Source organism: Lactuca sativa, chromosome 7 (genome assembly GCF_002870075.4).
Source record: "Lactuca sativa cultivar Salinas chromosome 7, Lsat_Salinas_v11, whole genome shotgun sequence".
Lineage (NCBI taxonomy): Eukaryota > Viridiplantae > Streptophyta > Magnoliopsida > Asterales > Asteraceae > Lactuca > Lactuca sativa.
The window spans coordinates 176073556-176145644 of record NC_056629.2 but is presented as its reverse complement, the minus strand read 5'-3'; the positions used below and the strand labels follow the sequence as shown (position 1 = coordinate 176145644).

The 72089-nt window shown below is 38.0% G+C and overlaps 1 long non-coding RNA gene across 1 annotated transcript; it reads left to right on the top strand.

Moving 5' to 3' along the window:
* The first annotated feature begins 45714 nt into the window (after positions 1-45714).
* Positions 45715-47244, top strand: LOC128126989 (uncharacterized). The gene is made up of 2 exons (XR_008224960.1): positions 45715-46565; positions 46672-47244. It is a non-coding gene; the product is annotated as an uncharacterized LOC128126989 (long non-coding RNA).
* Positions 47245-72089: the final 24845 nt, after the last annotated feature.

The following is a 72089-nucleotide window of genomic DNA, read 5'->3' as shown; positions in this document are numbered from 1 at the left end:
GGGAGGAAAGTCCCATAGATGTTTAGACACGAAAAGGGACCTGGGAATCATGGGACTCGACGAGTGTATGAACAGACTCGGCGAGTCCAAGGCAATCTCCCAATCTTTGAAGATGAACTTGGCGAGTCATAGACTGGACGCATTCATATGCTGAAGATAAACTTGACGAGTTCAAGGAAGAACTCGTCGGGTCGGATGAAGATGGTACCGATGGTTTGAATGAAGGAGAACCCGCCGAGCTCTTGCTAGACTCGACGTGTGAAGTCGGGGTTGGATCGGGTTAGTAGAGTATGTACTTGACGAGTTGGTAGACCAACTCGGTGAGTTAGGTCAACTGGGTGTTGACTTTAACCAATGTTGACTTTGCCTGGTTTGGTATGACCCCAGTTAGGGTTGCATACTCAAATAAATAACTTTGAAGTATTGTCGTGTAGGGATCAAAGAGTCGAGGGTAGTCGACTTGTACGCCGAAGATAGTTCAGACACTGCACGACATCGAGGTGAGTTACCTTCCAGTAGGGGTGGGTCTAAGGCCACAATGTCGGCCCACCATTAGGGGTATTTGGTGTATAATTGTCTCTGTGATAATTATCTTGGTGTGTTTATGTGATATGGTCATGAGATATGCTTGTATGATATGCAATGTGTATGTTAGTGGTAGTAGTCGGGAATAGTATTTCCCAGACATCGGTCGTTAGGATCGAAGGGTAGGTCAGTACCCAGATATGCCTGACTGTATGATTATATCTTGATATTTTATGATAGCAGTAGGGGTGAAATAGTCCCCGATTACCGGTTGAATGATATCGATGACAGGTACCAGTTGAAAGATACCGATGACAGGTATCGGTTGAAAGATACCGATGGCGATTACCGGTTGAAAGATACCGATGGCAGTTACCGGTTGAAAGATACTGATGATATGATATTGTATGTGGTATTATGGGGGAACTCACTAAGCTTTATGCTTATAGTTGTAGTTTTGGTTTCAGGTACCTCTTCGTCTAAGGGGAAGGATCCGATGGTGTAGCAGCGCATCACATACACATGGTTTCCACATTGAGTTTCTGCGATTGTACTCTGATTTTCATAACTTTTGATGTCATGCGTTGGGACACAACATTATTATTTTGTAATGTGTTGTTTTATTGACAATGTTTTGGTAAAATGTCTTATAAAATATTACTTCAAAAATGAAATTTTTGGTCTCGAAATTTGGGATGTTACACTAATTATTCGGGTAGTAAAACATGAAAAAGTGAAACACAATGATAAACGATTGACAAAAGATAGTAAACGATACTCATAAATAAATATCTATTATTTAATCACTAAATGTCAATTATATTTATTCGTTACAAGTTTCTAAATATCTATCTAATCACTAAAACTAACATCATCCTTCAGACCAATGCTCCTCGCATGTTGAACGTGCTTAACCCTACTAAGACCCTTTATGAAGGGATCGACATAATTCTCTTCTAATGATACCCTCTTAACAACTAGGTGTACTTCTTCAACTCGATGTCTGATAAAATGATATTTTTTGTCGATATGTCTAGATCTTGCATGATCTCTTGGGTCCTTGGTCAAGGCAACCGCTCCTTCATTATCTTAGAAAATCTCCACCGGCTTCTTAATGGTTGGCACAACTCCAAGGTCTCTAATGAAGTTCTTCAACCATATAACCTCTTTGGACGCTTCGCTCGTAACTATATCGTCCGATTCACATGTAGAATCTGCCACAAACTCTTTCTTGGAAATTTTCAAAGTCACTGCTCCTCCATTAAGGGTAAACACCCAGCCTGACTGAGAACGGAAGTTATCTATGTCGGTTTGAAAGTCGGCGTCTATACCAAGTAACTCTTAAGTCGTCACTACCACTAAGCACAAGGACCCAGTCCTTAGTCCTTCGCAGATACTTAAGGATGTTCTTATCCACTATACAATGAGATTTACCCGAATTTCCCTGATATCGATTAACCATGCTCAAGGCAAAAGTCACGTCAGTGCGAGTACATGTCATAGTCTACATGATTGATCCAACGGCGGAAGGATATGGAACTCAAATCATTTTTTCTATCTTTGCATCGGTACTCGAACTCTGAGTCTTAATCAACTTAGTATTGCTCTGGATATGAAACTCTCCTTATCCAAATATATGCTTTGACTAAGTCTAATTAGTCTTCTACTCCTATTTCTCAAACTCCTTATTCCTAGAATATAAGCAGCCTCTCCTAGATCCTTCACAGTGAAACACTTTCCAATCCAAGACTTAACTTTTTGTAAGGTTGGAATGTCGTTTCATACACGTAGTATGTCATCAACATACAATACCAGGAAGGTGACTATACTCCCACTAGCTTTGACATATACACAAGATTCTTCTTCACATCTAGAGAATCTAAACTCTTTAAGCTTCTCATCAAAGCAAAGATTCCATATGCGAGAAGCTTTTTTCAATCCATTGATTGATTTCTCAAGCTTACACACTCTACTGGAGTATTTAGTATCCACAAAACCCTCTGGCTGACTTATGTAAACATCCTCAACCACCTTTCCATTAAGGAAAATAGTTTTGACATCCATCTACCATATTTCATAATCATGAAACACAGTTATGGCTAACATAGCCCTAATAGATTTAATCTTATTAACCGGTGAGAAGGTCTCATCATAGTCAACCCCTGTGGATTGAGTAAAGCCCTTCGCAACCAGTCGAGCCTTGAAAGTGTGTACCTTTCCATACATATCAGTTTTTTTCTTGAAGATCCATTTGCACCCAACTGTCTTACGACCTGGTACATTATCAACCAAATTCCAAACTTGGTTGTCATACATGGACTTGATCTCATTGACCATTGCCTCTTTCCATTTGGCAGACTCAGGGCCCGTCATGGCTTCCTTGTAGTTAGAAGGTCATCCAAATTCACCAATGTACTATCATTGATAAACGTATCACCATCTGTAGTAATATGGAAACCATAAAACTCTGGTGTCATTCTAACTCGGTTGGAAAGTCTAAGAGGTAATGACTCGTCAATCGGTTCAACATGAGTTTCTTCCTCAGGTTGAGTGCTAGTGTTATAGGTTCCTTCATCTCTTGACTCCTGAATTTCTTCAAGATCAATTGTACTCCCGCTTTCCTCCTTGCATATGAGCTCTCCTTCCTTCTCTCTCTCTCTCTCTCTCTCTCTCTCTCTCTCTCTCAAGACTCCCCTTCATGCTACAAAGACAATGTTTTCACTATGTCTGTAGAAGAAGTATCCAAAGGACTTCTATGGGTAGCCGATGAAAACACATCTCTTACTTCGAGGTTCGAGCTTGTCGTGAGTCTCTCGCATAACGAAAGCTTCATAACCCCTAACCTTGATATGTGGCAACGAGGGAACCTTCTCTGCCCACATATTGTGAGGTGTTTTGGCAACCTTCTTTATTGGGACTAGATTAAGAATATGGGCGGCAGTCTTTAAGGCATACACCCAAGATGAGATTGGAAGTGAATCCCGACTCATCATGGAACGAACCATGTCCAACAATGTTCAATTATGCATCTCAGCCACACCATTAAGTTGTGGTGTCCTAGGAGGTGTCAATTGTGAAACAATTCCACATTCCTTGAGGTAGTCGTGGAACTCGATACTAAGATACTCACCACCTCTATCAGATTTGAGAATCTTGATCTTTCTGGCCAATTGATTTTTAACTTCATCTTTGAACTCTTTGAGCTTTTCAAAGGTACCTGACTTATACTTGATTAGTTAGATATATCCATATCTATTATAATCATCGGTAAAAGTTACATAAAATTGATTTTCATCCCTTGTGGTGGATCTAAAGGGCCCACACATATCCATGTGTATGAGATCTAACAATCCTTCACCTCTTTCACAAGAACCAGTGAAAGGTGATTTATTCATCTTTCCAAGTAAACAAGATTCGCATGTATCATCTGCCCTTAAGTCAAATGATTCCAACACTCTATCCTTTTGGAGTTGGGCAATTCATTTCTTGTTGACATGTCCAAGACGACAGTGCCACAAGCATGCTTTGTCTAAACCATTAGACGAATCAATATGTAACACATTATTTCCTAAATTGTCTATAACCATCACAATTTCATACTCACCATTACAAGGTAACACTTCAAGATAAAATACACCATTATAATTAACATAAATAGAACCATTCTCAGTATCAAAAGAATATCTAAAACCTTGTCTGTATAAACCATGAAAAGAAATAATATTCCATGTCATTTCTGAAAAGTAGCAACAATTGTTCAAATCTAAACTTAACCCACTACTAAGCACTAAAGAGTAAACACCAATCTTGGTAACAGGCGATGGTCTCCTATTGCCCATAATTAGGTTCATCTTCCCATGCTCCACATCCTCACTTCTTTTTAGTCCCTACAAGTAAGAGTAAATGTGAAAACCACATCCTGTATCAAGGACCCAAGAATTAGAATGTGATGAGTTGTTAGATAAGATAGTGTAAATACCTGCCGAGGTTGTGTTGGTCTTTCCATCATTTATGTCTTGCAACTACTTGGAGTAACTTCTCTTTTAATTCCCCTTATCATGACAGTAAAAACAAGAAGCCTCCTTCGGATCATAGGGAGGGGGAGCTTCAGAACTAGATTTGCCTTTAGGGCCATTACTTGACGACCCAACTTGAGACTCTCCCTTCTAGTTCTGTTTTAAGGGAGCTTTCCTCTTCTTCCCTTCCATTGCCCTATGGCTAAGATGGGAGCAGCAACAACAACAGGAGTGCATGCAATACTCTTTCCCTTCATTCCACTCTTGCCGGTTCTCAACAAGCTTTGGAGTTGACTCAATGTGGTTTCCTCCTTGTTTAGATGATAAGTCATAACAAACTGATAATAACAGCTAGGAAATAAGTGAAAGACTATGTTAATATCCAATTCCTCATCTAATTTTACAATGAGCTTCAATAGACGATCCACATAACGTTGCATGCATTGCAAGTGGGTCGTGACAGACTCTTCATCCTTCATCTTGCTAGTTATTAGTGACTTGACTATTTTGTACCTTTCTTGATGGGCTCATTGATAATACTTCTCCATCAAGTCCTTGCACATCTCATAAGTCCAATAGTCCTCAAAGAACCTTTGCAGCGCAGGAGTCATAGTAGCCACCATGATGTATGCCACTTTGGGAGTAGATTTCGTTTCATAAATCTCGTTCAACTCCTTTTCGAGAACGTATTCCTTTTCCTTGAAGTTCAAACCCATTATGATGTTAGAGATCCAATCATTAAAATTGGAGCCATCAACAGTGACCTTTGAGCACATGCTCAAGAGCGAGAAGTGGTTGGAGTTGTTGTTGGGGAACCGAAAGCATTGTTTGAAGTTGACATCTAAACAAGAAAAAGGACGAGTTTTGATTAGATAATAAAATCCTCAATATAACACCCAAATGAAATATTGAAGCTAGGATCCAACTAAATAATTCACAATTCAGAAGAGGGATGTCGTAATCTAATTGCAAGTTATTTAAAGGTGGGTAAATGACATTTTACTAATTTCACCATGAAAAATGAAAGTTAAATGAAATTCCTAGATATTTTGAGATTCATTGAACTATTCATTGGCATGTTTAATCTCGATTATGCTCTTTCCATTTGTGATTGGGATACCGAGGATCACAAACAAGGTGTTACAAAGAATTGTATCCTACTATCTAAATCTTGACCATGTCTTCTCTTCTGGCACCATAACTGCTACTACCTGAACCTGCTAAACATAAAATCTTTGCAATATCAGACCCAACGTGTATGTTGAGCTATTCTTCTATCTTTCTTATCTTTCTTTACTCCTGTTACTCATACTCTATCTTCTACTCTTTCTCTAATATCATATACTACTATTCTTTCTTTTCTTTCATCTATATCATCTACTCTGTTCTAATCATTCTTTCTGTTCTTTCTAATCTCATCTATATCTTTATCTATCATCTGCTCCATTTCTCATACTCTTCTCTTAGCCCCGTAACTGGTTCTTCTCATACTCTATACATACTCTAACTTTATCTCTGCCTCCATTTCATCTTTTCTCTATCTCTTTTCTCTTCTTTATTTGCTCTAATCTTTCTCTTCTCTTATGCCTCAGCACCTTATTATCATCTAGACCAAACAGTCTCATATCATAATCTACTCTAAAGGAACAACATCTCACTTTTATTTTTGGACATGCTCACCTTAATCTTACTCCTCTATCTCATGATCCCTCATGGATTTTTAATCTTTCTTCTTACTCTTGAATCCATCATAAATTCCTTACAGTTAATCCATAACGAATTACATCTAAGATCTTACAAAGAACTCTCTTATCTTGTTCCTCTTAAGGAACCTTTCTTTATCTTCTCTAATCATTCATAATTTAAATTCTCCAGAGAATCATCTATCTCCGTTCCTAAATGGAATCATCTATGTCTTTCCCTGTAAGGACATTATCTCATTCCTGAAGAAATCATGCTCTTTGTCCCTATAGGAACCTCTACTCTATTCCCAAAGGAATCTCTATCTCTTGTCCTCGAAGAACAATACTCTTATTCTTGAAGGAACCTTCTATCTCTTGTCCCCGAAGGAATCTTCTATCTCTTGTTTCCATAGGGACCTCCATAGCTCATTCTCGAAGGAACCTATATCTTTTTATCTCTATCTTTATTATGTGACTCATCACATAAAACTTGTCGTATGGACAATCTAGCTCTTTGTCTCATCAAGAGACCTTCTAATCTTTCTCCTCTAGTACTTAATTGTTACACCCTTGGCCATCGGCGGAAACACTGAGGTGCACGACGTATATCAGTAATCCTAGCTTTTGAACATACATTGAATAGTTCAAATATAATAATCTATTATTACCGAAATTGAAATTATATTGACAACGTCTATTACTAAATTGTGACACACGCCTAACAATCCAATGCTTACAAAGGTATAATTGTTTTGGTCAAAAATTACACAAGTACTCATCAACCGAATTGAATGAGAGGTTATGATGTTCGAACTGTGCGACAGCAAATGATAAAAGAGAGTTACATGATGGTTTACAAGGAAAACCCTTGATCCTTGCTAGGATCTCCGACACAAAACCTTGGGAGGTGACAATAATCACTTGCCTTGATGATTTTATTAATGTAAAATGATGATTACAGAGAATATTTCAGTAAGAACAAGTGAATAATTTCGTAAAGTAAGGTTAGAGTAAAAAACAGTTTGTTGTGCGCGAGATACATGTGTCAATTTATAGTCTAAACTAGCAAACAAGATGCACAATATTTCTGGGATCCTCTATGACCAGCTTCATGAACGTTATTTGACTATGTATTCCTGGTCTTTAGCATAGTTGAGATGATTCTTAATTGAGAATTGGTCTTCCCTTGACCAATTTTGCACATGTGTTAGTTATGAATAAAATATAACCGTTGTAAATGTTAAATAGTAATAATAACGGTGATAGTCGGGATCCTGAGGTAGCTGAGGATCCTGGCCCTAACAATTGCCCCCAAGTTATTCCTGAAAATATAAGAGTTAATGTTGAAAATATTGAAGGAATAACTTAAATTAAAGAGATAAGAGGAGAGAGAAAGGTAATTTTCAGAATTAACCCTCAACGGCTAGGTAACTTTGAATTTTAACGAGCAGATAACTAGCCGTTAACACTCGAATCAACCTTAATTCCTTTGTATAAATAGACATGATCGGTTTCTTCACTCTTTACTCATCACGTTCTTCCCTTCTTTACATGTACTACTTTTCGGGTATCGACGATTTATTAGAAGCTAATTATTTCTAGGTTTTGATTTCTTTCAGTATGGTTAGAAAAATGGTTGTTTCCCGTAAAACTATCTTAGCCCTCCCTAACGATGATTTTATTGATCAAGGGATCCTCTCTTATGAGGAGACGTGTTCTTTTGAGAACGATGACATTTAAGTCCCCAAAATTGCTTGACGTATCAATCCGATCCACTTGATGGTGCGGAATCCCAATCAAGTGGATGATGCATGATAGAATGGAGAAGAAGAAGAAGAAGAACTTGATGAATCTATGATGTATTGGTGAATATTCAATGATGCTCCATACACATGAGATTCACACACACACACACACACACTTTTCTTCTCTCTAGTTTCTCTCTATAGAAAACCTTGATTTACACACACATAGCACCTACCCTTGTGTTCTCCCCTCAAGGCCTATACCCACTCCAAATTTCTTACCATACTCTCGGATCTATATATATATATATATATATATATATATATATATATATATATATATATATATATATATATATATATATATATGGACCGCAAAACCAAGGCCCAAACCCAATGTTATACCAAAAACACATGGGTTTTCGGTCCAAGATACAATTAAAGCAAATATGATTTTCGGCCCAAGATTAAAAACAATAAATCCTTAGAAAAGCAAAGTTTAAACCATATCTTTGACCCAACAATCTCCCCCTTGGTTTATAACTTTCTTTTCTTTGACCCAACAAACTCCTCCTAAAAATGTAGCAGACTTTTCTTGTCAATCTTCATTTGGAGCTTGGCTTCAGTTTTTTTGTCTTCTATTTCTTCACAACTTCAAGATAAACAACTGAATCTTCTAGGTGGGTGACTTCATCTTGAACAGTTATGCATTTCTTTAAAATTTGACTCTGAACGTACATTTGTGTGAGGAGGCTTCTTGTAAAGATTCTTGAGAATCAGTACTTTCAGCTTGAGAATCTTCAGAGAGAATATTAGAGAGATCAAATCTTTTGGATCACATCAGCAGGTACATATATAGAAACAAATTGATTAAGGAGGCTTCAATGCAATCTGTCACATATTCTTCAAATATAGCTTCACCATGCTTTTGGGGTTGAATGATTGAATGTTGAAAGAATAATCTTCATTTCTTGTTCCTTCGAATGATAATTCTTCGACAATCACGGATGAAGCTTTGTCTAAGAAAATCTCGATATAGTCTCCATGAGTCTCATCTACAGCTGAATTAACTTTTCAAGACAAAGAAAAATTTGAGATAAAAACAAAACTAAAAGAAAAATTAGCACACAATATTTTTGGATTTTTCATATTTTCTGAAAAAAATAAAACAGAAACAATTTTTTTTTGAAAAAAGAAATAAAACGGAAATAACAATATTTTTGGATGTTTGGTTTTCTAATTTTTTTTTTTTTTGGTTTTTTAAATTTTTTTAGATCTGCCCCTAAATATGTGCATAGAGGAAAACTATGAACAAATTTAACAAAAACAAAAATATTTGGGATCAAAGTTGTCAATCAATTCAATATCGTTTATCAGCACACGCCTGCATATTTGGATCTGGTCAATCACCAATATTGTGGTTCACTTAAACACAAAGGATATTTGACAAATTGGACAGATTATAAGTGACAAGTCATTGTGATATATATTCCTAAATGAACCATTCGACTGACGACGACTAAGGATATTGTTGTCCACTTAAATTCTACAACGAGATCTACAGACAACCTATTAAATGGTTCAATTTTAGATGTACTAGAACGTGTTTCAAATAACTCCTTACTTTAGGTGAGCATTCAATCATTTAGAAAGAAGTCAGATATAGAAGTGTATATGTTGTATCCCAGGTCGGATGTTTTCCAATCACGCAGAGGGAACAACACATGACCAACATAGATAGAGGGTTAGAGAGATAGGAGGGTGCGTATGTTGTGTCCTAGGTCGAATCTTCCGATCACACAGAAGGGACAGCATATGACTAACAGATATAAAGAATTTCATAGATCAGGATACATAGAGAGATAGAGTTACATATGTTGCATTCCAGGTCGGATATGTTCCAATCACGCAAAGGAAGCAACATATGACAGATAAATAGAAAGCAAGAAAAATAATTTCCTACAAACCTACTTTATAAGAACCCCCAGTCGCCCTATCAGTACGGGAATTAAGGACATAAGTCCATACATCAGGGATATGTTGAGCCGCAGTTCTAGATAATTAACTTTTAGTGTATCTCACAGGTTCCCATGTTTATCTCACTGCTCAATCTACCCAAGCGTCGTATTATCAGTTCAAATAAAACTATCTAAGTTCATATGTCTAGTCCTTTCATTTTTAATCAATGTCCAGTCCTTTTGAATCCTTTATGCCTACCAGCACATTGAACACAAAGTGTAGACAATTTGGCTTCAGTGAATTACACAAATTTCTTATTGCCCTTTAGCACTAGACTTCATATCACTTCCCAAACAATACCTACTAACGAAAGACTATAAGAAAATAAAAGATTATCTTCAAAACGAATCATTGTAAGAAAAACTCAGGAGTATCGATAAGAAAACTCAAACTGTAACTCATCAACTGAATTTGCATCCAGAAGGTCTGAGAACATCATGCATATTTCAATCTCAAAACATATCCAAAAATTCTTCACATCGTTAAGCACAAACCCCATGTGTGATTCTCTCCTTTCTTCCTTTCCCGTAAATGACACATACTCTCAAACTAAGTTATGAGTGTTGTACAGTTGAGAGATGTCCCTTATCATGTGCTTGGAACAGCCACTATTAACAAACCGAAGTCTGATGATATGCCTCCATAGCTGCTGCAGCATAGAGTGTGGGATTAATTAATCTTTAGAACCCAGTCCATTTTGAAACTGGGTTGACCTTTGTCATCAGTGCAAGGTAGTCTATCCTATGACATATCTTGCTTATCATAAACAAAAGATGAAGAAATATTAGAATCAATAGAAGATTTGGGAGAATGAACCTTTGGTACCCATCTGTAGTTGAGTTTAACCCATTTCTTGTTCGATCGGATGGGTGGCTCAGTACTTGCTTTTGAACTCGAAGCTGATCGCCACGATGAATTTGACCTAATCGGTCTTGGTTTCACTGGAGCATCTCTTGAATTGGACTTCTTGGCCGACATTCCCTTCTTGACCTTGGGAGTTGGATTCTGGGCCTTTTGCGCGTTCCAATCACCATTGCGCGATTGTGACCTTGAGGGGCTTCTTTTGGGTTATCTCCATCTTGGCGCGTTCCAGCATCCTTGTGCGTAATAGGGAACGTATGCGCAATTAGGAAAATTTCCTGGCAATGTGTCCAGGTGTTCCACGGTGAAAACATGTCTTTTTCTTCACATAGGAATTGTTTCTGCTTGCCCCTGGTAGCACGCCCTTGACTTATCTCCGATTGTTCCCACAAGCACACTTGCAACAAGCACTCTGTTTAGCTTGAACTGGTGGCCTGTATTTACCAACAACAGGTTGATTAGAAGTAACTGAGTTAGAAGCAATAGATTCAGAGTTCAAGGAGACATTGGTTTGATAGTCAAGAGAATCAACATAACTAGAATTAATTCTGTTCTCCTTGTTCTCATCTTCCACTGCTTTACCTACACAGGAAGAAGAATCATTAGAATATTTCATCTCAACACCCTCAGTTGGACCTGATTGTTCAGTCTTAACTGAAGATGGAACAGTGGTTTGGCCATACTAACCAGGTATTTCTTCCTTGTTGGTCTCAAGGGGTGGGTTATAGTTGTCATTGAAAGGAGGTGGAACACTATGATACCCTAGACCCTTGGTTTGATTATCCTAAAACTTCATTTTTTTTTCAATCACAGAATCGACTTTCTCGCTTGACACATCAAATTTTCTGAAATTAAAATCTGCATTTTCAAACTTAATTTTTAGTGTGTCAAGCTCGGTAGTCAAGTCAACAAGTTGTTCCTTAACATATCTATAATTTGCACATTTATTGCTGTACTCTTCCTGAAGTTTCCTAAAGTCCTTGGTTTTGGCCTTTAATTATTCTTTCAGGGGTTTTTGCCCTTTCCTAAGGGTATAGCCATCATACTTAAGGTCCTCATTTTCTCTTTTTAATAAATCGATTTGTTCACGAAGAAAATTAATCGTAGTTTCACCAGATTGATAGCATGAAACTTCATTGACCGGGATGTTTGCGGAGCTCATAGTTTACCAAAAATGCCCTTTGACTATAAACCTCAAAAGTCGACCTTAAAATTCAAACATAAAAATTCAAACTTAAAAGTTGAACTTGAAAAGTCAAACTTAAAAGTCAAACCGAAAAGCTAAAAGTGAAAATTTGAAAGTTAAACAAGAAAGTCAAAGTTTAAAGCCAAAAGTCAAGTTTGGAAGCCAAAGTTAATTTTTAAGGTCAAAAGTCAAAAATGATAGCCAAAAATTTGGTTTGAAAATGTAACTTTAAAATTTGAAAAATTAATTTTTGGGCTAAAATTGTCAAATTTCCGAAATTAAGGTCGAAACAGTGAAGCTACTTGAATTAAAACAGGAATACGTATAACATGTGGCTTGCTAAATGAATTGGTAAGGGCGTGGGTTGTATGTGTGAGAGACCTAGGTTCGATCCTTGCTACACCCCAGATTTTTGAAGAATTGTTGTTGACTGAGAACTCCTACTGACTACAAACGAGCGAGGACCGCAAACCTGCGAGGACCGAACACGTGCGAGACTGTTGACTGAACACGTGTGCAAGGTCCGAAGTCGTAAACGATTCACAGCTGTAAACGCTTAGGGTGTAAATGTTGCTGATCGCAAATGAGTTTCCGGCTGCAAACCCTCGCAAACCGCCGCCACACTCTCGCTAGTTACGACCAAAAAACACGATTTTTCACCTTTTTTACTCCAAAACTCGATCAAAAACTCATTTTTATGAAAAACACGAAGAACAAACCACTAACATTTCTTCAAAAACTGTCCAAAAACATAAAATCCTTCAAGAAAAAGTGCAAAAATGCTCCAGATCTTGCCAAAGAGATTGATACAATCCAACTCTGATACCAGCTGTAAGTCCCCAAAATCGCTTGACTTGTCAATCCGATCCACTTGATGGTTCAGAATCCTAATCAAGTGGATGATGCAAGATAGAATGGAGAAGAAGAACTTGATGAATCTATGATGTATTGATGAATATTCAGTGATGCTCCATACACATGAGATTCACACACACACACACACACACACACTTTTCTTCTCTCTAGTTTCTCTCTCTAGAACACCTTGATTTACACACACTTAGCACCTACCCTTGTGTTCTCCCCTCAAGGCCTACACCCACTCTTCACTCCTTACTTCTCTATATATATATATATATATATATATATATATATATATATATATACATATATATATATATATATATATATATATGTATATATATACATATATATATATATATACATATATATATATATATACATATATATATATATACATATATATATATATATATATATATATATATATATATATATATATATATATATATATATATATATATATATATATATATATATATATATATATGGACCGCAAACCCTAGGCCCAAACCCAATGCTAGACCGGAAACACATGGGTTTTCGGTCCAAGCTACAATTAAACCAAATATGATTTTCGGCCCAAGACTAAAAACAATAAATTCTTAGAAAAGCAAATTGTAAAGCATATTTTTGACCTAACATGATATTGAGTCTTTAAGACTCAACATAGCCTTTCCTTCTAAATCTGTTTTCAGGCCCTTCGATCCTCTCATTCGGCCCGACTTCGTTTCTCCCACTTAGGTGTGCTTTTTTAAGTACCCTTTCTCCTTGGGTTTGAGATATCCTTTCCCCAAGATTGTTTTTGTATTATGTAGGGTGACTAGGATTTTGTATATCCAGTCCATGCCAATTGTCTGGAGGATCCTATATTCGATCGATCAAGCAAACCGCTCAAAAGGCCTTGATATAACACTTTCTAAATTTGCATGCGTATATGATCTCACAACCTTTGGGAATTCTCGTTTCCTCCTCAAGGTCAAAACCCAAAGATCTCCTCTAGTCCTGAAAACCAAGCACAATGATGGAGCTTAGAAAGGAAGACACCTCTTTGTGAGACGTTACTCTGTTCCTAATGGGGACCTCCTGCCGGATGCCTGGGTCAAAAGGGTAGGATTCTTTTGTGTTAATACAAGGATACTGGAATTCACATATTCTTATGTTGTTTGCTCCCTTGCATATTTCAAATTCAAAGAACTTGTTCCCGTTGCTGAGGATTCTGAAGAGAAGATTGAGAAGTTCTTAGCCTTGTTTGAAGCCGAGAGATCCTTCCGATTCAATCAAAGAATCCTACAGGAAAGCTCTTCTGCCATTGACCTCATGTCGAAAGGAAAGGATCCTTAACTTTTTTCTCTTGTGATGAAGATCCTTAATAGTTTTTTGCTATATATAGGATCCAAAGTCACTCGCTCTAGTGCTTGTTTCACTTTTGCTGATCTTGACACAGCCATGTCGAAGGACCTGCTGGTGGTGAAGAAGGAGAAGATTTCGTCTTCTATTCGTCCCAAAAGATCAACTGTTGACTTGAAAATGAAGACCCCGGGATCCCGGAATAGGAAAACTATTGAGTCCACAGGTTTATCTTTGGAGAGCCTTGGAACTGAGGAAGCGCTCTAGAAGTTGTCCTCTTTCTCCAAGCTATGAGTGTTGATTCTATTCTCTTTTTATTTTTCATTTTGTTTTTTTGCTGACTCACTACATCTTTGTCATAGGTCTCTGAACATGTTTCCGCTGATCTAAGGATCCAAGCGGAGAGGTCTGAACAAGCCCTTCAGGGATGGGAGAGGATGTGGAAGTCAACCAACGAGGATCTTCTGAGGAGGGTGGAGCTGGTCAGTAAGGAGAAGGCTGAAAGAGAGGAGGAGCATGTACACGAGATGGAGGAAGTGATCTCCGATGCGAAGATCAGTGTTGTAGTGGCCGTTTGGGAGGCCAAGATCCATCTTGCGGAGGGTCTTGAAAATGTGGGTTCCTCGAACGTGGACAGTTGGCGCGAGGCACTTGCCAAGTTGTCTGGAAAGCCTGCTACCGCCAACTAGGATTCTGTATTATGACTAACCGAGAGGGAGGAGAAAAGGACCGATGATGACTAGACTAAGGTCTAGGCCTTTAAGGTGATTAGGGTTGCATAATCTTTTGATGTGAACACATGACTCTTTTAATGTTGTAGGACTTTTTATTATAATGGTTAATTTTTCTTCTATGTTTCCTTTCATATCTTCCTTCTGATCTCTTTTTGTGACTGTTATGACATTAGGATCCTTAAATAATTAGGATCCTGAAAAACTTGGTTCCTACGAACAAGTCTGAAACAGAAGTTTCTTAGTGAATGATTGCTAGCATATATGAATCTTGGTGATCAGACGATTTTAGTTTAGGACCTTGGAAAAGTCAGGATCCTTAAACTTTATCTAGAGTTCTTTGATAACAAGGATATATGGAACCTGATTATCTCTAAGTTTTTCCTTAATCTTTTTAAGTCCTTCAACCTTGAAATTTACTGAGGATAAATCTCAACTTAGGAGACTTCAGTTCGCTGTTGACAATGAGGCTCTTTACTAATGAGGGTTGATGAGGATCCATAAGGACAAGGATCCTTAATAATGAGGATCCTTATTGATGAGGATCCTTAAAGATTAGGATCCTAGATCATAAAGGTGAACTCCCTCCTTAGAATAGCTTGTTTACGTTATAGACTTTGACAAAATTATTGTGTAACACCATATGTTCAATAGATAACACATTAATTTTATATAGTGGGGAGGACCCCAACCTGTGATACAATTCTTGAGAAAGATCCTTACTTATGATAACATGAAAATGTTATGATTCTTATTTTATTTCAGGGGTAAGATCCCAACTTTTGGATAACATGAAAAATGTTATAAACCTTATAATTGTTGGGGTAGGATCCCAACGTGTGATAACATGAAAATGTTATAAACCTTAAGTAATCACTGGGGTAGGATCTCAACGTGTGATAACATGATAATGTTATAAACCTTGTGTGACTTTTGGGGTAAGGTCCAAATTTTTGATAACTTGAAAATGCTATAAACCTTAAGGATCTTAACTTATGTTCAAAGATAAGATGGTTGCCAATCCACTGAATCATGAAATGATCCCGTTATCCATATCCCATAGTTAGATATCGTGCGTTCAAGCGAGGTGTATAAACCTTAGTTGGTGTGAAAGAGGTAATTATCTCTTTAAACCTTAGAGGGGATTAAGTACCCTTATGTGTAGGAGAGATGATCAGTGTCTATCTTATGTATATGATAGGTTAAAGATTTCATCATTAATATAATGGTGTTTCTCAAGTGTTAAGATGCTGAGATCTTTGTGTGTTAAGATCCTTATGTGTCAATCTTGAGGATCCCTATATTTTAGGATCCAGAGGATCCTTATATTTCAGGATCTTCAACACCGAGGATCCTTTCATTTTAGGATCATTACTTATAGACTTCCTTGGTTTTACGTTGTTTTGCATAGCAAACGTTAGCTAGGGGTGGGCGTTAGTCTAGCTAACTCTCTCTGATGCTTAAGTGAGTAACGTAATCGAGGAGAAAGTAAGTAATGATGAAAAGTTCAAGGTAAGGAACATGTGTACCTTGGTTTTTTTGAGGATTAATCGACCCTAATTACATGTAGTATGCTTTGAGGTGTATAACATTCCAAGATCTTGGCAGAACGTCTCCTTCGAATGTTTCTAGCCAATATGCTCCTTTTCCTTCTTTAGTATGTATGCGATATGGTCCTTCCCATTTAAAAGCTAAATTTCATGCACTGGAATCCTTGGTGCTTTGGAATGTTTTCCTTAATACCAAGTATCCTATTTGAAACCTTCTGACTTTTATGTTCTTATTGTAAGCTTTGGTGATCCTTTGTTGATGAGCAACAATATGTATTTTGGCAAGATCTCTGAGTTCGTCAATAGTGTCAAGATCCTGTGCTAGGATCCATTCGTTATTCTCTTGATCTTCCAGCAAGTATCTTTCCGTTGGGATCACTACTTCGGTGGGGATCACTGCTTTTTTCCCAAACACCAAAGAATAGGGGGTCTAACCTATGGCTACTTTAAAAGTAGTCCTATCTAGCTATAAGACGAAAGGAAGCTCTTTTGCCCATCTTCCCTTCTTCTTATCCAATATTTTCCTTAAGTTGTTTACTATGATTTTATTGCTAGATTATGTTTGACCATTAGCTTGGGGATGAATAGGAGTGAACGTTATAATTTTGATTCCCCAAATTGTGAAAAAGTCTCTTGTCCTTTTGCTTATGAATTGGGATTCATTGTCACATATGATCTCAGCCGGGATCTCGAACCTGGTCTGTGACAACCCGATATTTCGAGACAATGTAATGTAAAACCAATCAAATCTAGGTCAAAATATAACTTTCCTAAAATCTTATTTGGGTTACATAAAGTAGTAGGAATCGTATCAAGGTTTTCGTACATATAAAGAACCCTAAAATCCGAGTTATAACGAAGAAGTTATGACCAACCAAAGATTCTCGGCAAAACCGACAACAGCGATTAAACGAAAAACGCGAAGTTTCAATACAATAGTTTTTAGCCTTAAGTATCTAAATGAAAGTTATAGATAACCTCAAACCGTGAGCGTACATAAAAAGAACGTTCAAATCTGACTTCGGATGAGGAAGTTATGAATTTTTGAAGAAATTCCTTAATCACGTCATTTTAATAAATAAATAATAAAAATAATTTCATAATTTGCCAACAGAATCTAAACGAAAGTTGTAGATCTTAGTCTCACCTACGCGTGGATATAAAGAACGTCGAAAACGGAGTTCGTATGAAGGAGATATGAATTTTAGAAGTTTATTTAAAATAAATATAAATTTAAATATAAATTCTTGGTAATATCCGAAGGGGAGTCAACAGATAGGACCGGAGTACGCCCTGCGTACCCTCGTACGCCCCATGTACTCGAATCAAGGGTCTCGGATCGTCCACGTCGCCCCTATGCGAAGCTACCGACCCGCCCCATCGGACCCGTCCCATCCGATCCGTCCCATCCGAAGCCGAGGTAGTCGAGGACTCGCTCATGCATGACGTACGCATACGCGCTGCGTACGAGCGTACGCCCCGCGTACCGAGGCTTCTCAGACCCCCTATAAATAGAAATGCGAGGGTTCTGGGAAAATCACCCCATTTCTCTCCTTTCTCTCACGATCTTGCCTCGATTTCCGTGCCCGTTCAAACTCGAAGCTCTGGTCTTTTTGCTCAAGTCCCGAGGGTCGATTTTACTCTCGAGATTCCCGAGAATCCCGAGAAAAATCCGTTTCCCAAGACGAAACTCTGCCCGGTTTTCCATCTCACTATCTTCAAACTTTCAAGTGAGTTCATACCCCTTTAATCAACCTTTGAAATGATTTTAAATGTTTTAAATACTTATGGGGGGGAATACAAGTTAAATACTTATAGTTATTGCTTCAATCACATGTGATTGCATTAATCACATGTGATTAATAACTAGGGAAACTAGTGATTTTATCACTGTTCAAACTGTATATCAAACTGTTTTACTTCAAAATGTTTTACAAACCCTTTTACTTTTCAAACTTATTTACAACTGTGATTCAAACAAATGTTCCTTATACTTAAATTGTTTTATCAAACCTATGCCTTCAAATTGTTTTATAGATTGACATCAAGTCGATCTTTTCTTAAAATAATACTTATGTTTCAAATGTCTTATAAAAACTTATTTATGCTTTTATATTATAAATTGCATGCCCATATATGTATAGATGTATAAATAATGTTTAAAGGGCTTAGGAAGGCCATCCGCCCTATTTCCTTTTTCTCGATTTGGATGTGGTCTGGTGGGATTTCCGGTGACCATCCGAAGGTCGTTTCAATATTAATTATATATCAAATATACATATATAGACATAAAAGTACTTCCATATTCATACGTACTAGACACACCATTAGTAAGTTACCATCGGGGTAACACAGGATCATACTATTACAACTGCGGGATCAATGAGTCAGTTCATTCATGAGTCCATATACAACTATACTATGAGAACATATACAACTATACTAGGAAGAGAACATATACAACTATACTAGAACGAGAAACATTACCCTTACATTAATACGTTAACAATTGTGATCCACTGTATCGGAGCATGCCTTAAATGTCATGGCCCGAGTTGTAGCCAGAATTCTCTTGGAGGGAGAGCGTGAGTTTGCGTATAGATCTATACTGGATTGACTATCCTACACCTTGCTGCTAGCTACAGCCGGACCTGCAGGTCTGCGGGTGCCAAACGTCATTCCGTTATTACGACCATTCGTATGTCGTTGTTACCAGTCGATAGCATGGTGCAATTATCACATTTTACCTTAATATAAATCCGGTTTAAGGTAGTTAGTACATCAGTAGTTACTATAAAACTAAGCTACAGTACTACAATGATTTACCCATTACATATTTTTAGTGATAACCTCACTTGAACTTTAATGTACAAACTATATTTTGTTAAAAGATAGTTGCACTTGGGAAATTACACACTTTTACAACAAACGAACATGCAAAATAGTTAAGCCTTGGTAGAAGGTTACTTTAATAGAAAATATAGGTTTTTCTGAGATATTCAAACTTTTACAAACACTTACATACATTTTACAAACTTATACCTGAGACACGTTCAAACGTTTTTGATAACAAACACCGACACTAAAATACTTATGAACTCATCAGCTTAATGCTGATAAACTCTTTCAAAATAACTTGTATTCTCAGGTCATCAGTAGACAGGTACCGATGCTAGCTTTTGAGAAGATGGAGCGCATTCAAGACTCATCATATTATTATTTTGATTTACGTTATATTTTTGGTGTCTAAAACTGTACAGAACACGCTTGTATTAAAATTATATATTTAATGCAATGGATGATGTTGTTTGCTTATTTACATTTACTGTGTTGTGAGACTTTACATGACGTCCTCCGCCCCAGAACGTTTCCGCCGTTCTTGGTTTTGGGGTGTGACAGATTGGTATCAGAGCATTGTTTATAGTGAATCAAGTATATCAACCCATAAAAGATATACTAAACTATAAACCCATTAAGGATTAAAGCACTCTGACCAAGAGTCTATACTTTAAATATTAAAATATTTAATTAAGTATACTAGTCTGCATTCATACTAAAATCAGTGTCACAATGACAAGAACAAAAGTATTACGATTGTTAAATATCACAAGTGAGCTCGGGGATGTATGGTCAGTCCTGGGAATGGCATAGCCTGATCAACTTAGGGGACTGAAGTTGTAATTATAAGATAATTATAATTGGGCTATGGATCACCTAATAATATATAGGTTGGACGAATTCTATGGGATGCCCATTAGAAATCATCCAAGGGATATGTTAAAGGAGTCCATGGGTTGCTTAGGGCTTAAGCAGCCAGATTAGGGTTTCCTAGTTGAAAACCCTAATAGCCTACATGTATATAAAGGGCCCCTCTGCCCCAAAAACGTGGACAAGTCTTCCTTTAGGGTTTCTATACGTTTTGGGCAGCCTCCTCTTTTCTCCTCTTCATCCAAGTTGCTTAGTGGTGTTTATGACTCCATTAGAGGTGCAACACTTGAGGAAGTAAGTTTTCTAAAGCCAATCAAAGCAAGGAATTGATTGTTATTGCAATATAACAATCAAAGGTAATTACTAAACCCTTATTTCAGTTCTTATTTGATAGATCTAGGGTTTATAGCTTTGGATATTCAATTGCATGTTCATTAGACAAACTAGATCCAAAAGCTATTAGGGTTTTCATGTACACCATAGGAATGATGTTTTGCTTAAAACCCATCAGTGGTATCAGAGCCTAGGGTTGTTTGCTAGTGAATTTGATGCTTAATTGATCGAAATTTGACTGAAAATCGAAATTTTTTGGCTTCTGCATGCCTGACTCGCCTAGTCACTTGGTGAACTCGCCGAGTCATCTGTACTCGACGAGTCTAGGTCCAGACTCGACGAGTCAGCGGGTCTGGCAGGCTGTTTTCGTGATTTTCTTGTTGGTTTGGCTTGGGATACTTACCATAAACATTTTTTATTCATAAAATCCGATTTTATTGATTTTGAGTGAACATCCTTACCAAAATAGAAGATAATTGTAAAAATTTAGATAATCTTTTGTTTTATTAGATAAATATTGATTATTTGTAATTTAGATTTGAATTATCTTGTGAAAAAAAAAATTCAAATTGCACCCTTTAGGTTTTATAGTTTAAATTTGAACTTAAAAGTTTTGTTTATGAAATTTAAATAAGTTAAACCCTAATGTTTTGAAAAGTTTCAAAACTTGCCCTCAAGTTTTGGAATTAAATTTTTTTGATTAAAAGTTTAATTTTGAAATATTTAAATTCTAAAACCTAATGTTTTCAAATGTTTCAAAACTTGCCCTCAAGTTTTGGAATTTAAAAGTTGATTAAAAGTTTAATTTTGAAATGTTAAATTCTAAAACCCAAGTAATTTGAAAAGTTCAAATCACACCCTTATGGTTTTATTAATTAATTAAAGTGTATAATTAAAAGTGATTTAATAAACCCATAAAGTTTTGGTTTACATTTAATTAAATTAAAAGTATAATTTAATAAATGGAACCACCTAATATTTTAAAAGTGTAAAATACACCATATACTATATATAACATTAAAAGTCTAATATTATATATGAGTAAACAGTCAGCCTTACTGTTAGTAGGCCTCATTCACGAAGCTGGTCTATAAGGGGTGTTTAAGGAAATTGCCTATAAAATGGCGATTGAATGGGTACCCACTCTTACCCACCCCACTCTTGACTAGTGGAGGGTCGTTAGTCGAACGGGTAGGATAGGACAGGAACCTTCCATTATAAGTATAATGGAGTACAAAGTAACTAAATGCTTTTTCAAATTCCCAAATCATAGTTACTTTAGGCAAAATGTGAAATTGTATGCTAACCCATGGAATTACACTTCGTACCCTTGTCAAACGTTAGTGAAGCGTGTGTCGTTAACCGACACACTAATTTGGGGATGACATTGGTGGCGAAGGGTGGCTCGATGTTTATCATAGATCAATGGAGCGTGTGTGGCTAACTGGCACATTGATTATGTGATAGTAGCATTGGGTGCACCATGTGATTCGTATGGTTATTCACACCTTGTTTGTGATCCTCGGCATCCCAGTCGCAAATAGTAGGGAATAATCGAGATTAAACATGCCATTGAAAAGTTCAATGAATCTCAAAAGATCTAGGAGTTTCAATTCAGTTAAAACTTAAACTTCTTTTTCGTTTTTCATGGTGGAAATTGGTAAATCGTCATTTACCTACCTTCAAATATTCTGCAACTAGATTACAGCATCCCTCTTCTAGGTTGTAGAATAGTGTGTTGGATCCTAGCCTTACTAACTTATTTGGGTGTTTTATTAAAGAATCAATCAACTTAACTTGAATTTTCTCCCGTTTTGTAGATGTCTGAATCTTACAATGGTCTTCCCCAATCCTTTGGAACAAGCTTTCCAAATGAAGATGATGTTCCGAGATACGATCAAGGAAATGAGAGTCATGCTTCACTTCCTCCACCTCCTCTAATTGTTCTCCCAGACCCACAAGTTCAAAGGCTTGAAAAGTTCAAGCTCATTCAAGCCCTTTTGGCAAGTAAACACGAAGATGGGAAACCTGCGTGTGCATACGTCTTAGAGATGAAGTCACACATTGATAGGTTAAGAATGTTGGGTGTCGAGATTTCAAGTGAGTTGGATGTTGACTGGGTTCTTCAGTCACTTCCTGAATCATATAGTGAGTTCGTTAGAGAATACTATATGATGGATCATGATGTGACCCTTATTGATCTCACCTATTTGCTTATAGCTGCTGAATCAGCAATGATTTGGCGTGTTGGTCAAGCAAATTTGTCTGGTGAATCAAACTCCCAAAATTCAATGGACACTAGCAACATTGGAAGTCCAGAAAGAACTAAGTCTGGGATTGTCCGGTGTGCTGTGCCAAAGGATTCCATTTGCTTATATTGCCAAGAGAAGGGGCATTGGAGACGAAGCTGCCCTAACTACCTGAGAGATCTAAGAGATGGGAGAGTCAAGACGTATGGCTCTGCTTCAGGTAAAATCCATTAACTAACTCTTTTAAGTTCCTATTCTAGATTCTTAATACATGATGTGATAAGATTACATTTTGATGTTTTGTAGGATCGAAGAAAAGAGAGGAAGCTTAAGGGAAGAAGTGAGCTGAATCTAATCGTGAAGAAAGTGGATTTCGATCGCATTGTTTGAAGATTGGATTTTTGAGCTACTACTTGGAGTTAGAATAGATTGTTAAGAAATATGTAATAACATAGTTTTTCAATTGAATTGCATTGTAAGGACAAATTTTCCCACAATAGAATGGATTTTGATTTTATCTTATTTATTTATCCTTGCAATGGCATGTATGAAAAATTGATGTTTGAAGGTTTCTATTATTAGCAATAACGGATTTGATTCTTGCTTATGTTATTTGTGGAGATGTCAAGAATTCACCAAATAGGGAGAGTTTCTCATCTCCCAAGTTTCAATTGGACGGAAACTTGGAATCATACAACTTGGTTGCGTGATGAATTACAACTTTCATATTTGGAAATTAGACTAATTCTTTGACAAAGTGTCAAGTGAAGGTGTAACACCCAAAATCTGAAAGGTCAAGAAAGGAAAAGAGAAACCCTAAGTGAAAGAGGGTTAACTCAGCGAGTCTAGGAAGGAACTCGGCGATTCGGAGAGGGAACCAGGTGTAAAGTAAGTGACCGACTCGGCGAGTCGGCAAGTGGACTCGGCGAGTCTGGTCTGGGTTGGGAAACCCTAATTTCGGGACTTGGTACCCTATTTAAGCATCTTATTCTCTTCCCTAGGGCTCATTTGCGGCCCCTATAGTCCAGAACCAGAAACCCTAAGCCTCCGTTATTGCTCATTCAATCTTTCTTGCCATTTTGGGTGATTTGAAGGAAGAAGGAAGAAGGAAACCATTGGGGATTCAAGGATTGGCAGTAGATCCAGAGTTTGTGAGGTCTTCCAGAACATTTGAAGTTAATGAGTCGCTACCTTCCCTCTTTTGCATATAGATCAACCTTTATCATGAGATTTGGGGCTTTTAGGACAAGTTTATGAACCATTTTGAGTTAGAAGCCCAGATCTGAAGTTGCTACTTCAGATCTAAGTGTATCTTGGCCTAGAGAATCATAAAGCATCAGTCTTTGGGTTGATTGTTAAGCCCCTTTGTCTCAAACCCTAGTTTATAGTGTTTTGAGCCTAGATCTCCTTAGCTACACGTAAAGTTTGCCACTTTACGTAAGGAATAGGCTTTAGAAGAGTGGATCTATAGTTTGGAGTCCATGCATGAGTCATAAGCCTCTGAATATTTGAAGGACTGAATCGACTCGGCGAGTCCTTCGAGTGGACTCGGCGAGTAGTATGAATATGGAGATGAACTCGACGAGTTGGATGAGCAACTCAGCGAGTCTATTGAAGATTGCCTCGGACTCTGCAAGTTTGTTCTTGGACTCGACGATTCAAGTCGCGAAACCCCAAACCCTTCGAGTTAAGACTCGGATCAGTGAGTTGGTCAGGTCAGGACTCGGAAATCGGTAGACTCGGCGAGTCAGGGGCTGACTCGGCGAGTCGAGTCCCGAATGAATGGATTCTAAGCGTATGTACTCGGCGAGTCAGAAGGCAGACTCGACGAGTAGGATTGACCAGGACTTTGACTTTGACCAGAGTTGACTTAGTTGACTTTTAGAGGACTGTCAGACTAAGTGTCATATTGATATTAGTAGCTCGGAGAACTAGAGGAGTAGCGGCTTAGAGGATTGTCGGTTAGCAGCCAGAGGATTATCGGCAGAGCTCAGCAGTTCATGTGAGTTTCCTTCCAGTAGGAACGGGTCTACGGCCACAATGCCTGCCCGATTAGCTAGCAATAGTTTCCGGACTTCGGTCCGATGCAGTAGTTTGTATGTTTGATGCCTTCGTGGATTAGACAGGATTTATGTGTTATGTGTTCCGGGCTACGGCCCGATGCAGTATGCAGTATATGTGTGTTCATGCTAGTTGATACGTTTATTTGATGCTTCGTTCAATTAGTCCGGACTTAGGTCCGATGCAGGGGACAAGGTCCCAGTCAGTTTTCCGGACTTCAGTCCGATGTAGGGGGCAAGGCCCCAGTTAGTCCGGACTTAGGTCCGATACAGGGGACAAGGTCCCAGTCAGTTAGTCCGGACTTCGGTCTGATGCAGGGGACAAGGTCCCAGTCAGTTTTCCGGACTTCAGTCCGATGTAGGGGGCAAGGCCCCAGTTAGTCCGGACTTAGGTCCGATACAGGGGACAAGGTCCCAGTCAGTTAGTCCGGTCTTCGGTCTGATGCAGGGGACAAGGTCCCAGTCAGTTTCCGGACTTCGGTCCGATGCAGGGGGCAAGGCCCCAGTTAGTCCAGACCTCGGTTCGATGCAGTGGGGAAGGCCCAGTATGTGCTTTATTTGTTATTGTATGGTGTGTGGTAGATTAGGGGAGCTCACTAAGCTTCGTGCTTACGGTTTTCAATTTTGGTTTCAGGTACTCAGTTTTCAAAAGAGGAGCTCGGGAAGATTGCAGTGCACACACCATAGTCAGTTAGCCTGGGAATGTTTGACTCTGATAATGAGATTATGTTTTGAATTAATACTCGAAAAATTATGTTATGACTTATGATACAGTTTTTATAAATATGATTTTAGTAATGTTTTTAAAGAATTTTTTTAATCGTGATTTTTGGGTCGTTACAAGTTGGTATCAGAGCCTTGGTTTGAGGGATTCGGGTGCACTCCCGAGTGTGTCTGAACTCAAACTATGGAAGTGGTATAAAGTTTTCATGAGAAAAACCATGGTTACAAAAGAATTTTAAGAAAAGAAAACAATTTTAGAAAAAGTATAAAGTAAAGAGTTTTAGAAAAAGCAAAAAGAGTTTTGAAAACAGAAAAGGGTGTGCTGCATGCAATCAGCCGAGCTCAAGTAAGTACTCCCAAATTACCCATACTAGTTTATGATCATTAGCTTCAGTTTCAGTTTCAGTTTCAGTTTCAGTTTCAGTAGAACAGCATGCTAGTATAGGACTAAGGATCTAGAAGGATGCCTTATGTGCCTGCTTTATGTGTTTAAGCTTGATAAGAATTTCATGATAGTATTGAGTAGACAGTAGTAGGATAGCCTATGTAGGTTATGCCTGATAGTATGAGCTTAGCATTATATGCTAGTTCAGTTTCTTGTTATGAGAATAGTTTTGCCTAAGTATGTTTCCTTTATCCGAATGCGGCTTGCTTTGTGCTTTGTGGAACTCTGAGTGATGGGAGTTAGCCATTAGGTGAATACGTCACATCACATGTGATCAGGGTTGAATAATCTCAGAGTGCTGGATTTGGTCCTGCTGCGCAGCTCTCGTTTAAGTCTAACCGTTGTAGGGACGATACTTTTACTCGAAGGATTATCCAAGCCTCATTGCATGTGATGGTATTCAGGTGGTGGCTAATTGGCATTAAAACGAGGCCTTCAGCAGCTGAGGACTGTTTGGGTGGAGTCAGAGGTTCCCTAGGGCAAGCCTAGGATGAGAGTAGCAGAGATCAGTAGTAGAGAAAATGGGACTTGGTGGAGTTGAGGTAACTCTTGAGGAAAGTATGGATAGATGTGGAAGTTAGTATGGGCCCATACTACTGAAAGCAGAGGATCCGTACTCAATTCAAGAGGGGTCAAGGCAAAACGAGGGAACTAGTAGAGTGTGTGAGAGATCCCTTAGCAGTAGTGTGTAAATTGATCAGGAATTGTTATATTTTCAGTATGGTGACATTGCGCGAGTTACCAGTTAGCAGTTCAAGTATCGGGGAGGGATTTGGCTCGGGCTCTGGAGCCGGGCAGCTTAATGATCAAATGAGGGATTTCATTTCCACAAAGATCATGCGCAACATCATTGATCAGACTCCTGTGATTTTCAGCTCGGTTAGAGAGGCCATTGTGGAGCGTATGGATAGTCATCTTGAGGCCTTTAAGGCCGGGATAGTTTTAGGACAGATTGGGGCTCATCTAGATCCCGATTCTTATGGAGTTCAGGGATCCATCAGGGAGGGAGATCCCATTTCTAGTTTTTGCCATCAGGGGACAGGAGTGAGTGGGGCATCCTGTCTCCAAGAGAGACCTCTGCATGATTGGATAGCTGAGGAGGTTTCGCGAGCCATTCGCAAGGATCTGCCCGACATGGTCGTGAGGATCGCTGATAGGTTGATCGCGAAGCTCCAGGATCAAATAGTTGTTGTTCAGTCGATGGGCGGTGTCGATGAGGTAACGCAGGAGCGAGAGACGGGCATGGAATCGGAAAGGAAGAGGAAAACGGATGAGACTCAGGTAGCCACAGGTTCAAGTAAGAGGCCCAAGGGTTCGGATTTGAGGACGAGGGACTATTAGAGCCACTATCGATGCGGGAAGTGCGGTAGGACGCACATGGGTGTGTGCAGGCGTAGAAGTGGTGGTGATGCTGGATGTTTCAAGTGCGGCCAGATTGGTCATTTTAGTAGAGATTGTGTTGTCACCATCGCCCAGGGACTTGATCCGATATGTTTCCATTGTAGTCATAGGGGCCACAAGAAGGCCCACTGTCCGAGTTTGTATACAGCAGGGCAAGTGCCAGCTCTTGCCCCTGAGACTTTGAGAGCCACCAAAGGACATCAGGGCTGGGCAAGGGCACCCACGGCTCGAAGCTGAGTTTTCCGGTTGATTTCAGCAAGGATTCGAGAAGTGCCGAGTGATGGAGGGATGTATCTTTTACCTCCCTGTTAATTATTATTCATATTATTATTGTTATGTTGCTGCATTGATATCAATAAGTATATGTGTTGGGGTATTATATTACCTACTTGTGACGGAGTTTTATGCCATCTGCTTACCTTGGAATTAGCATGGTGAATTGTAGGTTGTACCCTCTAGGGCAGGTTACTTCGGATACAGTAACTGTAGCATGTATGTGTAAGATTCAGTAGTGCCTCACTACTTGTGGAAGGTCTTAGTCGGGTAATGATCAGTTATATTCTCAGTAGTGACAATCCAGAGTTTCTAGTGGAGTAGCTAGCGGTCGGTAAGGAAGTGGGTTAGAGATGTTCACCCTAATTGCAGGCTCTTAGGATGTAGTCATTAAAACAAGTACAGTTAAGGATTGAAGGGTGATCGGTTAGTTAGCAAGAATGGTTCGGATCTGGTAAAAGTTAGCTGGAGCGTCAGCAGAGATAAACGTTGGCGGGCAGCAGATCGCCCTTTTAATGGAAGAAAGGTTGGGGAATCCTTTCGACCAGTGAGCCGTAAGGAGTTAGACGAATGTAAGTGGGGGAGAACCATCCGAGTATACAAGGATAAGATCACGCAGACCCAGAATGAGTACTCGACCTCGGAGAAGAAAAGATAGTAGTGCAGCAATTGATGGATTGAGGAGTTCAGGATTGGGAGTTGAGGAACTTCCCAACAGTTAGTTCATGTAATTGAGATGGCTAGAATTTGGTTGGGAATCCAAGATTGGAGGACTGCCTGTAGGACTATAGTGAGTCGGAATGAGGATCCTAAGAACGGTTAGCAAGAGATACATTCATATTGAAAGCCGAAGAATTCGGAAACTTCCCAACAATAGTTTCTTGTATCCGGATTAGTAAGCGGTTGGGTTGGGAACCAAGCCGAAGAATTCCTCAATGAAGCGCTAAGTATATCAAGGATGTAAGATGTCAAGGTTGATGCAGTATTCGATGAGTGAGGGCTGGTTTTGAGAAATCAGGATGAGTAATTACTAGTAGGACTAGGGATAGTCAGGATGTCCTCAGATAGTAGTAGTAGTAGTGTTGTAAGTCTGCGGGTGTAGCCGTAGCATTCACTAGCAGTCAGGTAGTAGTGTAGTGTTGTAAGTCTGCGGGGGTAGTCGTAGCATTCACTAGCAGTCAGATAGTAGTAGTAGTGTTGTAAATCTGCGGGTGTAGCCGTAGCATTCACTAGCAGTCAGATAGTAGTGTAGTGTTGTAAGTCTGCGGGGGTAGCCGTAGCATTCACTAGCAGTCAGATAGTAGTAGTAGTGTTGTAAGTCTGCGGGTGTAGCCGTAGCATTCACTAGCAGTCAGATAGTAGTGTAGTGTTGTAAGTCTGCGAGGGTAGCCGTAGCATTCACTAGCAGACAGATAGTAGTATAGTGTTGTAAGTCTGCGGATGTAGCTGTAGCATTCGTCAGGTTAGTAGATAGCATGAGCACGTTGTTTGGACGCAGGGGAAACAGTAGTACCCACCAGTTCGGGTGCAGCGGTGAAGATATGGGAATCCACGAGTCAGATTTCGGATTTCTCAAATGAGTCAGTTATGGTTAAGCCGGCGATTCAACAGTCGGATCGTCACCTTAGTTTTGAGATCAGGATAGCAGTGGACCGTTGGGTTCGTGTATGTTAAGGGCTACCATTAGTCTGGGAGCCGTCATGTCATTAGTCATGGAATTGATGATGCAGGATGTGACGTTGGGACCTGATCGGTGGATCGGGAGGTTATTAGAGCCACAGTGACAGGATAACTGGTGGAAACTAGTTCCAGAAAAAGATTTCGTTCAGAAGTCGTGGGAGCGACTAAGTGAGGAGTCCTTTGACTCCACAGTTGAGTTGGAACTCGGTGTTGCAGATAACCGACGAATGATTGGAGACCAGGAAGGTCTTGAGGTATTTTGGGAAGCAGTCATATAGGCATGTTCAGTGTTTCATGCAGTTCAGTGTTTCAGGCAGTTCAGTGTTTCAGGCAGTTTAGTGTATCATGCAGTTCAGTGTTTCAGGCAGCTTAGTGTTTCAGGCAGTTCAGTGTATCAGGCAGTTCAGTGTTCGGATAGTTTCAGAGTTATGGACAATGTTATTATTTGTGTTGGAATGCAAGTGAGGGCGGTATAGTTGGTTGAATTGGAAATGGCAAGTCCCTCTCAGCAGGATCAGTTGAGTCTTCTGCCAAGTATAAGTGATCTACGAGGGTAATTAGGCAGGTAGCCTTTCTTTTAGGAAGGGAGACTCAAGTTTTTTTTTGGGAAATTGAGTAGTCAGATGAGAGATAAGCAGGCAGGTTCCAGCAGCATCGATTCAGTATGGATGGCAGAATGGATAGAACAGTTATAGATAGTCGAAGTATCTTCAGGAGTCGCTCCCAGATTGCGATGGAGTGTAGTGACTGGTGGGAGTCCGGTAACCCAGATATCGACGGATTAGTTAGACCAGGATAGTGTCAGTGCATCCGGTAGGCGGATGAGGGGCAACAAAATTTTCAGTCGAAGGAAGTAACGCTAAGGAAATTATGGAAAAGAGAAGAATTCAGTATGCACCATTAGTAGTGACCAACACTGTGAGTGGCTGGAGTGATGGACAAAAGGGTTAAAGTCACCAGGGAGGGTGTTGAGGCGTATTGTAGGTCAGTTGAACATAGAGAACTTCGAGGATGAAGTTTAGTTAAGTGGGGGAGAGTTGTAACACTCGAAATCTGAAAGGTCAAGAAAGGAAAGGAGAAACCCTAAGTTAATGAGGGTTGACTCGGCGAGTCTAGGAAGGAACTCGACGAGTCGGAGTGGGAACCGGGTGTAAAGTAAGTGACCGACTCGGCGAGTCGGCAAGTGGACTCGGCGAGTCTGGTCTGGGTTGGGAAACCCTAATTTCGGGACTTGGTACTCTATTTAAGCATCTTATTCTCTTCCCTAGGGCTCATTTGCGGCCCCTATAGTCCAGAACCAGAAACCCTAAGCCTCCATTGTTGCTCATTCAAGCTTTCTTGCCATTTTTGGTGATTTGAAGGAAGAAGGAAGAAGGCACCCATTGGGGATTCAAGGATTGGAAGTAGATCCAGAGTTTGTGAGGTCTTCCAGAACATTTGAAGGTAATGAGTCACTACCTTCCCTCTTTTGCATATAGATCAACCTTTATCATGAGATTTGGGGCTTTTAGGACAAGTTTATGAACCATTTCGAGTTAGAAGCCCAGATCTGAAGTTGCTACTTCAAATCTAAGTTTATCTTGGCCTAGAGAATCATAAAGCATCACTCTTTGGGTTGATTGTTAAGCCCCTTTGTCTCAAACCCTAGTTTATAGTGTTTTGAGCCTAGATCTCCTTAGCTACACGTAAAGTTTGCCACTTTACGTAAGGAATAGGCTTTAGAAGAGTGGATCTACAGTTTGGAGTCCATGCATGACTCATAAGCCTCTGAATATTTGAAGGACTGAATAGACTCGACGAGTCCTTCGAGTGGACTCAGCGAGTAGTATGAAGATGGAGATGAACTCGATGAGTTGGATGAGCAACTTGACGAGTCTGTTGAAGATGGCCTCGGACTCGGCGAGTTTGTTCTTGGACTCGGCGAGTCAAGTCGCGAAACCCCAAACCCTTCGAGTTAAAACTCGGATCAGTGAGTTGAGTGGGGACTCAGTGAGTTGGTCAGGTCAGCACTCGGAAATCGGTAGACATGACGAGTCAGGGGCTGACTCGGCGAGTCGAGTCGCGAATGAATGGATTCTGAGCGTATGAACTCGGCTAGTCAGAAGGCAGACTTGACGAGTAGGATTGACCAGGACTTTGACTTTGACCAGAGTTGACTTGGTTGACTTTTAGAGGACTGTCAGACTAAGTGTCATATTGATATTAGTAGCTCGGAGAACTAGAGGAGCAGCGGCTCAGAGGATTGTCGGTTAGCAGCCAGAGGATTGTCGGCAGAGCTCAGCAGTTCAGGTGAGTTTCCTTCCAGTAGGAACGGGTCTACAGCCACAATGCCGGCCCGATTAGCTAGCAATAGTTTCCGGACTTCGGTCCGATGCAGTAGTTAGTATGTTTGATGCCTTCGTGGCTCAGACAAGATTTATGTGTTATGTGTTCCGGGCTACGGCCCGATGCAGTATGCAGTATATGTGTGTTCATGCTAGTTGATACGTTTATGTTATGCTTGGTTCAGTTAGTCTGGACTTAGGTCCGATGCAAGGAACAAGTTCCCAGTCAGTTTTTTGGACTTCTATCTGATGCAGGGGGCAAGGCCCCAGTTAGTCCGGACTTAGGTCCAATGCAGGGGACAAGGTCCCAGTCAGTTAGTCCGGACTTTGGTTCGATGCAGGGGACAAGGTCCCAGTCAGTTTCCGGACTTCGGTCCGATGCAGGGGCAAGGCCCCAGTTAGTCCGGACCTCGGTCCGATGTAGTGGGCAAGGCCCAGTATGTACTTTATATGTTATTGTATGGTGTGTGGTAGATTGGGGGAGCTCACTAAGCTTCGTGCTTATGGTTTTCAGTTTTTGTTTCAGGTACTCAGTTTTCAAAAGTGGAGCTCGGGAAGATTGCAGTGCACACACCATAGTCAGTTAGCCTGGGAATGTTTGACTCTGATAATGAGATTATGTTTTGAATTAATACTCGAAAAATTATGTTATGACTTATGATACAGTTTTTATAAATATGATTTTAGTAATGTTTTTAAAGAATTTTTTTTAGTCGTGATTTTTGGGTCGTTACAGAAGGACTAGTAGATCGAGTACACTAGGTTGTGCGTTGATCAAGTCCACCACAAAGAGAGATAAGATATTCGTCATGATTTTCTAAAAGTTTAGTAAATATAATTATACTTATAAGATTAAGTGTAATTCTGAGTTAATTGAAAGAGTTTCAATGAATAGCAGAACAAAAAAAGAAGAATCAAGTAGGCAGAAAGATTAAAGTTTCTCTATTCTACGAAGAAGGGAGAGTACCTTTTATTGTGTTTTATGATAAGTCTTAATGATTAATAACCATATCTTAATTGATTCTATAAGTGACTCTTAGTGCATTTGTATGTCTATGAAGAGGAATCGAGAATTATGGAAAAGGTTAAATCAAGAAGTCAATCATACTTCGTTCCAATATCGAATCTTAGAGTCATACTCCAAGATTGCGAATTGAGTGACAAGTCTTAAGCAGGTTTATAACACTCATCAAATGTGGAATTTGGAAAAGGTTTTCTTATTATTGCACATTTAAAATTGGTAAGTTGTGATGTCTTGGATAACACAAAGACCAACTAGGACCAATTTGTGAAGTGTTTTGTCTTAATAAGAACTACACTAACTCTTGAATATTTGTTTGTCAAAAAATGTTTCTTGACAAGAGAACCTTATATGTCAAGGAGTCAGTGGGAAGAGAACCTTATATGTCAAGGAGTCAGTGGGAGTTTTAATGATCTTGGAAAAGTTTCAAGAAGAGATCAAGAATAAACCTTATCGATCATCACTAGCACACGAATTGAGGTTAACAACCTATCGTGTTGACATTATTTTGTTTCTGTGCCATTCCAATTGAGTTAATTATGCATGTGAGTTCTATGAGTTCTCATTTGAATGCATAAAGACAAAGTACCTTGATCGATGGAAAGTACATTAATACGTAAGGATAAGTTGCTAAACTACTTGGAAGACATGGTGGGCACTCGTGTTACCATAAGGCAAGAAATCAAGATTAAGAAAGTTCAGTCCATATGAGTTTGGATTTGTCGCAAACTTTGGTTTTGGCAAATTCACATGGATAGGAACTCATACACCATAAAATCTAAGTGTCATAAGATTCCCTCCTTCATGAAAATGACTGTGAGTAAATGCTTTCACTAAGAGAGATTTTAAGAAGATAGCAATTGTGCAAATTGTATTCTCAAATTCGATTATGGTTACGACATCCCTTTCCATAGTTCGAATTGTGAGATTTGGAAATTGGTTTGAATATTTGGAACTTAGTAACATAAGTTCTGAATTGTTTAAACACACATATGAGCTATCTATAGCAAAGGTGTACAAGTTTAAGAAGCTTAGATAAAGGCTTATCGATGCATCTGGTATTAGAAATATGAATTTCAGAAATTCAATAGGCATTGTTTTCTGGAAGTTCATTTGTTTTCTGAATACATGTCAAAGCTAGCGGGAGCATAAGTGTTATGCTTATATAATAATAATCATCATGATAGTGGGAGCATAAGTGTTATGCTTGTATGATTATTACGGCAAAGTATTGCAAGATAGCAATATTAATTATAGAAAAACAAAGATTCAATTTGCAAAGTTGCATGGGTTGAAAAGTTGTTTTGATATAATTAAGGGAGAGAATATTATACTTTGTTTCAAAATCTAAAGCTTAGATTGAGAAATTTTAATAAAATTAGTCAAATAATACATAGTGTTTTCTCAAATTTTGATTATGATTATGGCATCCCTCTTCATAATTCGAATTGTGAGAACGTGACACATAAAATATTATGGCAGAAGATTGATAAAGTATCATATCTTTATGTAAGACATTATGCATCGTGTCCCATACGCTTCGGGTATAGGATCGATTGCAAATGCTATAATATTTGACCATTCTAAAATTTTCCAAATGTCTAGCGCATTAAGAGGGAAAAAGGATTAGAATTGGTTTTGACTAAAATAATTAAACAACTATCAAAGGACGATCCAAAGTTCGCTGAGGATTGGTCGCTTGTGAGTAGTTGGAAGTATGGTATTGGATGGACCATATTGACATTATTATGAATAGATAAGATTCTATTAATAATGAATTGTCATATGGAAAATGTGGAAATGTTTCCATATTGGGAGTTGGATATTGAGAATCTATGTCTAGATTAGAAACTTTTAAGCAAAAAGGATGTTCAAAGGAATGTACTTTGAATGTGAGACTTCACGTCTATGGAATTGTCTTGTAACAATTTCTATAGAGTACTTTCTAATTTCATTGGCCAAGTCTTGGTGACTTTTGTGATATGACTTTGCGAAAGGATCGTTGCATAGAATGTAAGAATCTAGCATATTTTAATAGTAGCAAAGAACCTTGTGTTCTTACACAAATGATAAGGATTGGGAATTGTGAAATGAGCATCATTGGAAAAGTTTTTCAATTGATCTATTTCACAAAGCATGGACCATAGTAAACAAAGTGTGCATGCTTGGAGCATGGGAAAATTGTAGTTATTCAAGTAATGAGTTGGTTATCCGAAACATTAAATGATAAATAATGAGCAATCAATATGGTGGTTAAATAGAAGTATTTTGTTTACTCTCACAAGGTTGGGGCCATATAGGATTAAGTATTATTGTTATGTTTCAGTTTGCATGTTTTGACTTCCAGAATAACTAGGTTATTCAAACATCCACAGTCGGTCATACGTTGGGAGTAGGTATGAAGAAAGACTGTCATGAATCTGTCTGTAGATTGTCTGAAGTGTTTAGACATGGCACAAGTTTGCTGCAGAGTTATTGAGTGCTTTGATAAGATTAGAGTATTGGATTAAACCCACGCTCACTTGGATCACTTCATGAATTTATCACGAGTGATTAGTGAGACAATAATATTGTATATTCTTGAAACCGAGACGTGTGAGTTGCTATTTGTTGGTCGGTTGCACATTGATAATAAGTAAACACGCCAGTAACTTCGTGTTATAAAACTTATTGTTATGTGTGATTTGATCAGTAAATGCAAGTGAGCATTTGAGTTGAGGTTTATCCATTCGTTTTACCCAAAATGGGATAAAAGCAATATCTGTGGGCCTCTCAATGATTTATTGATGACACCTAAGCGCTTGGCCAAGCCGGGACTAAGTTGATGTGTTCAATTGTAGTCTATTGTCATTCGTCATAAATCCGAAGTCGGGAAACAGTATAAAGAGAATGATTAAAATTCATGTCTTATGTCTATACGATATCTTGAGAATGGAGGAATATATGATCCCTTATTTAAAGGACATGCCATCTGATAAGATCAGAGTTGACAGCGGCTTTTGAAAGCTACGATTGCTGATCAGGTTCTGAAGTCATACGGAAAATAGTTATTAGACTTATCCGAGTGGGAGACTGTTGGATTAGTGTCTAAGTCCATAACTATTTTGGTATGTACTTGACCCGATTATGAGCATGGTCCTTTTGGGTTGCCTTCACCATAGCAATATGTAGGATGAAATTAAGGAGAGATAGGTTTAATTATGATTTATTAATATATTATAAGAATAATATATTAAAGGAGAAATCATATTGTTTAATTAATATTAGTCAACAATTAATTAATAATTAATTTTGTGGCTAAAAGAGATTAATTAAACTTAGGGGACTGAAGTTGTAATTATAAGATAATTATAATTGGGCTATGGATCACCTAATAATATATAGGTTGGACGAATTCTATGGGATGCCCATTAGAAATCATCCAAGGAATATGTTAAAGGAGTCCATGGGTTGCTTAGGGCTTAAGCAGCCAGATTAGGGTTTCCTAGTTGAAAACCCTAATAGCCTACATGTATATAAAGGGCCCCTATGCCCCAAAAACGTGGACAAGTCTTCCTCTAGGGTTTCTATACGTTTTGGGCAGCCTCCTCTCTTCTCCTCTTCATCCAAGTTGCTTAGTGGTGTTTGTGACTCCATTAGAGGTGTATCACTTGAGGCACTAAGTTTTCTAAAGCCAATCAAAGCAAGGAATTAACTGTTATTGCAATATAACAATCAAAGGTAATTACTAAACTCTTATTTCAGTTCTTATTTGATAGATCTAGGGTTTATAGCTTTGGATATTCAATTGCATGTTCATTAGAAAAACTAGATCCAAAAGCTATTAGGGTTTGCATGTACACCATAGGAATGATGTTTTGCTTAAAACCCATCATCTCTCTTCATGGTCGGCCAGTAGTATCCTGGAGCATAAGGATCTGTCCCCATTGTGATTGTCATAGTCTCCTTCATGTATGTCTTTCAAGACTTCTGCAACTTCAGTATCTTCCAAGCATCTAAGGTACGAACCTACCTTGGACTTTTTATAGAGTTTACCTTGGATTATCACGAATCTTGAGACTCTTGTTCTGAATGCTCTTTCAATTTTTTCTTTTGTTGGGATCGTGACATTTTGGAGTTACTCCATAATGGGATGGGTCCATGATTGTGGACTTCTTTGAGGATCCTGTTCATCGGGGTCCCTTTGAGGAGGGATCTGAGGGTCAGAATTTTCAATAGCTGCTACGATTGTTGGTTGTTCAGGATCATCAGATTTGTCGAAGAGGGTTTCTATGACTGGTGTTATTATGTGGGTTATAGGAATCTCTGTTTTTAGTGCGATCCTAAGAGAGGATCCTAAGTTGGCTAATGCGTCTGCTTCTGTGTTTTCTTTTCTGGGAACTTGGGTTAGGCTAAAGTTCTCAAAATCAGAAGCTAATTTTTTGAGGATCTCCAGATATAGTGCTAATCTTTCACCTTTCATTGCATAGATCCATTTAAGTGATTATTTAGTAATGAAGAATCAACAAATACCTGAAGATCCCTGATTTGAAGATTCTTATCCAATTGTAGTCCCATGATGAGTGCTTTGTATTCTGCTTCATTATTGGTAATGTTGAATTCACAACTAACTGTCTGGGGTAGGATACCCCCCTGTGGCGACTTTAGTATGATCCCTAGCCTTGTTCCTTTTTGATTTGAAGCTCCATCTGTGAACAATGTCCATTTTTCCCAAGTGTTCATCTTCTAGGAGTTTCTTGGCTTCCATGTCTACTTCGTTTTGTAGATCATCACTAAAGTCAGCCACAAAGTCTGCTAATGCTTGTGACTTTATGGCAGATCTTGGTTCATATCTGATGTCGAACATGCTTAACTTCACGGACCGTTTTTCCATCCTTCTTGACATTTCTGGTTTTCTCATGACATTCTTAATACGATAATTAGTTTTTACATGTATAGTATGTGTTTCGAAATGATGTCTTAATTTAGTAGACTGCGTTACTAAGGCAATAATTAATTTTTCGAGGTTAGAGTACCTAGTTTCAGGATCCATGAGACTTTTACTTACATAGTTGATAGGATGTTGGTCTCTGTTAAGATCCTTGGCCAAGACAGCACTTACCGCGTTTGGGGATACTGAGAGGTAGAGGAGAAGTGGTTCCCCATCTATAGGCTTTACAGTGATGGCACGGAACTTAAGTATTTTTTGAGTTCCTAAAAAGCTTTTCCGTGGTGTTCAGTCCATTCGAACCTCTTGTTCTTCTTTAAGATATCGTAGAAGGGTTTACATTTTTCTAAGGATCTTGAAATGAACATGTTGAGTGCATCTACCCTTTCGGTTAGCCTTTGGATGTCTTTTGTTGAAGATGGAGATTTCAGCTCGATGATTTCTTTAATTTGCTATGGGCTTGCTTCTATTCCTCTCTTGGTTACCATATATCCAAGGAACTTGCCCAACTTCATCCCAAAGTGGTATTTGAGTGGATTCAACTTCATATTGTATTCGTCTAGGATGTTAAATGCTTCTTTAAGATCCCTAAGATGATCTTCAGCTTTCATTGACTTCACCACCATATCTTCAATATAGACTTCCATGGTGTCCCCCAGCTTGTCTTTAAACATCCGATTCACCAATATTTGATATGTTGCAGCTGCATTTTTAAGACCAAAAGGCATTGCAATGTAACAATATATACCTGTTGGTGTTATAAACACTGTATCTACTTGATCGGATGGTTCCATCTAGATTTTTTGGAATCCTGCTGAAGCATCCATGAAGGTTAAGAGTTCATGGACAAGCATTACATCTATCATAGAGTGAATATGTGGTATAGGGAAAGGATCCTTAGGACAACCCTTGTTAAGATCCATGTAGTCTACACATACTCGCCATTTTCCGTTTTTCTTTTATACGCCAACCACGATAGCTAGCCATCTTGGGAACTTCACTTCCTTGATCATTCCTGTCTTGAGGAGCTTCTCTACTTCTTCTTGGATATTTGATTCCTTTCAGGTGCAAACTTCCTTCTCTTTTGGTGTATTGGTCTGAAAGAAGGATGAATATTAAGTTTGTGAGTGATAATACTCTTGTCTATACTTGTCATATCTTCGTGTTTCCATGAGAATGTCTTGTTTCTGGTTCTTAGGAAGTTTAACAGATCTTGCTTAATTTGCTCAGGCATTGAGGATCCTATGAGGACTTTAGCTTCAGGATTCTCGATGCCCAGGGGAACTTCCTTCACATCTTGCTACTTTGCTTCTAGAACATGTCGTGCCCCCTGCCTTAATTGCTATGCTTGCTGTGGTTTGGTCGTAGATTTCATAGAGGTTTTATAACATTCTTTTGATTCTTGTTGATCTCCCATGATCTTCACTGTTCCACATGGAGTAGGCAATTTTACACAACGATGATATGTTGATGGAACAACTTTCATTTCGTGAATCCATAGTCTACCTAGTATCACATTATAAAAAGATAAGGTGTCAATAACCCATAAATTTTGTATAGAGTTTACCCACTCTATGTATATTGGTAGGTTTATCTCCCCAGTCATGTATTTTGTTTCCCCGCTAAATCCTATGAGGATGTTGACCGGGGATCCTCCATAAACAAGGATTCTTCTAACAAAATGGTTGGCCATGTATAGTGTTATCATGAGTCCGTCATGGTGAGGATCCTGAATCCCTTCCCTTTATGTCCTGTCAAATGTGATTTCCTTCTCACTGCTAAGAATGGTATTCTTCTGTGATATATCTTCCTTTTCTATTTTAGAGACCTTGGCTTGTCTTTTAGCTTGAGAATATGTAACATCCCCGGATTTGTAGGTATTTTCGAATCCTCTCTTTTATTATTATTTTGTCTTTTTTGTCCTTGGGGATGGAAGAGTGAAGCCATAAGATGCCTAAGGGCTAAACTTGCAACTTTAGGAGCAAGAGGAGTAATCTAAGCATACATAAGGGTACGCTGAGCATACTAAGCGTGCCCTAGTACGCTGGGCGTACTCATGTCAGATGGAAACCCTAATATTTAGGGTTTGGGTGGTATATAAGTATCCTTATAGCTCATTTCTCTTAACACTTTCAGTCTCCATACTTCAGAGACATTTTCCAAACCCTAGCCTTGTGTGTGTGTGTGTGTGAGTTTGAGTGTGTGAGAGAGTTCTCTGGGTTGAGAATAAAAAGAAGAAGAGACTCCTTGAAAAACCTTGGTGTGGATTCAAGCTTTGGATCTGTGATCTTCATCTCTTGGGGAAGCTCCCGAAGGTAAAAAGCCTTTACCTTTACTTATATTTCCCCATAGATCTTGCATGGAAGTTCTCTGAGTAAATGAGTCCCTTTTCGTGGTCTTAATGAGTTAAGCTACTCTAAGACCAAAGGATCCGTCCTTTCAGAAGATGTAGAGTGCTTTGGACCATAAAACTGCTATCTTGTCCCATTTATTGGTCTCATGGAAGTTATAAAGGTATTAATAGGTTAAGAGAAACAATGGTTTTGAGTTTATGGACTTATAGGGCATGCATAACCATAAAGTTAGAAACTTTATGGTCTGGGACATCTTTTTAAGTATAGATCTAGCTTGGGACGTCTGGACGAGGTGTATTAAGAACTCAATGAAGTTTTGCATGGCCACAACGTACACTGGGCGTACCAAGGCGTACGTCGGGCGTAGGTGGTCAGCGTCCCATTTTCTGGTCAAGGCGTTTATGCCGAGCGTACAGCTGACTACACCCTGCGTACTCAACCTGTCGATCTTAGCTATTTTGGGCTTCGAATTTGGGCCACCTTTGGGCCAAATTGGCTTGGGCCCTTACTGGACTTCCTGAATGGATGTGTTTTGGGCCAATTGTGGGAATGGATCTTAGGATGAGGCCTAATTAGGCAGTTGGGCCCAATTTGGAAAATTAGGCTAGTTATGGGTCTTGTATATTGGGCTTTTGGATTAAGAAATTGGAATTGGGCATTGGCCCAACTTAAGGAAGGGATGGAATGGACTATTACCATGTGTTTGGGCCCTTGGCCAAGATTGGTATTCAAATTTTGACTTAGTATTTGTTTATTTTGATAGTTTGGGATTCTTGGTGAGTCAGCAGTCAGAGATTTAAGTAAAGTTCGACATTGTGAGGTGAGTTTTCCTCACTATACTTAGGGGTCGAAGGCACCATGGCTGGTCCATTGGATTGATATCTTGGTAATTGTTGTTATGTTGAGTATAAGTTAGGTATGCATGCTAGTTTGATATGCTAGTCTGGTAGGCCTATAGGACTACCTGTGATACTGTCTGATTATCTGTATGTGTATTTAGATGTTACATATCGACATGTTGTGTGGGTAGGGTTGAGGTTATACTGCTCCGTGCGGTAACCAACAAACCCTGTAGTATTCCAGATATGAGCTGAGGGCCAGGGAGAGCATGACAGACTCATATTGAGGACTCCTAAGCATTCCAGATGCAAGCTGAGGGCCAGGGGAGCATGCCAGCCTCGCACTGAGGGAAGATCATATATATTCCAGTATGAGGATTGAAGGGGTAAGCCAGAAATAAGTTGTGGGCTCGAGAGCAAGCCAAGCTTATGTTGTAGGATTGGGAGTAAGCCAGATGTGAGTTGTGGGCCTGTAAGGCAAGCCATACTCATACTGTGGGCTCGGGGGTAATCCAGTCTGTAGATCTGTGGACCTATTACATGTTGTTATTATGTGTGCTATTTGTTATGTATCGGTATTTTGGGGGAACTCACTAAGCTTCAGGTTTACAGTTTTGTATTTTGTTTCAGGTACTTCGGATGATCGTGGGAAGGCGAAGGCTTGATCGTGCACCTCCTCACATTTTATGACTTTGATTTCTAGGATACTCTGATATGAAACTATTTTGAGAACATTTTGTAATAAAAAATGGTTTTTGGATGCTTGAAAAAGTTTAAAATTTTTATGAATTTCATGTATGTTACAGAATAAGAAGTACCACATATGTTAGATCCGCCTGACATAACATTAATTATCTTAGCGTTAGGGGTGGAGATCCTAGTTTCTCTGGGATCTTGTGACCATCCTGGCTATTCTCCTTGGTTTTTTTTCTTTTTCTCCCAAGGATCTCTTTGAGGTATCCCTTGCTAAGGTGGTAGCTGATTTCTTTTCTTACGACTATACAGCCCTCCGTCATGTGACTGAAGTCTTCGTGGTAAGCACACCATTTGGACTTCTCTTTCCAACTGGTGGACTTGTTATCCCTCTTTGGCCATCTTGATTTGTCTCCAAGATCCTGCATATCATGAATTATACCTGAAATATCCACAGAAAAACAATAGACAGTGATCTTAGGAAGTTTGTCTTTTTCTCCTTCATCTTTGAGGGCATTGACCCAGTGATGATCCGATTTGGAATAGGGCTTCGATTTGTAGCATCTTGGAGTCGAGGATTCGGCCTTCTTGTTGGGATTCTCGTATTGATTTGAAAGGTTGTTTATCTTATGGAGTTCTTTATCCTCTTCAAGCCTTATAAACCTCAATGCTCGCCACCTGACTTCGTCTAATCTTTTACATGGAGTCATCACAAGGTCTTCATAGAAGGGTGAATCCTTCCTTAGTCCCATCTTGAAGGCATCTACACCATTGGCCGTGTTGATGTTGGGGATGCTCAGAGCTTCCCTACCAAACCTATTAACGAAATCCCTAAGTCTTTCCTTAGGATCCTGAACCACTCGATATAGATCACTAGTGATCTTCTTGAAGGTTCTACTGCAAGAAAACTAGTTATTGAAAATATTGACTAAGTGTGCAAATGAAGTAATAGAGTATCGGGGAACGTTTAGAAGCCATTTGAGAGTTGATCCTATAAGGGTTGAACCGAAGCCTTTGCATAGGCAAGCTTCCTTCAAGTGCCCTGGGATGGGAATGATCTCCATCCTTTCTCGGTATTGTGTTATGTGCTCTTCAGGATCCGTAGTTCCATCGTAAAGCTTCATGCTAGGAGTTTGGAAGCGTTTAGGAACTTCAGTATCGACTATCGCGGGGGAAAATATCGAGGTCCTGTGACTTGTTGGAGATGCTTCTGGTATGGGTTGGACCACCCCAGGTACGCTTGAGATCATTTGTCTCAACTATTGAAGTTCCTTAGCCATGTTTGGATTTATTCTTGAATCAATATTAGTATAGTTAGTATTAATAGTATTACTATTTAAGAAGTTACTAGAATCAAGGTTTCTAGGAGTCTTGAAAGGGTCATTGAGATCATTGATCATAGATGCTCGGTTGTCCATAGTTGTCCCCCAGGGTGACGCCACAATGGTAAGAACCGTGTTCTTCTGGTGATTTTTAGAGGATCCTGCATTATCAAAGTTTAGGATCCTTGGTTGTACAACTGTGGGCGTTGTTTCCTGGGATTTATGAAATTTTGCCTTCATCCTTTCCACTTCTCTGAGTAGTGCTCTATTCTCTTCCTGCTGTTGGGTCACATGTTATGTCATTTTCCCCATCATAGTGAAGAGTTATGTAGTACTCTATTTTCCTTGGTTAGTGACCGAGTCAGTCGGATCTTGGAGTCCCGAAGATCCCAAATTTCCTTGGTTAGTGACCAAAGGGGTGCTTTTCTTGGAAGTGTTAGACGTTTTCCTCTGAGTAGGGGGCCCTCTCGGAGGAGAAAGTAGTTTTTTGGTCGAAATGGAAGGAGCAGAGGATGAAGAAAGGATCGGTTGTGTAGACATGATCTTTCGATGATTTTGAACACCACGACCCCATGGTGGGTGCCAAATTGTTTTGGGCACAAACTACACAAGTACTAATCAACGAAATTGAATGAGAGGTTGTGATGTTCAAATTGTGTGTTAGCAAATGATAAAAGAGAGTGACACGATGGTTTACAAGGAAAGTCCTTGATCCTTGCTAGGATATCCGACACAAAACCTTGGGAGGTGACAATAATCACCTGCCTTGATGATTTTGTTTATGTAAAATGATGATTACAGAGAATATTTCACAAAGAGCAAATGAAAAATAGTGTGTTGTGTGTGGGATACAAGTGTCAATTTATAGTCTAAACTAGCAAACATGATGTCCGATATTTCCGAGATTCTCTATGACCAACTTCACGAATGTTATTTGACTAAGTATTCCGGGTCTTTAGCATAGTTGACATGATTCTTCGTTGAGAATTGGTCTTCCCTTAACTACTTCTGCACATGTGTTAATTATGAACAAAATATAACCGTGATAAATGTTAAATAATAATAATAACGGTGATAGTCGGGATCCTAAGGTAGCTGAGAATCCTGGATATTTGGTGGATATTGGCCCTAACAATAATAAAATACGGAGAGTCTTCTGAGTGAACACTTCTGACCTGCTAAATAACCTGAGAATACATGTATTTGAAATACGTCAACAAAAATTGTTAGTGAGTTCTACATGTTTTACACGAAGTAATTTTATAATCCAAAAGTGTTTTTATAAAATTTCTCTGGTTGACTAGCTTGTATAAATACATATCTTTTTATCAAAAGTATAAAAATAAACGGTTTTTAAAAGTGTATTTGGATTCATTTAAAAATATATCGTTTGCTCAAATCCAAATAGAACCATCTGTTGAATATATAAGAAAATCAAATTTATAACAAATCTTTACGGTTCTCATGACCAAATTTTTTTTTATATAAAGATTTTAAATACCCATTTATATAAAAGAAAGTCATATCACTCATTGTGAAAAATATAAAATATCTTAATCTACTCTTGAAACCTTGTACAAGCATTCGTATAGTTTATATGTAAAACTCATAAGTTTCAAATTTATAAACTTGGTAAATTTGTGTCGTAGTATTTTTTAAGTATTATCTTACTTAATTTAGGAACCGACATTTAACGAGTGGACCAAACTCCTCCCACATACATATTATGTTTTCATATAAAACAAAGGTTTTATATAAATAACTTATTAATTATAAGTTATTAAACTTTAATTAGTCATGTCGTGATATTAATTAAGTATTATACAACTTAATTTCTGGTATTATTGACACTTATCACTTTGACTCACAATCTATCTTACTACATACAATCTTTCAACTAGTACCACTGAACAAAAACCCCGTACAACCCAATATCGATTCTAAAAGGTGACAAGACAGACCTGGGAACTATAATGAGGTCATAACCGAACTATGACAAACGCCTCTCCACCAGCACTTGCAAGTTTTAATGCAGAAAGTTCACACCCAAGATTATTTACTGTCGTGGAATTTATCATTTAGGAAACGCAAACGCTCGTTTCAACTCGTCAGCCGATGGTTGTAGCTAGCAACTGGTGGCGGGATGTCAACCCATATAAGTCTCCAATACTAAACTTGTACCTGGCGTTCCTTGTTCCATAAGATTAACGATTATGACACAGAGGACTTTCCGCTAAAATGTATGGTCTTAGTATTGTACAAACATAACCCATGCAGCTTAGGAAATGATCCTAACTCATAAAGCTTTTAGAACAAATGTAGCTCATATAGAACGTCCCGTGGGTGTGATGGATCCTAACAATGAGTCTAGGCATCATAATCCTAAACTCTCCATTATAAGTATATCGAACACCTATAATATTTATAATTTACATGATTAATGCAATACAATATTTCGCAAATAACGACTCTTAAGTTGTGAACTCAATCATGTTATTTATTGCAATAAAAATCCATAACTTAATAAATTGAGTTGTATTTATATAATTAATATAAAAATATATTAATACATTTCCTTTCATTTTTGCACGACATTATATATTAAAAGTTAATTTGAATAATTTTATCTATTAATTATACATTTTCATAATCTCAGTCTTTCCTTCAATGTATGACAATGTACTTTCATTTTATAATCGAATAATATTTTTGGTCATTTGTATATTGTTTCATGCTTCCGGTCGATACTTTAACTTATACATGTGAATTCATCATTTTTGTGATTTACAATACCAACTTGTGTTGTCATAGCAATTTACATATAATCTTGTGATTTTTGATATTATTAAGTAATATATCACAATGAGGGATAAATATGTCATTTATAGCATTCTACTATAACTTATGCGATTTATTGAAGATCTATACATTTTCGATTTGTTATTTCATAAGCGTTTGACCAATATCAAAATATGATGCTATTTTAACGTATAACTAATGTAAATCATCAAAACTTAATTAGACACACATATATTCTCTCCCAAATATTAATACAATAAAAGATGGGCCGTAGAAACTCACTTTAGTAGCGTGATCTTGATCCCGGTTCGTTTTGGTGAAACTTTTTATGAATAACTGCGAGGTCACATTTCTTGGACTTTAAAACAGTTCCAGGTTTGTTTTGGCATTACTCAATATTTGTAGGGGCTGAATCGGCCAATATGATCAAATAAAAAGAATTAGAGCTTTTGTGCCCTCGTCTGATAAATCCAAGGAAATGGAACATGAATGAAAGCGAACAGATACACGAACGAAGCACACAAGCGCGTCCGATGATTCATCTACCGAGAAGGAAATAGGAGAACGGGGGCAGCTTATGCTCCCAGCGACGGGAAAAGGCACCTCCGGTCCCTAGTTTCCTCTGATCGAGAAGGCTAATCACGAACGAAGCAGTGACAGGGAAGGCTCGGTGGTGGAAGACCCGTTGAGGAGAAGAGCACCTCCGGTTCCTTATTGGTTTGTAGAGGGGGAGTAACGAAAGCAGAAAGGGCTGCTTAAACAGCTCCTGCGCTTCTTTTGTCTCGGAAGGAAGGTGCGAAGGTGGGGAATCAAAAGGGGGCTTCTGTCTCCGATGTTTGCTCCGGGCAAACACCCACTTCGGTCGGTTTTGCTCTCGGTGGTTAAAAGGTATGTGGACGGCGGCTGCTCCGGCAGTTCCCTGATCTTATTCTTTGTATTTCTTCTTCTTCTTCTTCTTCTTCTATTATTTATTTATTTATTTATTTATTTATAGAACTCATTGGGAATTGGATGTTTGGGTTTGCTTTTGACATAAATCGATATAGAGAAAGGATGTTTGGGTTGTTTTTGTGTTCACAGGGGTGTTTGTGGGATTGGCACTCGACAGAAGTGGGATGAGGAGGAGGACTGCCGTAGCGGCCGGCAGCCTCTTCTTTTGGCCGGTGGTGAACAGGGGGAAAGAAGGAGGGCAATGTTGTAGACATCGATCAAGAGGGGGTGTTTTGGTAGCTCCAATCGACAGGAAAGGGGGTAGAAGAGAGGCTGTCGCCTCCTTGTTTTCACCGGGAATCAACACACCTCGTGTGTGTTTCTGAACAGCCAATCTGTGAAAAAAAATAAAAGAGAGGGGTCGAGAGTTTTTGTAGGAATAAGGTGAGAATGATTAATTTCTGCAATATGCGATCTTCACTCAGATTTTGGAAGACTTTTTGATGGATTTGTGGTACATGGAAATTTTTGGAAGGATTTTGAGAGTACAATACATTCATTGATTCATGTGTGTATAAGTATGATGTATTGATTGTGTATTTGTTTGTATAAATAGAATACATGAGTTTGTGTGTGACATTGCAGGGAGTGAAGGGTTGATTTAGTCTTATGTGCTTGCTTGAATTTCTATTGACAGGAAACGGGGTGTTTTGGTAGCTCCAATCCTATAAGATTGTATGTATTTTTGGTTGTATTCCCTTTTTATATACTTGTGTATATATATACTTAAGGCTTATAGATACCATTTCTTGATATACTTAATATATATTCTTGTGTTATGTGTTTGTGTTATGAGTTTGTTTCATAAATATGTGCAATATATATATATATATATATATATATATATATATATATATATATATATATATATATATATATATATATATACTTAAGGCTTATAGATACCATTTCTTGATATACTTAATATATATTCTTGTGTTATGTGTTTGTGTTATGAGTTTGTTTCATAAATATGTGCAATATATATATATATATATATATATATATATATATATATATATATATATATATATATATATATATATATATGTATATGTATAAATCGGAACCCATACGTTAAGAAATGTTAGAATTGTTAATTTATTAAATCTTGATCTTTTTATAGCCCCATATATATATATATATATATATATATATATATATATATATATATATATATATATATATATATATATATATATATATATATATATATACCAGGAATTGGTTGATGATAAAGTGAAGTTAAAAGCTTATCTTTTAACTCTGTTAAATAATTTTTATTTGAGTTAAGACCCCTTTTTTAAGTGATTTGTTACACGAATGTGTGCAAATCTTCTACTTTTAGCATTTATCTGCCTTCTAAAATCAAGCATTTATCTGCCTTCTAAAATCATCACATAGAAACATTTGTAGTGTTAAATCTATTAAAGAAATTTCATCATTACTATAATCTAAATTTCTTTAAAGTTGTTTAATAGCAATTCTGCAATCTGTTATTTGAGAAATCATGAACTTATTAGGTTCTCGTTTGGCTAATACTTTGTTACTACTCGTTTGAGTTGTTATATGATTTTATGCTTTTTATAAAAGATTATTTATTATAGAGTTTATAGTTTTTGAGATTAAAAAAACTTTAAAAGGATAGTTTTGTTATAAATTAAAAGATAGTTTTCATACCTTGCTTGTGCGTGAGGCTCTGTGATCTCTTCGTCAATATTGGTGTCGACCGTTCCTTCTTCCCTACGTCCTGACTGGCGGTACTTGTTAGTACTAGAGCATTATGACGAATAAGACTTCAGACTTTAAAAATACAGACAGTTTCACAAAGGATGGATTAAGAAAACTTCTCTTATTTATAAATGAACTAAAACCTAAAGGTTTTTACAATTTCGAACTATAAACCCTATATGGGGTTTTACTCACATATTTGTAGATTTCAATAGGAATGCTTAAGGCTCTCGTATTTTCACTCTGCCTACAAATGAAAGCATAACTCTCTATTCATAGAAGCATAAAGAGGATCTGATACAAGTGTTTTATGTCACTGCTGACCAAATGATCCACTAACTACATTATTGTGTAGTGGCTTATCTTTGAGGGTCCTCTCTTATCTAGAGCTTGTCGAGGAATCTTCTTTAATAATAGCTTTGCCATTATTATTTTCGGTGGTGGAGGCCACCTTGATGATTAAGCAGTGACAGTTGTATCTGTTAGTGCTTTTGTGGAGCGTCTTATAGATGACTACCACGTGTTTGCCGATTAAGTTTGGCTTTAGCAGGGAGTTTTGGAAGGCTAAGAATAGTTGTTCATCGGTCGGAGAAATCTCTTTGTTGTATTTGCTGTAGATTAAGGTCTTCTCATTAGCATCATATCCATTGACGAAGATCTTGTCATCCGATGAAAAACTGAAAACCTTATTGATAAATATTTCAATCTAGATTTTGCTAGCTGGAGGATATAGGCTCTTTCAAGCTTTTCTTCCATGGCTTTGCTGGGCAGACATGTTTCTTGTTTGCAGATGCCTATCTATACTAAATGACGAGGATGATATTTTATTTCATCCTTATCATTCCAGTATGGGATGCTACTGTTGAACTTTAGAAAAATGTCTTGATCCTTTTTGCAACATCTTGTTCTAAATATTTTTATTGCTTTTGTAAAGCTTTTAGAGAAAAGATTTATTTCCTGCAGGTTTTGACTAGGATAGATGGTTTTTACTAATCCTAGTTGAAATGCTTCATACACTTGTAAAGAGTTGGCATTTCTGTAGAAATTGTAGTGGCTTAAATTCTTTCCGTCAATAGTGGAATTTTTTCTTCTACAAAATTTTCTTCCGTTGTACTTCGAGCATACCTGTAACAATACTCGAAGTCTTTTATCTTGATTTCTACTAGGAGGTCAAATGTGACTTCTTCAGTATTTTTGGGAGTTCTTCTTGGAAGGCTTCCAATAACGGTTTTGGGACTTTTGTTAGAATTTTAAGGCTAATTTGAATGTGTTAGGCCTTAAGGTCTCTGCTACAGTAATAAGCTGTAGTTCTGAGCACCTTTAAGATCTTGTGTATTGATCTGCAACTATCTTGGCTTCAATAAAGTTATTAAACTTTTTATGTTTAATATTTTTAATTCCTTTTGTTTCCTTTTTGGTGATATTCTAGTCTTCAAATATACCAGCGTTGGGTCCATTGAATACAACGTAGTATGGTTTTGAATTTTTTATTAAGAATTTGTAACAATTCCCGTGGGATTTGAATTCCCTTATCAGGTGATCCTGATCATGAAGGTGAACCTTTAGTTTTTGGGATTTGAATTCTCCCGTTGGGTCTTAGATTAAAGTCTAAGGGTGTAACCATCGTTATTGGAGTTTGTACTCCTATCCGGATTTTTGGTAAATCCAAAACCTTCAATGGATTTGTTGAGTCTTTACCTGGAGACGTTTGCTAAGGACTATACGTTTCTTTTCTTTTTAAAGGAGGTGAAACATTGACCTCTTGTTGTTCGATGTTCTTTTAAACACTTACATTTTCTTCTTGACTCATAGGAAAGGAAGGAGAAGAAAGTTCCTTTTTATGTTCAGACATAAATAGTTTTACAATTGTTAATAGGTATCTGACGAATTCCAATTCTCTCTCAAGAAGAGCTTGTTTGAGCATAAGCTCTTGTTCTTTCTCCATTTGAGAAAGGCTATGTACCTGTAGTCCAAATCAGGGACTGAGGTTAAAACCTCTTGGGTCGTTAGACCACCAAAGTATAACACTGAATGGCTTTGATTCCTGCATGAAAAGAATATCAAACCTGAATAGTTTTTCTGTTGGAATTCTCAAGTTAAGAAGTCTGCAAAGATATTCTTTTCTCCTTTAATGTGCACTACTTCGAAGCTATATCTGGAAAACCACATTTTCCATAGAACTAATCGACCTTGTTTGTTATCTCTAGAAATGACATTTCTTAAAAAATAAGCAAAATTTTTGTTATCTGTTCTTACTATAAAATTTACAGGTGTTAAATAGATTGAAAACTTTTCAATTACTCTTTTAATGGAAATATATTCTTTTTATTAGAATGATAATTTCTTTCAGCATCCTTAAAAGATCCTGAGGTGTATCTGCAAATTAATTTTTTGGATTGATCCTTAGAATTTATTGCTTTAAAGATTCCTCCCAAATAATTATTTGAAGCATCAGTTTTCATAATTAATTTATCATCTACATTAGGATGATATAGAGGTGGAAATTCTTTTAGGTTCTTTTTTATTTTTGCCATATAGCTAGATCATCTTTAGACCATGACCAAAGGACATCTTTCTTAAGTTTGCATTGTAAGTGGCTTCTTATTTTTGCAAGTTTAGGAATGTAGTCTGAAGCATATGTTAAGATTCTTAAAAATCTTTTTAACTGTATTTTATCTTCAATTTTATTAGGAAACTTATGAATATTTTCCAAAATATGATTTTGAAGAAGAAAACTTCCTTGTTCTATTTCTAACCCAAGAAAATTTATTTTAATTTTAAAAAGTTGTGCTTTCTTTTTGGAAAGAATGATTCCAAGAAGATCACATTTTTTGAGAACAACTTGCTACATGTAAAAAATGTTCATTTTCATTGTTGCTGGATATGAGGATATCATCTACATAAACACAACAAACTTTTTCAAAAGATCTGAATGTATTTTGCATATGTCTTTCAAATATAGATGGAGCTTGTTTTAGACCAAAAGGTACAACAGTCCATTGGTAATATCCTTGGGGACATGTGAAAGTTGTTAAGAGTTATGATTCAGCGTCCAGTAAAACTTGCCAAAAGCCAGATTTACAGTCGAAAGACATGAATATTGTTTTTCCTCTAATAAGGGTGAGAAGTCCATCTTTATTAGGGAGATTATGGTTGTCACCTATAGTTGCTTTGTTAATAGCTTTGTAGTTAACAACCATTCTTTTCTTTCCTCGTCTTATTTCTGCATCATTTTCGACAAGGAAAGCGAGAGATCTGTGAGGAGATTTACTAGGAATGATGACCTTTATTTTAAGTAGTTCTTTGATTTGTTTACTAAATTCTTCGACGTATTGAGGACTGTATTTCATATGTTTAACTGTGATGATAGTGGTCAGGTCGATTAATTTTATGTTTGCTTTCGTCCATTGTTTGGACTTTATTGGGTCTATAGGATTTTCTGAGCAAACATTTTCAAGTAAACTTTCAATTTTTGAAAAATTTTCTTGGTTAAGTAAAAATTTAAATTCTTCCTCATTCTCCCCCATTTTAAAAGGCAAGGTTTCTTTAATTTTGCTTTGAGAGATGTTGACAGGTTCTGGTTTTTCAATTTTTAAATTAATTTTCATTGATTCTAAAAATCCAGATTTTCCATTTCTATAAGTGTTTGTGATTTTATCAACAATGATTTGAACACCATTGTTGTGGAAAGTAACTGTGTTGAGATTTGTACAAAGGGTCTATACAAAAGACAGATGTTATTTCCTAGGATGAAATCTTTTCCACATTCTTGTTGGTATACAGAGGGGATATGGAATATTTCTCCGACAAGTCTTATCTGTAAATCAACACATTTTTTGTTGATAATTACAGTTCCATTTGCTGTAGAAACCTTTATAGGTTTTGGACTGTTAATCTAATGTTCTTTTGGAATAACATATTTGCTTGCGATACAAATCCTTTGGAATGAAGATGGATGAACAGGCACTTGAGCCTGGAACTGATGAATTTCGAGGAAAACATGGAACCGAGCACTATACCGGGGGGGGGGGGGGGGGAGACATGACTGTGACTTAAGAGACTGGATCCTGTATCAATATAACAATTTAAACAATTTGTTTATATCCGACGAATCTAAATTTACCTTTAACATAGATTAAATTAGGATTTGTGATAGTTAGAATCACATTTTTAGAGTTCATGACCTTTGAATCAGTCTGAATCAATACCTGATTCTGTAGATGAAGAAGATGATGATTCATCAAGAGGTTCTTCAATCAATATGTAGACAATTTGTTCATCTTGAAATTGTTCTTCTATAGGCCTAAGGTCCATAGATGATGCTACTTCAAGGAGTTTAACCTTTTGTGGGTAATCCTTCCTATTAGGACACTCATTGGCATAGTGTCCTTCACTGCAAACCCAACATCTACAATTCTTTTTATTTTTTGGACAAAATTTACTTTTGTCTTTTGTTTTTGGAAAATCTTTTGATTTTTGGAAATATTTTCCCGGTTGAAACCGTCTAGTATTTTTCTGTTTTGAAAATCTTTTGCTGTTCTTTTTTGAATATTTATTAAAGGATTTCCTTGAAGAATTTTTTTGTTTATGGGTAGTTTTGCATCCATACTCTAAGGGTTTTTCTTTTGTTAAATGATTACAAAAATTTTTGTTAAAATGTTTTAGTCTTTTTTTATGTGTTTGATAGATTACACATTTTTTGAATTTCATCAATAACAATTCTCTTAGCAAAAGCAAGACTGTAAATTGTGGCATTTGTAGATTTGGTTATAAATCTGTTATGAGATTGTTGTCTTACAATATGAATTTTTAATAGATATTGTTTGATCAACTCGGGATATAGGGTTGAATCATTTATTTTGTAAAGATTTGTTTCATAGTCACAAGTGTAATGATCTAGAAAGCAAAGATCACATATGGTGAGATTCGTAAGTTTGGATTTGGCTTTTTCTATCTCTCTTTTTTGTTCATTGATTTTGTCTTCTATAAGATCTATACCAAGGAACATCATGTAGATGGCATCAAGCATGTCTTGGAATATTGTCATTGAATTATGACTAATCTAGTTTGTATTTTTGATAAAAATTTTGAACTATTCCTGATGTTTTATGGTCAAATAATAAAAGGATAGATTCTTTTGTTGTATATTTTGCTTTGTTAGTCTGAATGATTAGACTTATTTCCAAAGTCCATCTGTCGTAACTCTTTTCTATTTATTTCAATATTGTCAATATTGAGAATGTTTGTTCCGAGCTGGTTTGGATTTCCAGTGGGAAAATCTGGTATAGAGCCAATTCTATGACATTGTTCAGTTTTAGGTCTTTTTCTTCTTTCACCTTCAAAAGAAGATTCTCCAGGATGATCAAAATGTGATTCGGTCTTATTCATCCCGAAGTTAGGCTCTATGTCAAAAGAAAGAGATTCTACTTCTTCATCTGAAATATATACAAAAGTTTCTTTTTCAGATGTCTCTTCTATGACGTTAACCGTTTCATCAAAGTGGAAAAGTTGTTTAAGTTCCTCAGATGTAGAGATTTCTAAATTTACTGTATTCTTTCCTTTAGATTCAACAAGATCTAGTAACCTAAGATGTTGATCAAGAATCGAGACATTTAATCCATTTATTATTAATTCTTCTTCTTCATTGTTGTTCCAGAAGAATTTTTCTACTTTAGATAAATAGTCTATCATGTTGACTTAAAGTAGTCTTTAGGCCATGACATAGAATTGGGATTCCTTGATGATCGTAGTTCTTCATTTCCTACATTATAATTAGGGTATGAGTACTTACTAGTGAATGAATTTCTATCTTCAGTTTTAGGATCTAAAATTGTAGTTGTTCTATTAATTATTTCAATAATTTATTTGTTGCAAGAACATTTTTGAAGTTCTTTTTGCGTTCCATTAATAATTTTAGCAACGATGGCTTCTAATTGGTTTGTAGTTACTAAGCCTTGGTTAATCATTTGATCAATCTTTTCAGATAGTTTTTCAACTTTTTCATTTAATTGATTAAGTGATTCTTTAATGTCAACCATAGATGTCATCCCATAAGTTGTTTCATTTGATTTTGCACTTCTTTTAATCTAAGATTAAAATCTTTCATTTGGTCTGTAAGAACAGATTTATGGACAACTTCTTTTAATAGGTCACCAAAGTTTTTATAAATTTTATTAAAAGTTTCTAGTAGTTTTGAGTTATGTTCTATTATGTTGTTTATTTTTTTCTAACTGATTAATTTTTTTTCAAACTGATTATAATAAATTTCTCTTCCATTTTGAAGGGCGAGACTTAAATCTTTCTTAAATTGATTGAAAGGTTTATTGTTTTTTGATATATCTTTATAAAAATCTTTTTGAATTCCAAAATAGTGATTTATTTTGAGTGTGTTTAACCAGCATCTTGCGACAATCTGATTTATATTGTTACAAAGGTTAGATAGGGTTTGAACGCATACTTTTCCTAAAGAAGAAAAAGCATATTCTTTTTTCTGAGTAGGATCATCAAGATTTTTAAGTCTCAATGATTTACCCTTTTTGTAAATATGAGAAAGGTCTATCTTACTCATTTATTACTTCGCTTAGTTGGCTGATCGTTTGATTTAACTTATCAACTCTTGAAGACATACTTCTTATGCTTTTGAGTATATGTCTTGGAGTAGGTTCCAGAGATTTGGACATTTCACCTATATGAAGATAATCTATTGAGATTCTAGGTGGTAGCCTTTCTCCTAAAGCTTTTTTGTTTTTGGCTATGTTTAAAGCCCAAGAGCTATCTTGAGGATCTGTGTCACACAATTGTTTATCTTTGACATGTCCTATTTCTGAGAATACATATTCAAGTTCTATGTATTCTTCTTTTTTATAGTCTATGCTATGATGACTATTTGTCAATGCATATTTGTCACACCCCCAAACCTAAACGGCAGAAACGTCCGGGGGTGGATGACTTCATGTTAAGTATCACAACACATGCATCATAGTAATTAAAGTACAACAACCATTTCATTAATAATGTATAAGTTTTACATAGTGTTCAAGTCATTGAATATGACATCAAAAGTAGATATAGCAAAAGACAAAAGACGCAACTCTATACTGCTTCGTCTTCTCAAAATCCTGGAAATGTACCTGTCTACTGGTTCCCAAAGAATACAAGTATTTTGAGAAGAATAGTATAAACATTTAAGTTGGCGAGTTCATAAGTTTTATGATTAGAAGTTTGTTATATGTTCCTTGAAATAGTGTGTATGTTTATTGTTCTAGAAAATCCAATATTTTCTAAAATAACTGAAAGTAGTTTTAATACCATAAAATTGTTTTGTGTAAGTGTCGTTGTACTATGAAATAGTGCAACATAGTTTTAGTTCACAATAAAACTATAAAAAGAATGTTTTCTGTGTTGTTATATTTTCCCATGTTGTAAACTAGTGTGCCTATATTATACTCTTTGAAAACCGTGTAATCGTGAGTGTGCCTGGCTTCACCAGTTGTAATTGTAAGTTATAATGTAATATTGTAATTTGTATTATTGTAAAACTAGTACCTTGTATTTGTACTCCTTTGTTTAATTATTCATACACTAATAATATTGTTAATATCTTTTTGTGAGTTATTATAAATATACTACGACCGAGAAGGACTGATATGACACTTTGTGGACGTCAGAACTGTAACAACATTTTTCACCTCCAGGCATACCAGCCTAACTGTAGCTAACAGTTTGGTGCGAGATTGTCAATCCTGTATAGATCTATACACATTTGTCTCGCTCTCTGATGGGAGATTCCTATTATAATCATCAGATCTTTAATAGTGTTTTCTTAAATAGGCTTACGTGTGTAATAATGATGAACAATCATTTTGAAATAATGAACTGATAGTACTTTCCTTTTTAAATGTAAAGTGAATTGTACTTGTGTGCTTAGTTTTGTATTGTATTTATGTCTTAGTGAAATAGTGTAACCTTGTATACTTGACTAGTAAAATAGTGTGAATGTATCATAAATTATACCTATTATAATTTATATGTATGTTCTATTTGATATGAGTTTTTCACGAATGTACCCATTTGCTCGTCATGTTACAAAGGGTAATGAATCTGATTGAAGTAACTTATATATATATATATATATATATATATATATATATATATATATATACATACATGTATGTATGTATATATATATATATATATATATATATATATATATATATATATATATATATATATAATTTAAAATTGAAACGACATTCAGACAAATAACTCCAGCCTAAGTCCACATCCAAACAAGGAAAAGGAAATAAAGCGAATTGTTAGTCCTAAGCCCTTTAAATCTTATATATATATATATATATATATATATATATATATATATATATATATATATATATATATACATATGATTTTGATAAAATATAAGTTAAAAAGAGTTTATAAAACATTTAAATGAGCTTAACGATATTTAAAAGGGTTTCAGTAAATTAAAGTTGTTTTAGAAATATTTAGAAATCATTTATTTGTAAACACAATATTCTTGTGTTAAACTTGTATCCCCCACCTAAAACAGTGAAAAATAGTAAAAACGCAGGGGTATGAACTCTCCTTTTGTGAGTCTCCGGTTGAAGATACGATGTAGTAGAGCTAAATCCACAAGTTAGAACTCGTGATAAAAACCGAATCAATAATTCTTAGAATACCGTGTGGGCGTTCTTGGTGTTCTTTGTATTCTTCGTGAAAACTAGTGTAATTTGGTGTTTTGCGGCCCAATAGTTGATACTTGCAAGATTCTAAGAAGAATCAAGGGATTTTCGCATGATGATCAAGAAGATTGAGAGGTTTCGCATGTTCTTGAGAGGATAGAGGAGATTTCGGTTGATGTTCTTGAGAGAAACGGTGAAGTTTTTGGCCGAATCTTGTAAGAATGAGGAAGGTTTTCGGTTCATGCATATATATATATATATATATATATATATATATATATATATATATAGGGTATATATATATATATATATATATATATATATATATATATATATATATATATATATAGGGTAATACGTGGCGGTTTACATCATAAATATCTAGATATTATGTGTTTTTGGCCAGGAACACAAATCGAGGAAGGGGTTCCCGTTCAGGAACTCTTCCGGAGAAGCTTCATTTGCGGTCAGAACAGGATAAGGTTTGCGAGGGTAAATGGTTTCCGGTCCATCCGAGTTTGCAGTCCGAAGCGAGTTTTCGGTCCGAGAAGACAAGGAAGTCCGATGGTTTTCGGTCTAGGTGAGTGATGTGTGAAAACCAACTAGTTTTAAACCTACTTTTTAATTATAAAATGAACACACAAAGGCAGTAGACCTATCAATTGTGGTAAAGCTAAATAAGTAGGGTATCGAACACTGGGAACGGTAAATTAAAACTAAACACTAATTTTATCTAAATTAAATAATAAGTAGGGATTTTCTCTAGTTTTACAAGACTAGAAAGTTACTAACTATCACTTAAACTAAAAAATAGAAACACAAATATTTAACTAAATTCAATAACGAGAAGGAATTTTGTTTAGTTAAACTCAATTGATCCTATGGTTGATATTATGATAATAGTGCAATGGATTAATTCTTCTATTGGTTACCGATTTAAGTGATTAGATTCACGTTCGTTGCACTAATCCTTAGAGAACAAACTAACTCAAATAGTGATCAGTTGTCTAATTTAATTTAATTCACTAGATTATTTATTCAGGTTAATTTAGACTTGTAATAGCTAACTAATTTGGTCCTTTAGTTAACTTCTTGTTGATGGTCATCATACAAGCTCATACATGAATTTACCTATCTTTCTTATTAATTCTAGTTTCATGTTCATTAATCCTAATCATATGATGAAGTGGTCACATAAGCATATGAGGTTGACAATTAAAAGATGTTCATACTATTTAATTATCTTCCTATTAACAGAAAAATAGTTATTATTCACACACAAGGTTCTTTAACAAGCTAAAATCAACAAAATCACCAACATCGAATTAATCCTACTATAAATCAAACCATAGTATCAATATTGTATCCCCAAACAGAAGTTTAAGAGTTTTAGCTCATGATTGAGGTAATTAACAGCAATAAAACGAATTCTAATTTTCTAGCCATAATGGAAAACAAAAGATTAAGTAGAATGATGAGAATTTGCCTCAAATCTCCTTCGGAATTGGATTCTAGGTTGTATCTTCGATCTCTAGGGTTCTTTTGACTCTCCAATCGCAACTATTTTCTCCAGAAAGGTTCCAGTCCTCTTAATGTTGATCTGAGAAGTTATCTTTATAGATGTGAACCGACTCGTCGAGTCCATTGCCGACTCGCCGAGTCCATCCCTTAATTCCCGTACACGATAAGTCAGGAATCTTTATCTTCTCGAATCTTCGATCGGACTCGTCGAGTATTCGACCCTACTCGCTGAGTAGGTGTTGTTTTTGGTGGTTTTCTTCTTTGTTCAATTCCCGAGCTCCCAACTGCTTCTCCTGCTCCCTTTTTCTCCCAAGCTTCACTTTTGGACTGAAAACACAATTCAAACATTTTTAAGTATCTTTTGTCCATGAAATGCAATAAATTAGCTAATAAATGATAAAAATCTATACTTATTATGAGGCTAAATGTGCAAATATCAGTGAGAATCCTCGGTTTCTTGGGTGGTTTTCCTTCTTAACTTTACACACTTTAACACAAGATTTATCCTAACTAAAATCATTAATTTAACTTTATTAAATTAATCAAAACATAAAGTTGACTTTAATTTGATATGTTTAACTTTGGTTGACTTTTACAAGATAGAAAATAACGGGTTATCACAATATCCTATGACGTAGGTTATGGTGAAGGGTTTATCTCTTGGATTCATGAGATCACTTCTTTCGAAGTGATAGATAAAAGATAAAACCTTATTTCAGTACCGAATACCACCAGCAGACATGGAGTGCCGACCTCGATAGTGGCACATCGAGATGTGCGTCTCGCTTCCAGGTTCTGGAAGAAATTTCATGAGGAGTTGGGTACCCGATTGCATTTCAGTACCGCATACCACCCGCAGACAGACAGGCAGAGCAAGCAGACGATTCAGGCGCTCGAGGACATGCTACATGCATATGTTATGGACTTCGGAGGAAGTTAGGACACCTATTTTCCCTTGGCTGAGTTTTCTTACGACAACAGCCACCATTCCAGTATTGGCATGCCTCCCTTCGGGCTCTTATATGGGAGGAGGTGTCGGACTCCCATTTGTTGGGGAGAGGTAGGGCAGCAAGTGATGGGTGACACTGAGATAGTGTTGAAGACGACCGAGCAGATTCAACAGGTCAGACAGAGGTTACTGACAGCCCAGAGTCGCCAGAAGAGTTACACAGATTGGCGACGATCCGAGCTAGAGTTCCATGTTGGAAGATTTTGTCCTCCTGAAGGTATCCCCATGGAAAGGGGTGATCCGATTCAGGAAATGAGGCAAGATGGGGCCCCGATACATTGGTCCTTTCAGAGTAATCGCCAGAGTAGGTAAGGTAGCTTATCGGTTAGAGCTAGCTACAGAGTTAAGTCAGATTCATAACACCTTGTACGTGTCTCAGTTGAGGAGGTGCGTAGCTGATGAGATGGCGGTGGTACCACTAGAGGACATTTAGGTGGATGCGAGCCTGAATTATATTGCGGGGGCGATTGCGATTTTCGATCAGAAAGTGAAGGTTCTAAGGAACAAAGAGGTGCCCCTGGTTTAGGTCCAGTGGCAACATTGGAAGGGGTCCGAGTGGACTTAGGAGCCGGAGTCCGGGATACGAGAGCAATATCTAGAGTTATTTCCGAAGCATAACTTTGAGGACAAAGTCTGATTCTAGTAGGGGAGAATTGTAACATCCCGACTCCCAGGTACTTTATTTATTTATTTATTTAATGTGTGACTCGACAAGTTGGGTGTCCGAATCGTCGAGTAGAGTTGGATTGAGCACGTGGGTTTAAAGACCGATTCAATGAGACAGAGAGTTGACTTGCCAAGTTTGCATTGTGAGATGAAACCCTAAATATCCAAGGTTGGGACCTATTTAAAGGAACTTATGTCCTCATTTCCGCCTCGCCACCTACCCAACCCCCTTATGTGAAACCCTAATTAGCCATTTGAGCTATAAGAGAGTGATAGAGCTAATATTTCAGTGTTTTGGTGAATCATTAGAAGAGAAGAAGTGAGATTCAAGCAAGGAACAAGGAAAGGCTGGGAGATCCAATATTCATTCACTTGGAGCTTCTATTGGAAGGTAAAAGTCATCACCTTGCTCACCATGTTGCTTAGATCTTGTTAATGTGGAACTTCTGGGGCCTTTTCCATATTTCCTTGAGATTTGGTATGCCTTGTGCTTGCCAAGCATTGAGACATCATATCTGGACTTTGTGAGGTCCATAGATTCCAAAGGTCCTATCTTTATCCATCCATAAAAGAGTTATTGTGCTTAAACACCTTAGTTAGAGCTTGTATTAGCATTATGGAGCAAATATGCCATGCATGAACGTAAAGATCGAAGCTTTATGTGACATTTGAACCTTGGGAGGTTGGATCTAGAGCTTAGAGGGGTAGATCTGCCTTAAAACGTTTGAATGAGAATTTGATTTAAGGGACTCGACGAGTCAAAGAGCTGACTCGACGAGTCGGCTAGGGTTTTCTCCAATGAGTCTGGACATGGGTAACTCGGCGAATTGATGGGGCAAATCGATGAGTTAAGTTGGGTTTTCGTGATGATATGAAGGAACAAGGGGGACTCGGCGAGTCACATAAATGCACTCGGCGAGTCAGGTCAACATGGACAGTTGACTTGAGTGTTGACTTCTGTTGACTTTAGGATTTGGTCAAGGCAGGGAGTATGGAGACCATGGAGGGGTAAAATGGTCTTTTACCCATTCCAAGAGTTGAGAAAGAGAATAACCTAGTTTATTTTGAGTCATGATTTAAGTGTTAATTAGAGATTATTATCTTATGTGTTAGGAGGAGGCTAGTTCGAGATTCGTATACGAGATTATTACTTGCTTGCTTACGAGGTGAGTCTTCTCATTATACTTTACCTAGAGTGTTAATCTTTGTGTGACTGGAGGGTCTTATGTGTTGCATTAAGTATTGTGATATGCTGCATTATGTTTTGTGATTTGTGTTGTGTATTATTCTGAGCTTACCGAGTTAGGACCGGAGGGTCCATCCGAGTTGTGCGACTGGAGGGTCCCACTGAGACACATTGACCGGAGGGTCTTATTTGAGCATAGCAATGGGAGGCTAATGAGATATGTGTGGTATTTCTTTGGAACTCACTAAGCTTCGTCCTTACCGTGTTATGTGTTATGTGTTTCAGGTACCTCTCAGGATCACGGGAAGACACCTGCTTGATTGTACACACTGATGCATGGTTATGTGGATGATTCTGGGATAGTGACATTTTTATGTGGATTGAGTTGACACTTGAGACAATTATGTTTTTGAGATATATTATGAGCTTTTTTTGTGTGTTTTAAAAATGAAAATTTTGGTTTGAAAACTTACGTTGTTACATGACCTAAGACAAACTACCAAACCTGACCGATCCTCACAGATCCTAGCAATGTAATTCACTTAGACCGCCTAGAATAGTGAAGTGTTGTTATCTGCTCTAGTCGATGAGCCGGACATACCTACCGGTTGTCTGATCTGGACCCCATACAACCTAATATCGATTCTATACGGTGACAAGGCAGACCAGGGATCTATAATGAGGTTATAACCGGACTGTGATGAACGCCTCTCCACTGGCACTTGCAAGTTTTAGTGCTGAAAGTCCACACCCATGATTATTTACTGTCGTGGAGCTTATTGATTAGGAAACGCCAACGCTCGTTTCGACTCATCAGCCAATGGTTGTAGCTTGCAACCAGTGGCGGGATGTCAACCCATATACGTATCTAATGTTGAACTTATACCTAGCGTTCCATATTCCATACAATTAACGATTATGACACAAAGGACCTTCCTCTAAGCTGTACAGTCTTAGTATTGTATAAACATAGCCCATGCAGCATAGGAAATGATCCTAACTCATAAAGCTTTTAGAACAAACGTAGCTCATATAGAAAGTCCCGTGGGTATGATGGATCCTAACAATGAGTCTAGGCATCCTAATCCTAAACTCTCCATTATAAGTATATATGACACCTATAATTCTTTGATGTTTATGATTAATTATTGACTGGAGTCTTATGGTATTTGCGATTTGTGAGACTTAATACATTTCCAAATTTTATTATTTGTCATGATGAAATTCGGACAACATAACAGTTGTTTTGATAATATTTTCCAGGTTTCAACCAATGTGAAACCAACAATTCTCGTAATATTTATAATTTACATGATTAATGCTATACAATATTTCGCAAATAACGACTCTTAATTCGTGAAGTCGATCATGTTATTTATTGCAATAAAAATCCATAACTTAATAACTTGAGTTGTATTTTTATAATTAATATAAAAATATATTGATATATTTTCCTTTCATTTTTACACGATCTTATATATTAAAATTTAATTTGAATATTTTTAACTATTAATTATACATTTTCATAATCTTAGTCTTTTTATGACAATGTACTTTCATTATATAATCGAATAATATTTTTGGTCATTTGTATATCGTTTCGTGCTTCCAGTCGATACTTTAACTTATACTTGTGAATTCATCATTTTCGTGTTTTACATACCAACTTGTGTTATTATAGAAATTTACATATAATCTTGTGATGTTTGATATTATTAAGTGATATATCACAACGATGGATAATTATGTCATTTAATGCATTCTACTATAACTTATGCGATTTATTGAAGATCTATACATTTTCGATTGTTATTTCATAAGCGTTTGACCAATATCAAAATATGATGCTATTTTAACGTATAAATAATGTAAATCATCAAGACTTAAATAGGCACACATATATTCTCTCCCAAATATTAAAATAATAACAGTGGCGCCATAGAAACTCACTTTCGTAGTGTGATCTCGATCCTGGTTCGTTTTGGTGAAGCTTTTCGTGAATAACTGCGAGGTCACCTTTCTTCGACTTTAAAATAGTTTTGGGTTGGTTTTGGAAATTATTTATCAAAAGAAAAAAAAATTGGTCTTTTATAATTAATGGAGGGACTGGTTTTGATCAAATATTACAAATGAGAGTTGTTTGGTTATTTTAATACAAATAGGTGCTGATTTGTTATATATTTCACAAAAGGGGTTGTTTTGGATATAAATAAGCAAATAAAGGGTTACTTAGTAAATTAATTAATTAAAAGTTACCATCTTTGATCAATCTTTAAAAATAGGGGTTGTCTTGGCATTACTCAATATTTTTAGGGGCTGAATTGGCCAATAGGATCAAATAAAAAGAATTGGGGCTTTTGTGCCCTTGTCTGATAAAACAAATGAAATGGAACATGAATGAAAGCGAACATAATCACTAATGAAGCACACAAGCGCCTCTGATGATTCATCTGTCGAGAAGGAAATAGGAGAACGGGGGCAGCGTATGCTGCCGACGATGGGAAAAGGGACCACCGGTCCTTGGTTTCCTCTGATCGAGAAGCCTAAGCATGAACGAAGTAGTGACAGGGAAGGCTCGGTGGTGGAAGACCTATTGAGAACAAGAGCACCTTTGGTTCCTTATTGGTTTGTAGAGGGGGAGTAACGAAAGCAGCAAGGGCTACTTAAGCAGCTCATGCGTTTCTTCTGTCACAGAAGGAAAGTGCGAAGGTGGGGAATCAAAAGGGGGCTTCCCTCTCCGATGTTTGGTCTGGGGAAACACCCACTTCGGTCGGTTTTGATCTTGGTGGTTAAAAGGTACGTGGACGGGGGTTGCTTCGGCAACTCCCGTGATCTTCTTTTTTATAACGCTCAATAATTTCCAAGGTATTTATATAATTTATGGTTTATTTAATTTTTAAGATTTTGGCCTTGAATCATTGGATCTTTTCTTATTAGGCTTAGGGTGTGCAGTACATGGGAGCGTACTAGTGTGAAATGATAGTGGGTGCCATGCACGTACGTACTGCATACAAAGGAGTATGCGCAACGTATGTGTCTAGTCCCCAAACCCTAATATTTAGGGTTTGACCACTATTTAAAGAATATTATGACCTAAGGACTTTGCTTATCATCCTCCCTCATGTCCTTAAACAGCTTACACAAAACCCTAACCCCATTGTTGAGTGTTCTTGAGCTTGGAAGGCCTTTTGAGTGCATTTTGGTGTGTTTGTGTCACTTTCAAGGAAGAGATGGTTGGAGCAAAGTGGTGGTTCAAGGAAAAGAATGTAGATCCGGATTATCTGCTCCGTTTCTAGCTTGTACAAGGTATAAAGTGTTGATCTTGATCTTTAGAAGTTTAGATCTCCGTGTTTTAGCTATTGGACCCTTTTTTGGTCCCTTAGATGAGCTCTTGTGGTTTAATTCTGTTTCTTAAGCTTATAGTTTCCACTCTTGGTGTTACTTCGGTCCTTCAATCATAAGGTTGAAACCTTTGAAGATTTAATCAAACCATGCATGAGTAATGGCCATTTTAATGGAAGTAGATTGTTATATTTTGAGTTTGGGCCCATTTGGGGCATGCAAAGCCACCAAGTTGTTCACTTTATGGGTTAAGACATTGCAAATGACTCAGGTCTGGGATTGGGACCCTTGGGCTTAAGTGGTTAAGAGATTTTTAGATAAGTGAATTTTTGGGTGAGTACGTTGGGCGTACAAGCTCGTTCGCGCAATGTACAAGCCATGCAATGTGTACGCTTAACGTACAGCTTGGTTCGCCCTGCATACTCATGCAGTTTCGGCTTGGCATTGTTTGGGCCTCGGTTGGACCACTTTCTTGGGCTTTGTTGATTTGGGGCTTTTGGACCATTAGAAGTCAAGCTTTTGGATTTAGGAACCTTGGTGGGCTTTAAGGTAAGACCCATTTAGGGGTTTGGGCCTAATTTGGAAAATTGGGCCATAAGTGGGCCTTTGTGGATCTTTTAATTTTGGGGTTTATTGGTTTATTGTTTTGGGGCTTAATTTTGGATCAAGGTAGGCTAGGGCTAAAATGGTCATTTTACCCCAAGTATAAATTATTGATTATAATTTGGAACCCAAGTGTTGATTAGGTGTTATTTTTGTACTGATAGCTCGAGGAGTCGTCAGGAAAGTAGCTAGGGATTTCTTTCTGTGAGATTCAACATTTGAAGTGAGCTTTCTCACTGGGTTTAGCAGGTCTAAGGTACCAATTCTGACCCTATTTGATTATGTTAGGATGCTAGGAGTTTGCGTGTCCCTTGCACGTGTTATGTGCTGCTATGTATACCGAGCGGGGCTCGATGCCAGGCGAGGCCTAAGGATTCGAACATATGTTAGTGTGTATGATTATTATATGTGTTAGCATAATTATGTGATACTGATTATATGTGTATAGCGGTCGAGGCGCAGTGACAGGCGAGGCGTGAGAATAACATATATGTATACCGAGCGAGGCTCAATGTCGGGCGAGGCCTGATGTCGGGAAGGGTCCTATTATGTTATCTATAAATTGTGTGGGGTAGTTCGGGGAACCCACTAAGCTTTATGCTTATTGTTTTTAGTTTATGTTTCAGGTACTTCCAGTTGCAAAGGGAAGAGCTCGAGTTGACTGCATTGCACAAACAATTGGGATTCCACATATGATATTTTACTCTGATTTTTATGACATTGATACATTGGTTTTGTTGAGATGTATGGATAATATTTGAAAGTCCTACTTTATCTATTTTAAAAAATGAAATGTTTGGGACCATATTTTGGGATGTTTCAAGTTGGTATCAGAGCCTTGGTTTGAGGGATTTAGGCACACTCTTGGGTGTCTCTGAACTGAAACTAAAGATTTGGTAGGATTTTCAAAAGAAAAATGTTTTATAAAAAGGAATTATAAAAAGAAATGAAGGGTGTCTCTGAGCTCAAGTAAGTTTTTGCAAATTACCCACACATGTTATTTGATATGCTTTGATCCGTGAATCTGTGAACCGCATGCTAGTTAGGGCTAAGGATCTGCTCAATTTTTGCATGATTGAATGCCAGGAGAGATGCCTTTATATGCCTGTTGTATGAGCTTTTAGATTTGCATGCTAGTACTGATCAGTCGGTGATAGGATGACCTGATTAGGTTTTGCTTGGTTTTGGTACTCGATGCTCGAATGCTTCTTGCTTTGTGCTTTTAGGAGTTCTAGCTAGCTTTAGCTAACTAGTAAACAAATATGCTAAGTTACGTATTATGGGAACTAAATAATTATAGAAGGTTAGGTTTTAACTCTATTGTGCAGCTCTTGTTTAAGTCCAACCGTTGTAGTGTGAGACCTCTCATTCGAAGAATTGTCTAGTTTTAGTTATATGTGATGGTATTCATGAGCTAATAAGAAGGAGATAGCAGGATTTCCTTCTGCAGCTGATGGAAAAGAGTGGTATGGAGTTGCCCTAAGAGAACCTAGAAGGGATCTAGTGCTAGGAGCCTTATCTGTGAGGGTTGGTTAGATTAATTTAATGTAACTTGGTTGAGTCACAACAATTCTTGAGGAAAATATGGATAGATGTGGAACGTAGTATGTACGTGTACTACTGGAAGCAGAGGATCCATACTCGATTCAAGGAGAGCTACGATAGAATGAGAAAACTTGTAGGGTTGTGATTCACTGGTATATTTCGATGTGTATCCTGATGGTTTTCATGGTATATTTTTAGTATGGTGGTATCGCAAGGTAGACCTACTAGCAGTTCTGGTGCTGGGGAGGGCTCAAGCTCAGGATCTAGAGCCAGGCAACTCGATGAGCAGACTAGGGAGTTTATCTCATCTGAGATTACTCGTTCCATTCTGGACCAGACTTATGTGATCTTCGGCTCGGTCAAGGAAGGCATCGTGGAGTTACTTGATGATCGGATGAGCGCCTTTCGCGCTGAGATGGTAGCTATGATGGGGATGCATTCTTTGACGTTCAGGGAGTTTCGTCCTTGTGGAGCTCCGAACTATCATGGGGTGAAAGATCCCATTGCGAGCAAGCGATGGTTAGTATATGTTGCTAACGCCTTTCACACCAGTCATTGTCCCGAAGGGGACAAGGTGAGACTAGCTTCCTGCCTTTTGAAGGACAGGGCATGAGACTGATGGGAGGAGGTTGGTAGTGCTTTGGGTTATAATGTTGTTGGTGGGATGACTTGGGATGATTTCTTGACCAGGTTCCGAGTTGAGTTTACATCGATTATTGAGGTGCAACCGTTGGCACGAGAATTCTAGGATCTCCACCAGACTTTTGAGACGGTGGCTGAGATAACCTCTATGTTCAAAGAGAGGGCGCTTATGGTGGTACATTATGTGGCAGAAGAAGAGATGAAGAAGGGCCGATATCATGAGATGTTGAGAAGCGACGTTCAGTAGTTTGTGAGCCGATCCAGCTGCAAGACGCTGGAGGATATGATTGAGCGAGCTAGGGAGAGGGAGATAGATCTAGAGATGGAGAGGAAAAGGAATCCATATAAGGTTCAGACATCAGAGTGTTCGGGCAAGAGACCCAAGATATCGGGTTCCAAATCGAGGGGCCATCAGGGTCGTAGCTGCTGTGGCAAGTGCGACAGGACGCACGAGGGTTCGTGCATGAGTGGTAGTGGTGGTGGTTATGGCTGCTTCAAGTGCGGCTGGACTAGTCATTATATCATGGATTGTACTGCTACCACCACCCAGGGATCAAATCTGATTTGAGTTTTGCTGCAGTCGGACCGATTTCAGCACCTTCTCCTGTGACTTTGAGGAGTACTGACAGCCTCCATGGCCGGGTAGATGAGCTTGTGGTGAAGAGCAAGGCTTACCAGTTGGCGGCAGATGAGGCATGTGCAACTCCTGATGTAGTTACGGGTATGTATCTTCTCCTTATCTCTTTAATTATATTGAATTGCTTGCTTATGTTTATGTGTTTAATTTTAGGATCGTTCCTTATGAATGGTATCTCTAGTATGGTATTATTTGATTCAGGGACTACCTGATCTTTTATATCGCTTGCGCTTAGCAAGAGATTTGTTGGGGCTCCAGGGGAGCTGCATTGTCTTGTTGATGTTGAGATTGTTGATGATAGGACCGTTCAGGTTGTGAGGGTTCATCGGGGGTGCACTCTTCAGTTATTCAACGAGCAGTATCCGGTGGACTTGGTTCCCATACCTCTGTGTGGGAATAAGGTTATCATGGGCATGGATTGGTTGAGCTATAATGGGGCAGTGATCGACTGTGAGTCGTAGTTAGTTCGGATCTGAACCCCAAGTAGGGGAGATTTGGTGATTCAGGGTGACAAACTGCAGTGTAGGCTGGTTATGTGTTCTGCAGCAAGGGTCAGACATTATCTTCATCAGGGTTGCTTGGGATTCATCGCCTATGTCATGGATACCCGGGATAAGGGTAAGGCGACTGTGGACAGCGTGCCTATTATGTGGGAGTTTACAGATGTGTTCCTGGAGGATTTTAATGTGTTACCTTCGGAGAGGCAGGTGGAGTCCAGGATTGATCTTGTTCCAGGTGCGGCTCCGATAGCCAAAGCATTGTATCGATTGGCTCCTTCTGATATGCAGGAGTTTTCTACACAACTACAAGAGCTGTTAGACAAGGGATTTATTAGACCAAGCAGTTCGCCCTGGGGAGCACCGATTCTGTGTGTGAAGAAGAAGGATGAGTCTTATCGCATGTGTATCGACTACCGGGATCTGAATAAGGTAACGGTGAAGAACCGTTATCCACTCCCGAGGATTGATGATTTTTCGACCAACTTCAAGGTGAATATTGGTTTACAAGATTGATTTGTGATCGAGTTATCATCAGATGCGGGTCAGGGATGAGGATGTGCAGAAGACAACTTTTCCGGACTCGATATGGTCATTACGAGTTCGTGGTGATGCCTTTCAGGCTCACCAATGCTCCACCCGCCTTCATGGATCTCATGAACCGCATGTGCAAACCGATGCTGAATAGGTCTGTGATAGTCTTTATTGATGATATTTTGGTTTATTCCAAGACTTAGGAGTAGCATGAGGAGCACTTGGGGGAAGTGTAGAGACTTTGAGGAGGGAGAGACTTTTTGCAAAGTTCTCCAAGTGCGAGTTCTAGTTGCGCGAGGTGCAGTCTCTGGGGCACCTTGTCAACCAGATGGGTATTCTGGTCGATCTGGCCAAGGTTGAGTCCTTGATGTAGTGGGAGGTTCCGAGCTCTCCATCTGAGATTCAGAGTTTTCTTGGTCTAGCAGGTTATCGGAGATTCATCTAGGATTTCTCCAAGATCGTTTTTCCATTGATTTGAATGACCAAGAAGTCGGTGACTTTTCGTTGGGGGCCTGAGCAGTAGGCAAATTTTAAGACTCTTAGGTAACGGTTGTGTGAGGCGCCGATTCTGACCCTACCGGAGGGCGTTAACGATTTCGTGATTTATTGTGATGCCTCGATCATGGGTTTGGGGGCAGTGTTGATGCAACGGGGTCACGTGATCGCTTACGCTTCGAGGCAACTAAAGCCTTATGAGGCGAATTATCCGACACACGATTTGGAGTTGGGGTCGTTGTTTTTGCCCTCAAGATTTGGCAGCATTACCTTTATGGGGTTTGTTGTATTATTTACACGGACTGTAAGAGCCTGAGGCTTTGATGGATCGCCTGAAACTGAATATGAGGCAGCGTCGTTGGTTGGATGTAATGAAGGATTATGATTGTGGGATGCTTTATCACCCAGGGAAGGCCAATATGGTGGCTGATGCTCTCAGCCGCAAGGTGGTCACGGCTCCGATAAGAGATATATGCTTGAGGATGACTGTGATTACACCATTGTTGGAGAGGACTGAAAGAGTGAGCGCATTGTGGATCAGGTGGCTTCCTTTGATTATGATGGTCGTGGATTGTTGACCCTGCATCGGCGGGTCTGGGTTCCTTATTGGGGCGATGTATGCTAGGTTCTGATGGAGGCGGCCCATAAGTCGAGGTTCTCGATCCATCCCAAGGTGAAGAAGATGTATACGGATCTTTGTCCTGATTATTGGTAGCCCTGCATGAAGCGGGACGTAGCATGGTATTTGGAGCGGTGCTTGACCTGCAGGAAGGTCAGGGTCAAGCATTAGCGACCTCACGACAAGATGCAACCATTGGAGATTCCTATATGGAAATAGGATGAGTGGATGACATCACCATGGATTTCATCATGAAGCTTCCTATGACCGCACACATAGTGGATTATACTAAGGTCATCGTGGATCGCTGACCAAGAGCGAGCATTTTATTCTGATCCAGGAGAGTATTTTTGTAGAGAAATTTGCCGAGATTTATGTTCAGGAGGTGGTGGCACATCATGGGGTGCTGGTATCAATGGTGTCAGACATGGATGTTCATTTTACTTCCAGATTTTGGAAGAAGATTCATGAAGAGTTGGGTACTTGTATTCATTTTAGTACAACATGTCATCCATAGACCGATGGTTAGAGTGAGTGGACTATTCAGACCCTTGAGGATATGTTGCGTGCTTGTGTGTTGGATATTGGTGGGAGTTGGGATACTTATCTTCTGTTAGTGGAATTTTTGTATAACAACAATTATCATGCCAACATTGTTCGACCTCCTTTTGAGATTCTCTATGGGAGGAACTGCAGGACCCTAATTTGTTGGGGCGAGGTCAGTCAACGGGTCATAGGGAGTACCGAGGTGGTGCTCAAGACCACTGAGCTGATTCAGCAGGTTCGGAGCAGGCTCCAGACAGCTCAGAGTCGGCAAACAAGTTATGACGATAGGCGCTGATCGGACTTGGAGTTCCATGTGGGAGATATGGTTCTCCAGAAGTTGTACCCTTGGAAATGTGTCATCCGGTTCAGGAAGCGGGGCAAGCTGGACCCCATGTATATTGGTCCATTTAGGGTTTTGGCACGGGTGGGTCGGATTGCTTATCATCTAGATCTTCTAGCTGATCTCAATCAGATTCATAGCACATTTCATGTCTCTCAGCTACGAAAGTGTTTAGTGGATGATTCCGTAGTTGTACCTTTGGAGGTTATTCATGTGGATGACCGCCTAAATTATATTGAGAGACCAGTGGCAATTTTGGATCGGAAGACGAAATCCTTAAGGAACAAGGTTGTAGAGCTGGTGAAGGTATAGTGGCAGCCTCGCAAGGGGTCAGAGTGAATTTGGAAACCCGAGGAGGAGATGAGAGAGCGTTATCTAGAGTTGTTCGGGGCGGGGGACTTCGAGGACGAAGTCTGATTTAAGTGGGGTAGAATTATAACGCTCGATAATTTCCAAGGTATTTATTTAATTTATGGGTTATTTAATTGTTAAGAGTTGGGCCTTAAATCATTGGATCTTTTATTATTGGGCTTAGGGTGTGCAGTACGTGGGGCGTACCACCCTATGTACGTTGGGCATACTGGTGTGAAATGATCGCGGGTGCCATGAATGTATGCGCAACGTACAAAGGAGTATGCACAACGTACATATCTAGTCCCCAAAACCCTAATATTTAGGGTTTGAGCACTATTTAAAGAACATTATTACCTAAGGACTTTCCTTATCAGCCTCCCTCTTGTCTCTAAACAGCCTCCACAAAACCCTAACCCCATTGTTTAGTGTTCTTGTGCTTGGAAGGCCTTTTGA